Source organism: Sorex araneus, chromosome 2 (genome assembly GCF_027595985.1).
Source record: "Sorex araneus isolate mSorAra2 chromosome 2, mSorAra2.pri, whole genome shotgun sequence".
NCBI lineage: Eukaryota > Metazoa > Chordata > Mammalia > Eulipotyphla > Soricidae > Sorex > Sorex araneus.
This window is the reverse complement of record NC_073303.1, coordinates 16,936,443-17,008,531: the sequence shown is the minus strand read 5'-3', so window position 1 is coordinate 17,008,531 and position 72,089 is coordinate 16,936,443. Positions and strand designations below refer to the sequence as shown.

The following is a 72,089-nucleotide window of genomic DNA, read 5'->3' as shown; positions in this document are numbered from 1 at the left end:
TTGTGAAACAGTGAGAAGAAAGTGATCTTGAATCAGAAGAACTGTTCATAAAAACAGTCGGTGTAAGACTGCGGGACTCAGAGAACTCTTAGAGTTTGTAGCTGTTCAGGTTGAAGATTGTTCACTTTCCTCAAAATAGGGAACCAATAGTGGGAGGATTTTACAGGAGACAAATGAGTATTTTAGAAATAATTAAAGGATTGGAAGGATTCAATGGGAAAGCAAAGGTGAAAAATCTAGTTAGATGTCTTTTGCAACTTCCAGGTATAGTTGAGGAACTATATGTAGAAAAGGAAAAACCCAATAGGTAAGGAGCTTTCTCCCTCACTTTCTTGCTTCTTCTTTCTTCCTTTCACTTTCTTATCTAAACAAACCTCTGAATAATGAGGTAATATGACAAAACAATGCATCCACTCATCAAGTCAAGCAAATCATCCCTTCTGCTGGAGGCCATCTTGGGTTGGGTCACAGTGAGATTCTGTCACTTGCCTCACTGAGGCCTCAGGGAAAATCATTCTTTGGGATGACCTTTTGCTTTTACATGGTTATGAAGAGATGACCCAATCCCCATCCTCGATTTTAAAGCACAACAAATTCTCATTATTCTGTTGGCGCTCTGCTTTTTGATCTTGGCCAGCTTTTCCAACTTTTTTTCCACAATCTTTCTTCTGTCTTCCCTCCCATGATAATATTCTTATTTTTTTTTGTTGTTGTGGTTCCCTGGGATCAAAAGATATACTCTTCATGCAGTTTTATGTGTATTAAAAAAAAAAGTAGAACTCACCAAGATCACTCTGGACTAGCTGCCCAGTGATAATAGTTCCACTATCTGAAAGAAAAATGTGGCTTTGCCACAAACACTCCCATGATGATTCAGTCCTGACTCTTGCCAGAGAAGGGGGAGGGTGTGAAGACACCATCATTTTCCCTCTCCCAGCGTGCAAACTGCTGTGAGGCATCTGCTGTCTAATTCTTTTCTATATTAGGATAAAATGATTTTTTTGGCTTGCTGATTTCAGGCCCTTAGGAAAAGAAGGGAGAAAAAAAAATCTCATAAAGACTTCATTGCACAATCAGTCAATCCTGGGAACCTTAATACTCACGTTCCTAACTGTAGCACTACAGCTCAGAGGAAGGGAGTCAGAGCTCAGACAAGATGTGTTCACTGATGGGGCTCAGAAGGTAGAATGCTTCCACTGGGGAAACACTGGAACCAGCTTTATTGAAGGTGGTAGCAGTTTATTCATTTGGGAAGTCCAACATTTTTTTGCTAAAAATTAGACGCACTCTTGGATTTTTTATGTTTTCAATAAAGAATGGGAAAACTGATGAAAAAAGAATGGGTTCAAGGAATCAAAAAAAAAAACCAACCCTAACCCTGCAATCAAAATATCCTTTATTTTTTTCCTTTTTGGGTCACATCAATGATGCTCAGGGGCTACTCCTGGCTCATGCACTCCTGGTGGTGCTCCGTGGACCATATGGATGCTGGGAATCAAACCCGGGTCAGCTGCTGCAAGGCAAATGCCCTACTCGCTGTGCTATTGTTCCAGCCCCTCAATATATCCTTGAGATGATGAATGAACCAGACTAAAAGGAAAATAAGTGTTGGGATTGTATTTTCTGCATATTCCTTCTGTCCACAAAAGGGCCATGTTCATAACCCAGATGTGCGGTGAGACCCCAGGGGTGGGATGGGGTAAAGGAGGCGGGGGGCTGCTGAAAGCAGAGAGCTTCTGTCTCTTGAGAGAAGAATTGATCAAACTGCTTGGGGCAGGCACACTTTTCTTGCTCTTCTCCTTCAGCTTTCTGTACACCAGTGACCTGGGTCCTACCTGGGTCCTACTTTTAAGTGCTGCTGAGCTGGCCCGATACCTGCACAGCATTCGGAAGTGAAGTGGGATGTCCAGGATCTCTGCTGGAAAGCAGCCATATCTACAGGGCCATCAACAGTGTGTTTGTTTGGGTTTGGTGATAAAGCAGAATAATAATGATTGTTGTTGCTACGATTTTGTCCCACTGAGCAATTCCTTGTATTTTTGTTTGTGAATGTAGAGATGGGGAGGGGAGGGGAAGGGAAGTTGGTTCATTCGGCTGCAATCGACCATTTTCAATGGTCCTTTTAAATCTCGCCAACACTAGGGAAAGTAAGTCAGACAGATCATGGAAATGATTAAGGGGTGGGAATAAGAACATTTAAGGGGAGGGCACAGATGCCAGTAACTTCTTAGTTGGCTGCTCACTTGGTGGCCAGGCAGAAATCAGGAATGGAGAAGCTCTTGCCCAGGTGACCTGAAAACAGAGAGCTGAGGGGTGGTGGCAGGCATGGAGAGACAACCACTGAGCCCCATGGCAGATGTGGAGGCAGCCAGCATGAAGGGGACACTGTTCAGAAGTCAGACACTGGACTGAGTACAGCATGGGGCTGGACCTGTTGATATACCCTGGAAGCAAAGGACCCGACATGGGCCACAGCCGGACACAGATGAACACTTCTTCCGAAGTGTAAAAGCTTTGATGTGATAAACGTTGGAAGTTTTGTGTACTAATTTTGCATACAAAATTCAAGAACCCACTTATGAACTAGCTAGTTTTGTGATAATACTATCACACGTCATTGAGTGCCATCCTAGACACGAGGGAGAGAGCTGAGGACGGGCTTTAAATCTGTCCATCTCTTGTTTCACTGCTTGATGATTATTCAAGGACCCAAAGGGTGGCATTTTCCACGTGGATGAAATTAGGAGAATTTCCAAGTCGAAGTGAAGTATATCACCATCGAAGGGGGCTATTTAAAAAATGAAAATCATGCGATTGAGAAGGACTCTTGTTTATGAAACAAATACTTCTTCACAAAACCCAGGTTTGATGCCTCCAATCATAACATACCAGTTCACACAGTTTTAACAAAATAGTCCTCAAAAGATTTCTTTTTTGGTTGTGGGCAATTTGCAGATTTCAGCTCCTAGCTCCCTGGTTAGGGTTGATGGTCCAGGGAATAGTTTTTATTGGGTTTCAATGCATCCGCAGTGCTTAAATAAGAGAATGAAATAGGCACGTGCTCCATGCTGTAGGGTGATAAGTTGCATTAATTTTTATTTTAGGCTGTCTCCAAACATAGTTTTTATAGACTAATAAAAGAAGCAATTTTTATAAGTTCACAAAAAAACAATGAACACAGTCGAGCATAAATATCTTACAACCAGAGCCAGAGGAAAATTATGAACTAAAAAATCTGCTGAAAGTGGCACAAAAGCACAAAGCCTAGATGCTGCATTCATAAGGTAAATTAAATGCTCACCTAAATGGATGATTCTGTAAATGCAAATTTCTACCCGTGCTCCTTCCTTCTTCTCATCCCACTGCAGTTGGAATTCTATCTCTCTACCCTTTACCCTTTATGTTCATCAGAATCTTTAGAATCTTATAGAAAATAAGCTCTTGGGGGTAATATCACTTATTAACATCAGTCTTGACATTCTCTTATTCTTATTCAGAATATACTGGGATACAATAAATAGAGACATCCTCTGCAAAGTTAATCCATTGTCATAACTCAGAAGAGATATTTATAAATATGCTGCAGAATTTCTCAGATGAAATAAAGGACAAAGTATTTTGAATGACCCACTTTTCTGATCAATTTCTATATAGGGGTAGATACTACACTATTAGATAATTATAATGCATGTATGCAATATATGATCTCAATATTCAATATTATATACTAAAATAATCTTCCTAAAAGTTAGATATAATCACTGACTCATCAATAGCCTTCATTTATTTGATGCCAAGACATCAGGATATTTGGAAACTTATAAATGAATGACAGTGATTTTAATTTTTATATGTCAGTCTGTGCTCATAGATTTATACTTGAAGTTTAGAGTAGAAATCATTGCTTGCACTCCTTCTGTGAATTTCAAGTTTCAATCACACAATTAGTCTGACATACATGTTTCCCATTGCTTTGGAACGACATGCAAACAGGGAAAAGGAGCAAGTTAGCAAACAAAATATTCATTAATTTTAATACAACTTGTCATCTCCAACAAAGATTCTTGACACCCTTAGATTTTAAGTGGATTTAACTATTTTAGTGCTTATTGTTGAGGGACTTTATTCATCTATTAGGAAAATAAAAGCAGTACTTGGAAATCAGTGAGAAGGCCTCCTTACAAACCAAACAATCATAAGGTACCTTGTATTTAGCCCATTTTTCCATTATGTACTTCTTGGTAGAAGTTACAGTAGTAACAGCAGAGAACTGGAGACTAGTTCATACTTTCTGTACGGGGTTTGATCACCATGAGTGCTTTATCTGAATGCGAGTTTTATTAAGCAGATACACCATTGTATTTAAGTTTTGTGTTTATTTTCAGACACATTGAAAGAGTATTCAGAGATTAGAAGAAAAGTACATATTATTTAAGTGACTGCTATTAGCTGAAAATTTTAAAATCTCAATGGATTAACTTAATAAGAATTTACTGGTTTCTTCTTTTAACAGTTCCATGCATATTTTTGGTTAAGTAGCTCCTCTTCAAGTACCAATTCCTGCCAAGACTTCTTCCATCCTAGGGCTTTGATTTCTTTAACAGTCTCCTAAAATATCAGTCTTTCAATAAAAAGGAACGAAGAGGGGGACATTTCTTGTTTAAGCATAGAAGTACTGCTGTATCTGTAACTCATTCTCATCAAACCCTTTAAATACAAAGAGACTGAGAAATATAATATAATTGAGCTGTGTGTCCAAGAAAATTGACAAGAAAGTTTGTTGAGAAGGAAGCAATTTCAGCTCTGGACCTCCACCCTAATCTCCAAGTCTTACCTTGAAAATTCTGTATTTTCAAAGTAATCACCATACCCAGAGTAGTGATGGCTATGATATTCCCCTCCAAACTGCATGACATCTAAATAAAACAAGCACCCTTCAAGACCCCCACCCTACTGAGAGTTTTCTATTGACCAAACTCTCCTACACTTCCTGATTCATAAATTCATGACTCGAGAGGAATCATTAACTACCAGGGTGACATTTAAAAGTTTGGTCGCATTGTGCAGAGGAGTGATATTTCAAACCTTCAAATCTGAGCCGTCTCATTTTCCCATTTTTCCTGACTTGGCATTGATTTTCTTCATGCCTGAATGAGTTTTTTAATTCTGCCAAGGTGGAAGTTCATATTTGTGACTTTTTTCATTTCAAAAGAAAATGAAATCTAAAAAAAAATGTCTGATTAATTTTCAAGAGCTAGAAAAGGTTACTTCTTTCCCACCCCCATATAACACAAAAAATGGATGTGAGAGTGCTAATTTAGCTGAAATGTTATGAAATATGTACTATTGGGTCGAAACCAAGTATGGAAATTCCATGAACGTTTCCCACTGTGATATCTCTTCAGAGACACCTGTTCACATCCTACCAAACAGATTTCTATTTCAATAATTAAAATGTAAATACATCCAACCTCAGTAAAAGAAATTTACCTACCAATTTGGGACTGCCTTAGCTCTCTGAGCAAGTTTGATCCTTTACAACATCACAGATGATTCCAGTAATGAAGCAATACACTATGCATTCATACATGGAAATTAGCAATATATGTTGGGATTTTATTATTGCCCTCTCCAACTAAAAAATTCAAATGACAATTTCACTGGTGTTAAACTCACTCCCATGAACACTTTTCAATAAACAACTAGCTTTGCAGAGACTTTGACGCTAAATGAAGTGGTTAGTGGGAGGACAGTTGCATGTCAGATGTTGTATAACTCCTTGCAAGACAGTTTCCCACAGCATTTAAAGTTCTTAGAATTCCAGTGGTGATGTTCTCACACTAGTCAGACTAGCAAAGTTACTGGGAACACAAAACTCTATTTAGCCATTTTGTTCATTTCAGTGTCTATAGACTTCTCATACTCCTAAGCAAATCTGTTTTACGTTGAACTTGAAATCACATTATCATTCATATCAAAAGTCTATATCATTCATATCAAAGGTCCAATGTTTGGAAGTCACTAATTTACTGGACATAAAAGAGAGTTGGTACTGCATATTTCTGGATCAAAAAAAATTAACATAATGGGAAGTTCTGTAAAGTAATAAAAGAAAGGATATCACCCTTGATAGATGGGGACTTTGGGATTCTTTTTTTCACTTTTCATCTGCATTCCAAATCAATTCTATTTGCATCAGGGATCTTAATCAATATATAGACTGTAATGTTTTACACCTTGCCACTTTTATAATAACAGATACACATGGAAGCAATTATAGGATCAGGGGAGAGGGGAGATCATCATCAATCAATCTTCCTGTAGTTATACTCTCCTTATAGTTTTATCAATATATATCATATATATCAATATAATGATATATGTTGCACAGAGAAATAAATGCTTGATTCTTGATTATACTTCTTAAACAGCACTTATAAAAGAAAAGCAGTACCATAAACATAATTTTCTACCCCTCTGGGTAAAATAAGGATTAAAGAAACAGAAAGCACTTTAATTCAGACAAGTTTAACATACTTACCACCCTTCTCTCAAATTTGGTAACTGATCGCATTTGCCTTTTCCATTAGCCCCAGGTATGGATAAAGATTTGTTCTCAAAGTGAAGCTTTCAGTATTGACTACCAATTGACAATTGATACAAATTATAACAACATAAAAATCTATTTGTCATTACTGACATAGAAGACTTCTGAATGAGAATCAGATGGAAGCAAATTACGGGCACAATCTTAGAAATTTAAAAAATGTAACTTGTATACTCTATAAAACATCCTTTTCATTATATAAATTCTTACTAGTTATAAAGCTATAGGATATGTAAGCTGTCAGATGCAGTAGCTTCAACAAATCTACCAGACCAATAGTTGGTATAAGATAAGAGTCCAAAAGGAGTTTATCTTTTTTTTTTCTTTTTTGTTGTTGTTGTTGCTTTTTGGATCACACTTGGCGATGCACACCTTTAGGTACTCAGAGGACCATATTGGATACAGGGAATGGAACACAGGCTGGCCATGTGCAAGGCAAACGCCCTATCTCCTGTGCTATCACTCCAGCCCCCAAAAGGAATTTTACGAGAGGTTTAGGACTGCATTATCTTCTGGATTTTAGAAAAACAAAAAATTTCTCTTAGCAATTTTTGTCATTTGAATTAGTTTTAAATCATGTACAAAAAAAACTGGACATATGTAAAACTACACATCTGGTAGCACTGTACTAAACTTTATTCCATCTCATTGTTCTTAAGACTCAACCCCTATGTGTTTTTTTAATTTAAAAGGCCGTTTTGTTAGTTTTAGATGTCTTAAATACTTTGTGGAACAAGGCAAGGCATAAATACATAAAGATGAATACATACATGCATAAAAATTACCATCCCAACATTTCATACTCCACAAATTTGCCACAGATGGCTAATATCTTTTTTAAATTCTTTAATTGTTTTGAGATTGTATCTATTAGCCAAAGGGGTCTATTTCCAAAATTATCCAAAAGAAATATGATAAAGCATGCTAATGTACCTAGAGTAATCCCACTGATATGCTGAATCTAGGGTTACATTTATCTCTCGTGCAGCGTTCTTGATTTGCATCTTCAAGAGATATGGGGGCCCCTCTTTTCGCATCGAGAAACCCAAGCTATTAGAGGTATTTCATGATTTAATTTATTCTCTAAAACCATGAGAGGTGAACAAAACTATAGGAAGTTGGTTCATGTCTCCAGGGAGTTAATATTCCCTTGTGAGAAGACATTATTGCCTCTCTTTATTTATATCTGTGAAATCTTGCTTTCGACTTGACCAGGCTGAAGAGAATAATGTCTCTCAGGTAACTGATAGACTGTGAAATTAAGTTCAAGAAATCAGATCTCCTGGAGAAACAATCCTTATCCTTGAAACCATCCAGCCATCACAGACTCAAAGAAATCTGGCTTTGAACTCTTCTGTCTCTTTTATTTCTTCTACTCATTTTTTTTTTTTTTTTGCAGTTGGTGGACAAAACGGGTGGTAGTTTTGAAATTGGTAGGAAAAAGTTCAAGGGAAAGCAAAGCTTTTCTTTTTCCTCTTTCTTATTCTCTTTCTTCTCTTTCTTCCTCTCTTTCTTTCTCTCTTTCCTTCTATCTCCCTCCCTTTCTTTTTTCCTTCCTTCCTTCCTTCCTTCCTTCCTTCCTTCCTTCCTTCCTTCCTTCCTTCCTTCCTTCCTTCCTTCCTTCCTTTCTTTCTTTTTTCTTTCTTTCTTTTTCTCTTTCTCTCTTTTTTGGTTTGTGGCCACACGTGGTGATGCGTAGGGTTTACTCCTGGAGGGTTCTGCACTCAAATTATTCTTGGTGGTGGTTGTTTGGGGAACATACTTGATGGTGTGGATCAAACTCTGGTGGCCACATGCAAGGCAAATGCCTGTGCGCTGTATTATATTCTGACCCCAGAAAGCAAAGCTTTTTTGCAAGCAGTTTCCCTCCTCAATGGTACCCTTTCAATAAATTTCTTAGTTTTTCAAATGTTTCCCCTTTGAAGCCTTCTCAGTAAAGCCTCTAGCAGGATTTATGACAAGTATGGTTATATCTATGCATATCTATGTATATATAAAGTATATAATATACAAAGTCTGTTACTTTATTCTCCACCTAGCAAATATATTTTTGGAGAGGGGTGTATGTGTAGCTATTGATGGTTCCTTCTTTAATATATTGTAATTTTTGGATGAGGAAAGCAGTCCATTGTATTGTTGACAGAAGTAGCTAGAAATGCTGTTTATTGTGTACACTATTTAAACATCAGGTGCTTGATATGGATTATTTCTCTTTCAACCAGTAATGAAATGGGGTTTATTATTTTATTATTACTACTACTACTAAATTAAAGCAAATGAAAGCACTTAAATTTAAAAGTTATTATATAGCTGAAACTCATGTAAAATTAGAATTTAAACTCAGGAAAATCTGAATTCAAAACCTATATAATTTTCTCTAACAATAGGTGATCCTAGAATTAGTTTAATTCAGGCTTCAACTTTCAAAGTACAAAGTTTGTACTAACCATACTTTTTCAGATCTCTTCAAGAGAATTACTTTTAGTGCAGCTTTCTTTGCCTTTGAAAGAAAATTAAAGATGACAAATATTATAGAATTGTGCATAGTGTATTTTTGGTTGAATACATTTTACAGTAAACTGCTTTTGAGATCTTAAGTCATTTGAACTATGTAGATACAAAAGCCAGTGAGAATTAAACAAAAGGTCAAATAGCAAGACTTCCATGCATTATTTTTCAAAACTTAAATAAAACTCAGTGCTATATTATTGGCATATTAATAAGATAATTACTTTCTGGACTTAATCAATTCTAAACAATTTTTCTTCGAATATTTTGTGGAAGTGTTCAAGATAGTAGGGGGAATTTTGCTTCCATGTGTCAGACTTCCTTTTCTTTTCTTTTTATTGCAAGTGGAGTAACATATTACAATAGTGTTATTGTTTATACATTTGGTATACAACGTTCCTGCCTTCTCAACAGCTTACTAGGGCCAAAGATCCTAAACAACTGTCCTTGTGGCATCTGTGTCTTTAAGTAATATTCATCAGGCAATCTTTGGGCATATCACCTCTATTTTCTCTTATATTGCATGTCCTTCTCATTTCATTACTTTTGCATTTGACAATTATGGTTTAACCCAATAAACATATATGATTCTTATAGATATCCTGACTACCAGAAGCAACAATTTTCCAATGTCATTTTTCTTGTACTTTTCATACAACATGGTGGACCCTAAATAGTTTTATAAACCAATCAAGACACATATGGACTATTTTAGAAACATTTTATTTCTGCTCATTTTTCTTACTCCTTTCTAAGCTTATGCACAAGACAAATAAATCAAATTTTCTGAATTCTGAGACTTGTCATCTTTCAGTGCATGTTGTAATTGTTTATTTAAGAGCTGTTTTTTAGTGTTATGGATGCCAAAAATCTTAATAGAAGCCAGGGTTATGGCAAGGAAAGAGATAAAGCCATTTTGATTCTCTGAAGAAAACAGGACAGTGAAGAAATACAGAGAACTCAAAATCACTAATGCCATTACAAGAGAGAAAAGATGAAGTATTTTGTCAAAACCAAGGCAGAGGATTTAATTTAGTCTGGGTTATTGAATAGGTAGGCAATATCTCCCTCAAAGAAGTGATATTTTCCTCGGAAATGAAGGAATCTGCCAGATGGGGAATGGCATGGGAATTTAGTCAACTTTTCCAGATACCACAAGTCACTTTCCTGAGGATTCTAATATGCAGAGTTAGCTTCTTGCTTTGTCTTACTGCCTTGCCAATATCCAGGATATGCTTTATAATTTTTTTGTGCCAGTGTCTACACTGCAACCTTTCAGGAAAAATAGGAGCACTGCTGTATTCTTCACTACCATATGTTGCTTATTTTTCTTTTATTACAAAATTATTCATTTATTTATTTATTTGTTATTGAATCATTGTGAAGTAGACCATCACAAAGCTATTCATGATTTGGTTTCAGTCATATAAGATTTCAAACAACCATCCCTCCACCAGTGTACATTTTCCACCACCAATGTTCCCAGTTTCTCTCCCACCAGGCCTATATTATACCCATCCCCACCTGCTTCTATAGCAGGCACCTTTCTTTCTCCCCCTTCTCTCCTTTTGTGCATTTTGGTTGCAGTACAGGTACTAAGAGTTTACCATGTGGTTCAGGATCTTCAGTGTTTTTGTCTGTTTGTTTGTTTGTTTGTTTGTTTCTTTTTCAGGAAAGCACAGCTAGAATAGCTTTTTTTTTTTTAACTGGGTGGTAACTTTGAGATGTGGACTTGCCTACCAGGGCTTCCCAAAGTACAAGGAAGTGGAGGGAGGTAGTCCATCCCGACCCCGAGAAAGCCTGGAGATTTGTCACAAAGCCTGCATACACAAATTTTCAGCAGGTTAATATCTCAGTTGGGCTGGAGCAATAGCACAGCGGGTAAGGCGTTTGCCTTGCATGCGATTGACCCAGGTTTGATTCCTCCGCCCCACTGGAACAGCTCAGCAAGCTACCAAGGTTATCTCACCAGCACAGCAGAGCCTGGCAAGCTACTTGTGGCGTATTCAATATGCCAAAAACAGTAACAACAAGTCTCACAATGGAGATGTTACTGGTGCCCACTCAAGCAAATCGATGAACAATGGGATGACAGTGATACAGTGATACAGTGAATATCTCAGTGAGGTCTGTGCTGAGATGGTGGAGACGCCACAGTGGAGATTTTTGATTGTGGGAGCCAGCGGCTGCTGGGGGCTCTGTTTGGGTGGGCACCAAGCTAACCCGCCCCACTCTGATCAACCCCAGTCTATTCATCCTTGCATGGGTTAGAGATTACCTGTGGCTTTTAATCTCTCCTGAGATTTATTTATGGGTCTCTGAAGCAAGGACAATAAATGGGTTTTTATGGCTGAACAGGAGGTGGTTTGTGGGTGTGGCTCCTACATACCTAACTTTTGGCCTTTAAACTTTAAAGTTTTGGTTAAATTTCCCAGAAAACTTGATCCTGAGTTGTTGGAGTCTGGCCTAAGGCACAGTGGTAATTTTGGTTTATCAGGAAGACTGAAGGCACCATTAGCCCCCTGGTGCACTCACTATGTAGTTACAGGTTGACCTGTTGGCTGCATTACACCCCTTGGGCCCCCGTGGCTATGGCAGCAGCAGCCCCTGCCAGGACTAGGAGTGTGTCAGAGCATCATGGCCTGGGCACTCTGAGTGGACTCTAGCCCCAGTCCAGCGTAGCCCAACCAGGGGGCACTTACTGCCACCCTGGGTGTCCAGACAGTTTGCACAAAGGAAGGGTTTCATTTGTGATGTGCTGCAGGCAGCATGGGCTTGTCTGGGGAAGAAATGTTGGTCTGCCCAGCCAGTGACGAATCGCTGGGGCCCTATGATGAGAACCCGGGGTGCTCCCTCACCTCCCGAACCCATGCTCCCTGATGCGGCCAAGTTGAATCTGAAGAGCCCTATTCAGGCGCATTAAAACTCTACCACCACCCATGGTGCCGAGAGCTGTGGTACCTCCACCAGCTGTTGGCCACGCTGCCAAGGTCCTCATGAGTCTCCCTCCCAGTTGTTGCTCCACGGCAGCTGGTTCTGTTTAACGGAGCTCTCCCCGAGACAGAATATTCAAAACACGCCCCCATTTACTCATGGACAAATTTTATGACCCCCATCAGCTGTTCCGAGTGCTGAGAGCTGCTGTTCCTCCACCAGCTCTGGCACTTGCCACTGCATCCCCACTGTCTTGACTGGCAATTCCAATTGCTTATTTTTTAACTGGTTACTAAGATGATAATCACTGTATCACTATCATCCCATTGTTTGATTTACTCCAGCGCGTGCCAGTAATGTCGCCATTCATCCCCATCCTGAGATTTTAGCAGCCTCTCCTAATTCATTTTTCCCAATGATTGGAGGCTCTTATCAGGGCCAGGGGAATTAGACCTGTTATTGTTACTGTATTTGGCATATCGAATACGCCATGGGGAGCTTGCCAGTCTCTTCCATGCAAGATGATAATAGAAGTCAGAAAATATAGTTCAACAGACAAGAGTGCATACTTTGCACATGGAAGGTCTGGGCTCAATCTCTGGTACCACGTGGTCACCAAGCACTATCGAGATCCGTAAGCGGTAAGCTGGGAGTAGCCCCTATGTACCACCAAGTGTTGACCCAAGTTCTTCCCTCCAAAGAATAAAACGGATATTAAAAAATTAAAAGGGGTTTTTGCTGTATTGCAAGGATGTTTGATGGAAATATAAACCATTTTTTATCCCTTACCACAAGCACTGAGACACATTTCTGTTTTAATTTGCTATTTAACATAGTTTTATGATATCAACAGTATTCTTCTTTTTACAGTGGATTAGCTGAGTGCTAGAAGGATAAGTTACTCATTCTATATAAAATAGAGTTCAGGGGCTGGAGCAATAGCACAGCAGGTAGGGCGTTTGCCTTGCACGTGGCCGACCCGGGTTCGAGTCCCAGCATCCCATATAGCCCCCCAGCACTGCCAGGAGTAATTCCTGAGTGCAGAGCCAAGAGTAACCCCTGAGCATTGCCAGGTGTGACCCAAAAAGCAAAAAAAAAAAAATAGAGTTCAAATTTGAAGCCTCGTATTTGACTCAAACCTTCAAGTCTAATCCCTCTAGAAAGTACAAAGACAGGGCTGGAGAGGTATTACAGTGGGTAAGGCACTTGCCTTGCATGTGTTCAACTCAGGTTTGATCCCTAGCACCTTTGATGGTCACCCAAGCACTTCCAGGAGTAATTTCCGAGTGTAGAGCCAGAAGTGACCTCTGAGTATTGCTGGGCATGACCCCCAAACAAAAACAAGTACAAATACATGGAACTAATTTCAAAGATAAGCATCTTTGGAACAGCAATATCAAATTTAACGGAATTAAATTCTGTTAAATTCAGTTAGATTCATTATGCATATAAATCTAGAGGATGAAAAATTGGAGCCAGAGCAATAAAACAGTGGGTAGTGAGCTTGTCTTGCATGCAGTCAACACAGGTTTGTTCCCCGGCACTCCATTAAGTACTTCAGAAATGATCCCTGAGAATAGAACAGGAGTAAGCCCTGAGTACTGCCGGGTGTGGCCCCAAACCAAACAAGCAAAAATTAACAAATGAAAGATTTGGAAATTATTTCAGATTCCTTCCAAATAGAAATATTCTCATCCCTACCACCCCATGCAGGAGATTCTGACAATTTGGGCAAGATGGGGGGGAATATTTTATATTTCTAAGGATAATTTCAATTTTCTTATCATTAATTGGTTTAGGGTCAGAGTCCTTATAGTTCCCTATCCCACTGGGATGCATTTAGGAATAGCATGGGCATTGCCTCGATGACACAGGTCCGATAAGGTGGCAAACAAAAGTTTGAGAGGTCATCATCTGTCTAAAATGTTAAATATTATTGAAATTAGAACTTCCAACAACGGGCACTGTTATGTGAATCAAAGAAAGAAACTACACAGCAGGAGAAAAATATTTATAAAACTTTGTTTGTAAAATATGCAAAGAACTCTTAAAGGTCAGCAACGAGGAAGAAAACAAACAAGGCAATATTAAATATGGGCCAAGATCTGAAGAGGCATCTTAACAAGAAGATATGCAGAAGGGAAATGTGCTTAACAAAGTAATCTCAACATAATGTCACTAGGGAATTGAAAATTAAGACAAGAAGATGCCATTGCAACTACTCAGGTATAAGAAAAGAAAATCATGCAGTGTGGATCTATGTATGTGGACAGATATGGAGAGTATCATGGAATCAAAAGGAGAGGGACAGTTACAGAGTAATCTCCCTCAGATGTGATATACAAAGCAACTTGCCAAGAAATGACAAATATTCAAAGGCAAATAAAAATTCAAAATAATAGTAAATCTTGGCAGTTTCATAAAATGCTAAAAATAAGTTTAATCTATGATCCATCAATCTCACTTTGTTATTCATTTAACTAATTTAATTGAAACATATGTCCACAAATGTTTGTAGTAGTATTATTAAGATCATTAAATAACAGAAGGAATAAAGATAGGTAAGTGGGTAAATTTAGGTACATCCAGATAATGAGATATTATTCAGCACAAACAAAGAAATGATAAAACCAGGGAAGGCAAAGAAAAAAATTATTTACTATAAATAAGTCATTCTTAAAAAGTCTGTATATTGTATTATCTCAAATATATGCTGCTATGGATGATGCAAAACTATAGAGACAATAAAAAAATACCATTGGTGGCTGAGTTTGTCTTGATGGCTGGGGTGGGTCTAAGGTGCAGAAATGAGAAGATGAGACATAGCAGACCTTTTTAGGTGATGAAGTTGTTCCGTATGACTGGCAATAATGAGCATATACCAAATATGCATTTGTCAATGTCAAAGAACTGTTGAACACCGTGACTTTATGAAAAACAACTTAAAGATATAGTTTATTAATTTAAAAATAGAGTATCACTGTCATCTCATTGCTCATCGATTTGTTTGAGCGGGCACCAGTAACGTCTCTAGATTGTGAGACTTATTTGTTACTGTTTTCGGCACATCCAATACGCCACAGGTAGCTTGCCAGGCTCTGCTGTGTGGGCACGATACTCTTGGTAGCTTGCTGGGCTCTCTGAAAGGGGTGGAGGAATCGAACACGGGTCGTCTGCGTGAAAGGCCCTACCGCTGTGCTATGGCTCCAGCCCAAAAATAGAGTATACTTAAGTTTAAGGACTTTAACAAATACTATCATTTTCAGGAAAGACTTTTTTTTATGTTGCTTCTTACTTATTAAAACTGAAATCAGGCAATTTAGAACTTCTCAAGATTTGGGGTAAGGAAGAGAACCAACTGTAAAACTGAATATGATTGATAAGAACTGCTAAATTGCACCAAGAGGAATTGACATATAGCTCATGTTCTGTACCTCACAACACCTCTGAACCAAAAGGGAAAGAGGGCTTTAAGTTAAAAGAGCAGATTAAATGAAAATTTATCCTTCCTCTAATTCTGAGTCGGCAGATAGGTATGCTACCATTTCCCTGTCACCCTGATCTGATCTGAGGCAGTCAGAGGAATTAAGGTTAAAGAACTGGAGGAATCTGCTCCTCTTGATGGTAAACTGGATCCAAGAACACAGCACTGAATTCCACATGCTACAATTGAAAGAGCATGAAGAATACATTTTACATTTCTACCAAAAGAAGCCTACATTTTCACAATCTGGTTTGGCAATTCAGTTGATTGGGGGTGGGCACACTTGTTTTTGGCCACAGAATCCAAATCCAAGAAAAAGGAGTAAACTATAGATGTGTATTACTTTTGAATCTAGTATGAAAATACTGATGTTCCTCAAATTTTGTCCCTGAAAAATGCTTTTCTGACACATATCATATATCTTTAAAAGTTTATGGAAATAATGAGATAATAATAATAATAGCTTCATTAATATTTTAAAAATATGTTAGGTCTTCACATTGGCTTTGTATAACCCAATACTTATAGGAGCATTAATTAAAATGAAATACTTATTTTATATTAATAGCTATATAATTATGAAAATATTGAGTTAAATCTGCATTTTACCAGGCTGGAATATACAGACGAGATCAGTGTCCATTGGGGTAACTGATTAACTCAAGTAATTGAGAGGCAAAGAGAATAAAGGCAGATGTTGGTGAAAGAGAAGTCAGAAATACAGAAAGCAAGTAAAGGAAAGCCAAGTTAAAGAGATTAGCATTTTGAGTCCTTCTTTAGTCTGAGACAAGATAACATCACCTCCATCTCTATTCCAAGTGAAATCTGCCCATTCCCTGGTACTCTGGACTATAATGTGTTGATAAATTTATATAATTTGCAAATAATAGCTATTTTTTACCTTGCCAAAAATACAACTATAAATATTTAAATTTAATGCATATAAGTGGATCAACATGGAAAGTATCATGTTGAGTGAAATGAGTCAGAAAGAAAGAGACAGACATAGAAAGATTGCACTCATATGTGGAATATAAAGTAGCTGAGAGGTACAAGCTTGCAATGATACAATTTCTGGCAGAAATTTCTCTGGACTTAGTTACTAAAATACTAAAATACAGAAATCCAAAACCGTGTGGTTGCTAGTGTGGCCGCTCGACCTCATATCTCTTCATTCTCAGCAATGGAAAACTAATTTTCAAATGCTTCCCTTTCAGCAGGCCCGTCTTTGGGGGAAGAAACTCCAAATAATAATAGTGATTTTTTTGAAATATTGAATGTAATCAAATTAATCAAATACAGAGAGTCTCTTGCCCGCCCGCCTGGCTGTCTTCCCTGGGGCCCCTCAGAGGGGATGGGCTCCAGCTTCCCTCCCCACCCTGAGCAGAGCTCCCGGTGGCCGAAGATTACTGGAACCTAGCTGCAGCCATGCTAGAGGCCCCTCTCCACACTTTCAGACAGGCCATGCATATAGGTACCGGCAGAGGAACCCAGCTGTGTGTAATCCCATCAACGGCCAACATCCAGAGAGAGACTTAAAAGCAAGCTCTCGGAAGCGATATCTTTAGCCTACTTCTCCCTCTGGGAGAAACTGGCAATCTTCTGAGAGTTTCCTGCCCACATGGGACAGCCTTGCAAGCTTCCCATGGTGTATTCATATGCTAAATCCAGTAACAAGCTGAATCTCATCCCCCTGACTCTGAAGAGCCCCCAGTGCAACATCGTTAGGAGGGCCGAGTCCAGATGGACTTCTAAGATCTCAGGGAAAGGAAGAAATGAGATGTTACTGAGCCCGTCCGAGAAATTGGTGATTAATGGGATTTCATGATTTGTGATTCGTGACCAAATTAAAGTGAAAGTAAAGTGAAATTTATCAGTTACACAGGCAGGGTGGGGGGCTGGGAAGTGGGGGATGGGGGGCAGGTATACTGTGATTCTTGGTGGTAGAATATGTGCACTGGTGAAGGGATGGGTGTTAAGCATTGTATAACTGAGACTTAAACCTGAAAGCTTTGTAACTTTCCACATGGTGATTCAATAAAAGAATAAATTTAAAAAATATATTTAAATTTAAATGTCTTCATCCTAGGTACAGCATTTAAGGGATTATTTGAGTTCATTTCCATAGTGTCAAGTCACATTGACCCCTTGGGTTATTCTTATCCTTATTCTTATTCTTATTCTTATTCTTATTCTTATTCTTATTCTTATTCTTATTCTTATTGTTTCCCAACAATGAAAGGAGGCAGAACCAAAAAGTTTAGCAAAACACACAGCCAGTAATATTATATAAAGGAGCTGTAATCTGTGTGGGATGGCTATTAACTACCCTTCAATCCCTCCTGCTGACAACTCCTTCTATTGTCTTTAAAGCAATGATTTTTTTCAAAGGGATTCTGTACCACTTAAACCAGAATCCACTGGATTGCTGATTAAATATGCAGATTCCTTGATTCTAGCATGCTGGGCATAATACTTATGTGCCTGCACTTTTGACAATTACTTAGTTTAATATGTTAAATGAAGCTTTCATTAAATCCTTCTTCTTTGACCCAAGTACTCTTTCTAAATATGTTCTCCTGTGGATATCAATTGATCTTTGGTGAGATGCTAAAAATGGTCCCTATGACCCCTTTAGAAACTAAAGAATTAACTCCTCACAAGGGTATTTGCATTTTTAAACTGGTGTCCAAAAAAAGGTATCACATCTTTTTTGTATGTGAAGAAAAAACTAATTTTAAATGGAACTAGCTGGTATGCAAGTGTGATCTATTCAAGCGCTCAAAGAACAAGATAACAATTTTAGCCAAGAATTATGGAAGACAGATTTACTATGTGAAGTCCATTGTAAAAATTATTGCAAATTCTTATTACAAAATATAGGAGAAGGAATATCCTTTTTCACTAAAAAAAAATCCTGATGTTGAAGTTGTAATACTTTGCTCCAAAACCATACATTTAGCAGGTAGAACTAAATTAGAATTTTAATTTGATTTTCTTTTGGCCACATCACTCAGTCTTGTTCCACTTGACCATTCTCTTTTCTGGAAGAATAAAGGGGGGAAGCAAAAGCATTTCACAGTCAAAGTGCATGTTTGATACCTTCCTTATAGAATTCCTGTGACATTCATTTGGCTAACATTGCTAAGAATTCTAATTATTTTTATGAACTCTTAAAGCATTTTGCATGTTCCCAGACGTTTCTTTAATAATGTTTAGCACTGCTAGTTGAAAACGTGCCATTTTCATTACTACCTGAAGACAATCTCTGAACCCAGATCTTTCATTTCTGCGGCTTTGGTTTAATTTCTCTCACTTCTCAAAGAGCTGTCTGCTTGAAGTGATTTATTTTTTTTTTGGTTTATTTCCATTATTGTGAATAACTATAAAGAAAGGTCACAGACTTTCAGTGATGTGCAGAAAGTGTGGGGATGTATTTGTATAATTCTTACTGACTGGAGAATGAATTCCCAGGGCTTATCAACTTGTTCTATCAGCTTGACATTTAGTTGAAACAATTTTCTACTCTGATTCTCAAGGAAGACAATATCTTTTGATGTTCATCTCTCAGATAATTTTTGGAGAAGCCCTTCTATGCGTTAAATTTAAATGTATTTGTTTATTTAGTTTTGTTTTTCTCCAGGAAAACCCCATTTAAAGGCAAACTTCGAAGATGAGTTTTGGAATCCAAGGCAGCAATTTAGACTTTTTTTTTTTACTACCTCTCTTGGTAATCAGCAACTATTCCTGGTGTATTGTTCAGGGGTGGTGCCTGGTGGTGCTCAGAGAACCATACAATACTAAGTTTCAATCTGGGACCTCCTACATGAAAAACACATGCTTCAGCCCTTTGAGCTAACTCCCAAGAAGGCAGCAATTTGCTCATTGAACATGACTTTTGCTCAAAAGATGACTTGGAAGTCCTCTGAACTGGCAAATATTTTTAAGCAGTTATAGAGCGAGGCCACCTCTAGATAGTCAAGTTCAATGGTCTTCTCAGCACTCCGCCAGGGTCATAGGCTGACCCGGCAGGGCCGATGAGGGGAGGGGGGGAGCTCACTAAACCATCCAATCAGTAGTAGCAACAGGAGAGGCCGGTAGGGTGTTTGCCTTGCACGTGGCCGACCTGGGTTCGATTCCTCCATCTCTCCGGGAGAGCATGGCAAGCTACCGAGAGTATCCCACCCGCATGGCAGAGCCTGGCGAACTTCATGTGGCATATTTGAAATGCCAAAAACAGTAACAACAAATCTCACAATGGAGACATTACTGGTGCCTGCTCGAGCAAATCGATTAGCAACGGGATGACAGTGAAGTGATACAGTGATAGAGAAAGGCCACCATCAGTAAATCCATGAGCATATAAATCAAGAATAATATTTTCCTCGATACATTCATTATGCTTGCTGATTTCAAGCCAGCTTGCCTTCAGAAGAATTACTCCTTACTCCCCTGCCCTCTTTATCTTCAGGAGATAAGAGGATATTGAGCATTTGGAGAGGAGCTCACACACAGTACTGATTAGGTCTGGGGACCATTACCAGCAATTTGTTTTTGGTTTTTATTTTTCGTTTTTAATTTTTATTTTATTAAAAAATTATTTTATTTTATTTTATTTTTTATTGAATCACCTTGAGATAGAGCATTACAAAGCTGGTTCTGGGAAACCACACTGGTGGAGGGATGGGTCTTGGAACATTGTATGACTGAAACCCAAACATAAACAGTTTTGTAATGCTCTAACTCCCAGAAATGCTTGGTCAGAAATTCAGTGCTAAGGTCCCAAGATTGTAGTGCAGATCAGGCTCTGCAGTGAAAGGGATCAACAAGGCCACACCCAGGGGCATTCTGGGGCCTCCAGAGGGTAATACAAGGACTAAAGAGGTTACCTTGCATGCATGCAAACTGGCCCCAGTGTGATCCCAAACTCTGAGCACCTCCAGAAGTGATCCCTGAGCACAGGACAAGGACTAAGTCCTAAGTACACAGGGAATGGCCCCAAAATAAAGAAACAAGAAAACAGAGTCACATCAGCAGGTGTTGGGACAGTAGGCATGGTAGGGTAGCCATATGTGCTAGGTTCCACCTAGAGTCAGACTTATATAAGGCAAGCGCCCTAACCACTGTGCTATCCACCACAGCCCATACAGAATCCATCTTTTTGAATCCATCTTAAGGCCACCGGATGTGACAGAATCATGATTGAAATAGACACAGTTGGCTCTTGGATTCTTGGGTTGATTTATTATTTCTTCTTATTATGTCTTCTTATTTATCATCACTATTATTTCTCACTAATATTATTTCTTATTTGGTTGGTGGACTCTGCCATCACCTGTGTAACCAATTATTGAGTATTTCTTATCATGATCCTGTATTTTCAAATGAGTAGAAGAAAACAGATTTTGCTGAAAAATTTGTGGAATACTTGGAATATAATTTCACCTTCATATTTGTTTCCTTTAAGGACTCTTGTTTCAGGTTACCATGAGGTTTTCACACAGAGCTCAATGCTTATAGATTATCTAAATCTCAAAATCATTCTGACAATCCCCATTTTTGAATTCTTATCCACAGTTCAAGTTTTTGGTTTTTAATTTTGCATTGTTGCTTCTAAGTGGAAATTTCTTTTTATAATACAAAGATTTTAAGCATTTATTGCATAGATGATTTTGTAGGAATAAAAAGCCTTTAACTACTACTCAAAAAAATGTTGCTTCTTCTATTCTAAATGATAACCTAGCTGGGAAGAGTTTTAGAGTTTGTAGGCCAAGCCCTTTCAGCATTTTGAACAGACCATACTATTATCTTCTGGTTTGTAAAATTTCTACTGAGAAACCCACTGAAGCTACGGATATTCCCTTAAAAATGACCTTTTGCTTTTCTCCAGCTGCTTTTAAGTTCCTCTCATTATCTTTAATATTCATAATTTTATTTATGACAAGTCTTGGTGCACATCTGTTTAGATTTATTTTCTTTGTTGTTCTTTTAGTTCCCTATATCTTGATGCTTATTTATTTCCTCAGTTTGGAGAATTCATATCTTCTATATCTTAAAAATAAGGCATTTTCACCCTTCACTCTCTTCTTCTAGAACTATGGTGCAATATATTTCTCCTATTGTCTTGTAAGATTCTTATTCCGTCTTCTTACTTGTTTTTGCTGATCTATTTGCATGTTTCTCATTATCCCATCTGCCAGTTTACTGATTTGAACCTTGAATTCATCAAATATGCTCTGGAGTCCTTTTATGGTATGTTTTAGTCTAACTATTTTATTGTTCAACTGTATGATTGCTGATTGGAATTCTTTTTCTCTATGCTATCCTTACTTGTCATTTGTCAGTCTTAATTCTCTTATTTGAGTGAGCAACATTAAAAAGATTGATTTGAAATCTTTTTCAGGAGGTTCATTTAGTTCTGTTGCATTAGAATATTTTTCCACAAAAAATTTGTCTTGATCCATAAATTGGGTTCATTTTCTCTTTATTTTTCCATTAAATTTAGTAATCTTTGCTTATTCCATGGGTTAGACAACACATCTCACACTGTTGTGATGTATCAATCTTGTTTGGAGTGAAGGTTGCAGGCCATTGGCCTATCAAGTTACTTTGGATGCTTGATTTTCTGTTATATAGACTGAATCCTTGTCACCACACAAAAAGAATAGAGCTCAAGATCCATAACTGGACAATGGTCCATGAACCCAATGTACGATGTTGGATGTTGGGAATGTGGGAATTGTGATGTTTGTTTCTGTAGAATGCCAAAGAGAGGCTTTTCTTTGTGCTGTAGTTGCTTGGGAGAGGAAAGAAAATCCACATTCCCTAGCCGTTGAGGTAGAATTAATTGGTAAGTTTTTTCTAAGCTCATCTTTAGCCTAGTTCTAATCTCAGCAAGGTTTTGCCAAGAAGATGTTTCTCCCAGGGTTTTGTGTAAGAGTAGAATGCAGGGGGATGAGGCAGTGCTAGTACTAACACCTGTGACCTCGTTTCCAGCAGCCTGCCCAGAGCCTACCAGGAAAGTAGAGGTGTCGGTTTTATTTTTATTTTTTGAAATCTTCCAGCAAGTCCCACATAATTGTCCTCAGAACTTCTTCCCCCACCCTTTAAGTGGAATAGTTCCCGGAGGCACACTGGGTTTAGGTGGGTGGCGTTGAGGGGTACAAATGTTTTGTGTTGGCCACCCGCTACCCAAGTCAAACAGATTCCATAAAGGTTCCTGTGAGCCCTTCTACCACTGAGCGAGTGAGTTCCTGAGTGCCCGTGAAGTTGGGGAGAGAAGCTATTTCCTGGGAGTACAGGTTTTGGCTGTGGAGAAATCCTGGAAAGATTTCTGGATTCACTGAGTCTTCCCAGCAACTTCCTCTCAGAAACCTCTGATCATCCCAGGGTTAGTAGTTGCTGTGGACTGGTAGATGCGAGTTCATCAACAGACAATGTTTGGTTTGTAGGCCCCAAATGTCCCCATCTGTAGGGTCTTTCATTCTTTACCCCTTGCTCCTTGGTTATTTTTTATAAGCATGGCATCTGCTCTTGTTCATGTTCACATGCTCATGTACCACTCAATTATGTATTTCTATTTCCCCATAGTCCATTGTTTCCAGGAAAGAGCTTTATTCTTCTCACTATTGTAGACTCTCATCACAAGTATATTCCCCAGACCAGGATACACTATGGAGGTGAGACCTCTTCACTCTCCAAAGCAAGACTCCATCGTAGCTACAGTTTCACCTTACTCGATTATCAGTGCCCGAGAGGTACAGCACCCAGGATTATGTTTATTTTTTTCCTACCCCTCTAACATTCCCTTTGAAGACACTTTTGCAGTCATCTGGTCTTCTTTTAGGAAATGCATATTTAAAATATCATGTTATTGATAATACTGGGGGTGTGATTTCAGCACCTTTAACGTGTCTTCTTACTAGATCACATCCTTGTGTATTCTCGTTAATCTTTACTATTTCCCATTCTTCCCAGATGTCATTATATGTCATTATCCAAAGTCAAATAAAAGACTTGGGAGTCTATCATTACATCATTCCTACTTCTAATGCTTCTGAGCTCAGACGAGATCAGGCGTGTTCAGGGTGGTATGGCCCTAAGCAAATGGATGTTCTGTATAACAAGCGCACTGGTTCACTTCTTCCCTTGCGTAGCTTCTTCCAGGAGGGCATGCTGACTTCTGAATGCCACCCAAGCATATTTGAAATTAAAAAACATGGCTATTTGCTATTGAAAATTGACTTAACCTCTTGACTTTTTTTTTTCTCTTTTGTAACCTACAGCGTGGAAGTGTGAGCAGATTAAATGTAATAACATATGTGCATGTGTTGGCGGTGGCTCAATAAAGTGGGAAGTGAGAATGGTAGACTCCAGTCAAAATTGCTTCCACCTTTCAGCTTGACCCAGAAAATGTCGGCTTGGGTTAGGACTGGGAAGGTCTGATATGAGCATCTCCACTCACGGATGTTCATGTCTCAGCAAGTCCCACCAAGGAGCCATAACATTGCACCTGGTGTCCATTTTGTTGCTGTTGGAGATGATTCGTGTCCCAAGACAGGAGCCATGGACTAAGACTAGAGTGAGGAATTGCTCTTTGCAGGAGAGGAAAGTCGGTCCTAACCTCAGCACAGACGTTATTTTTTTTCTGGAACTCTTCATACATAAAAATTAATCTGGTTCTCACAGGTTTCACTGGTGACAGTCCTCAAAATCTGTTCTTGCCCTGTGATGTCTCTTAATAATCTCAGCCTTTGCACCATTGATGGTCTTTTTATACTTTCAGATTCTTCTGCAGCTTTTCCTTTTCTGAGAGTCCACCTCCTTTTTCTGGGTGGGCCTTGGGGTTCTGCATTTGGGTGGCGCCTCGGTTTCTCCTCTCCATGGAGATCAGAATATTTATTTTTTTAAATGAGGTCTTCATGCCTTTGGGATACTTTAGAGCTAGGCAATCTCTTCTTAACTTTTATCATTTCCTAAAATGATATCATTACCAGCACACCCCCCAATTCCACATCCCCCCACACACACACACCACTACCTGAAACAATTTTACTAGCATATTGCCTGGCACATGGCAGGCAATCAGCAAATCTATAGATACTATGCTCAGACAACTTCTGAAAGTAAACAGACCTTGTATTTCTGTATCCACGGAGACCCAGGGAGAACATCTGTTGTTCCAGATACAGGTGTAGCCATGCTCTTTTCCTCATACCCACTGAAGCATTTGACTTTCTTCCCAGTTTTTGTGGACCTGACAGCTCCAAAAGTAGGGCAGACATGTAGAATATAGGGATCGAGTTTTTCATCTTCTGTCTGATACATGCGATATATCCTTTACACTTTGCTCTGAAAATAGGTGACAGGACTTTTATTATACTGGTCCAGAAACAAACATCATGGCCTTGAATCTTTGCAAAGTATCTCAAGGAAAAAGCTTTCGGTGTTGTTTTGTGTTGGTCTTTTGTCAGGGATGCTGTGGGCGAGGAATGCCTGGAGATACTCACCTGGGCCTTATTAGTATGGCGAGTCCCCATGGACATTTCTCTGCTGGGGCCAATGTTGTGGCTGGGCCAGGCTTGCGGTTCCCATGATTGCAAGACACACCCCAGCAACAACCCTCAGGGAACTTTGCAAAAACAAGGTTTATTACTCACAAGTCCTTAAGGAGACACCACAAACTCTGGGCAACTCTGGGAGGTCATGGGGAGGGAGGCAGGCCAGGTGGAGTGGAAGACATTAAGGTTTTGCTTAATTGGAACCGAGAGTAGGTGCCTAGAATTTTCCAGGTCAATTTTTAATTGGAAAAATTTAAACAGAAAGCATGGGAATTAAGGGTGGTAAGGAGAAAAGGAGGTCATTTGAGAGGTTAGTTATCTAGATTACTTGGAACTTAAAATAAAAAGTTTCATGGGGGGGGGGCTGGAGCAATAGCACAGCGGGTAGGGCATTTGCCTTGCACGCGGCCAACCTGAGTTCGAATCCCAGCATCCCATATGGCCCCCTGAGCATCGCCAGGAGTAATTCCTGAGTGTAGAACCAGGAGTAACTCCTGTGCATCATCAGGTGTGACCCAAAAAGCAAAAAATAAAAAAAAGTTTCATGGGTAGGGATGACCTGTTTATCCAGGTGTATAGTTAACAATCTATTTATTCAAGATGGATCCTTAGAAGTGGATGCCTCCTCAGCTATCCAAACTTTAATGTCAGTTGCAAAACAGATCTTTCATTTGCTACATATAGAATCAGAGCATAGAGTCACCTGGCCAGTACCAACCATATAATAAGTCAGAATCTTATTTAACATTTATTATGAAGAATTGTTTTTAATCATATGACATGAATTTGACGTGACTTTATAATTTTTAAAATGTATTTTTACAGAAAGAGAGAGACAGGAAGAGATACATGTTCTTTATTGCCCTCCTTCCTCCCCTCGCCACCTCTTTACAGCTCTTCGATATTTTATATTATTGGAAAGAAATTAAACATTATCTTTGTGATGGTGGATATTTGTGGCTCTAACGCACCTTGAAGACTGAACACATTTTCCTTATCTTAGTCCAATATATCAATTGAAAGCTCTTCATCCTCACTGTACATTATAGCCACTCCCCCCACCACCTCTACAGAGAAAATTATCTCACCAGTTCCATAGAATTTTCCACTTAACACAGTGAATAATACCAAGAGATATAATAATGCTTCAATCATAGGGATGAAAATTTGCCCGAGAATTAGCTCTTTATCCGTTTTTCAAAATGGAAATTATTAAAGGTCAATATAGATGTTTTAAAAACACAAATCTATTGCATGTAACTTATAAGGGAGAAGATACAAAGAAATAGAAATGAAAGGTTTTGTTTAGGTAGAAAACACAGATCTAAGAATATAAAACAGAGCTGCCAGAGAAAGGCCATGAATAGCAAGGAGCAATGAGTTGTGAGGAGGGGTAAGGAAAAGTTTCTGTCACTGTCACTGTCATCCCACTGCTCATCGATTTGTTTGAGCAGGCACCAGTAATGTCCCCATTGTGAGACTTGTTGTTACTGTTTTTGACATATCGAATATACCAAGGGTAGCTTGCCAGGATCTGCCGTGTGGTTGAGATACTCTCGGTAGCTTGCCGGGCTCTCCAAGAGGGACGGAGGAATGGAAACTGGGTTGGCAGCGTGCAAGGCAAATGCCCTACCGCTTTGCTATGGCTCCAGCCCGAGGAAAACTTTCTACAGAAAGAATTTGAAAACAGAAAGGTTGAATAAGAATGATTTGGAGGGACTGGAACAATAGTAGAGTGAATACAGCATTTGTCTTGCATATGGTCGGCCCTGTTCCATCCCATGCGTCCGATATAGTTTCCCAATCACTGCCAAGAGTAATTCCTCTATGCAGAGCCTGGAGTAACCACTGAGCATCACTGGGTGTGAACCCCAAACAAAAGCATAACAAAACAAAAATGACTTTGATACAGAAAGACTAAAAACAAAAGTAGAGTGGAAAATTGTATGCCAAGAAAGGTATAGAAATGAAAATAAACCTCAACAGACAGAGAGTCAGTTGTGAAGAAAAGAGAAATCCCTAAAGTCAGCAGCTTGTCTAAATTATTATATGAAGGAGTAGGACAGGAGAGCTGAACTTCATCAAGTTCACAGTGGATCATTTCCTGGGTGTTGAAATAAGAGAATGCACTGAAAGAACGCTAAACAAAAACAAAAAAAAAATGGCAGCTGGGCAATTTAAAGGCAAACATTTCTTAGGGTTTATTTCAATTTTCCAAGAAGTTTTGAATATCTGAAGGAAAGAAGGTGATCAAACACGAAAAAGGAAATTTTACCCCTTGGTATCTATTCAATCAAAATTTGAGCCCTAGGACACAAAAAGATTCATCTCAAAGAACATATGCACACAATTATCCTTTGCAGCATTTAACACAATAGCTAAGATATGAGATCAATCTAAACTGATTCGACAGGAGAGTGGATAATGAAGGTGTGTATGAATAAACATAATGAAATGGACAATGAAATTCTATGAAGTTATCAGGAAGTATCATGATGCAGTTCAATGCAACTTGGGAAAAAATGAAGAATATCATCTAAGCTAAGTAAGGGAGAAAAAGAAAGACAAATACTGGATGTTCTCACTTATCTGTGGTATATAGAATAAAAGGACAAGGAAATATAAGTTATGAAAAAGGAGGATACATGGATTACCCTATGCCCTATCTTGTAGAACTGAGAAGGATAGGAAAGAATAAAAAGAAAGAAAATGGATCTGGGAAAGTAAGAATAAATGGAAGTGAGGTAAAAGGGGTAGGCAACATTGGACACATTGATGCTTTTGAGCAGTGGCATAGCTCTATTTCAACTCTGACTATGACTACTCAAATAATCATATTCAATACTGAAACCATAAGATCCAAACTACAGCAACCAAACTAAAAAAAATGTCTCTGTGAAGGAGGGCGGCTGGGGAATAAGAGTAAATCTTGGGACACTAATAGACAAAAATTGATCTTGGTGATGAGACTGGTATTGGAAAATTGTATGCATGAGTCTCAACTATGAATGACTTTATGAATCATGGTGCCTCAGTGAAAAAGAAAATAGAAAACGGAGCAAAACAAGCATACTTTTGGACCTAAGACAGTAGAAAGAGACATCACTTGGCATTAACAGCTGAAGGATTATGCTTGTGGTCTCAAACTCCAGCGTGATCAAGAATCTTCCATAGCATTACTCAAAACACAGATTTCTAGGTTTTAATCCAGAATTCTTCCTTCTTATGCCAGAGAGTCACAAGGATCAAGAAGTCATTGAAGATACAATTATGTATTTAACACATAATGTCAGAATTACAGAGTTCAATTCCCATGATTAAAGGAGATGAGTGGTAAAGTCAGAAGATCTTATATTCATACTTGATAAATTTCATATGTTATTTGGACATATATTACTATAATTTTTCCTTTATCCAATATCAATTTCTGCTTAATTTTTCCCTGTCAGAGGTCAGAAAATTAATTTAACAATAAAGGTACACCATCATATATATTCTAAAATTAAAACCAAAGTGATATATATTTTCTAAAGTAAATCAACATGAGAATTACTGAGGTGCATCACTGAATTATCTCTTTCAAAAAGTGCATGGTTTTCTTTGTCTCCTATTTGTGCTCTTTGGACCTGTAGTCATTCAAGTGACACAAGTGAACAGCTGCATTCAGCAAACCAGATGGTTACATATGGAACCAGATATAGTATGGAGACAATAGAAGTAATAGCCTATAAAATAGGTTAATGCTACTGAAATGCAACTGTTAGGGGGTTAATATCAAGTGAAAGGTTAATTATTTCCATCCATGTTCACTTAAAAGAGAGAATTAATCTCAAGGGCACAGAAAAAAATTTCAGCCAAATTCCATGACTACTGATTCCCAAGTACGAAGGGCAGTGACTGAATATGTGCTGCAGAGCAGGATGGTAGGAGTGAAGAGGCTTGTGTAAAGCTTTATTTTCTTGGGATAAATGACTAAGATTGTAGGTGGTTGGGAAGAGAGTGAAAAAAATAATGCTTTCCATATTTTCTTCTCTGTATTGAACCCTGATAAAACAAAAGATACACATTTTTGGTTCCCCGATGTTCTCTAAAATTCAAGATATTTGAAATTAGGATAAAAACTTCTTTCCTCTGTGTGCAATATGAATTATGCTTGACATGAATTATATTCAAAGATGCTGTGTGCACTCCTATTTCTCAGACATAGGAATATTAACACTCTAAGATCTCCATAAAAATATTTTTACTTTCTTCTCTTAAGGAATCCTTCTACATACTACATTATATATGTACATTGTCTTCATTTGTAAAGCACATTTTTGTCTTCATTTATAACAGCACATTTTATTATATTTCAGTATTGACAGGAAGCAATGTAATCTCAATGTGGTGTTCTTATTGCTTTGCAACTTGTAGTTTGCTTGCTGAAGAACCATGAAGTTCATAAATGGCTGTTAAGTTTCAGAATGATAATATTTCATCCACCCCTTCACTAATTTAAACCGTTGTTAGGTTCTAATTTATTACAGAAGCTTCTATGGGCCCATGACATTTGAAAGTAGTTGCATTTAGAAACTCCATTCCCAGTATTATAAGTGCTGCAAACGAAGCAAGACCATGATACAGAAAATAAAAGAAACCAATAATATTTCTATAGCAAAATAAACATTTAGCTCTATTATTAGCAATAAAAGGAAAAGGGTGGGGTAAAATTCACTGGATAATAATAGAAGATGATGAAAAAAATACAAAGAGAGCAAGAATAAGATACTCGGCTTTTATTTCATTAAATAAAAATAATTATATACATTTCATATTATTAAAGCAAAGAATCCTTATTTTAGACAGGTTAGTAAAGAACCAAAACATAAAGTTAAAATATTCTCATTATTCTAAAAAGAATCAGTATTAGCATGGGGGTTTGCCTAGCTAGCGTCCGACCTGGGTTCAATTCCTCTGTCCCTCTTGGAGAGCCCGGCAAGTTACCGAGAGTATCCTGCCCACACGGCAGAGCCTGGCAAGCTACCCGTGGAGTATTCAATATGCCCAAAACACTAATAACTGGGGCCGGAGCGATAGCACAGCGGGTAGGGCGTTTGCCTTGCACGCGGCTGACCCGGGTTCGATTCCCGGCATCCCATATGGTCTCCCAAGCACTGCCAGGAGTAATTCCTGAGTGCAAAACCAGGAGTAACCCCTGAGCATCGCTGGGTGTGACCCAAAAAGCAAAAAAAAAAAAACACTAATAACAAGTCTCACAATGGAGACGTTACTGTTGCCTGCTCAAGCAAATCAATGAACAATGGGACAACAGTGCTACAGTGCTATAGTTATATCATATACATAGATGCTCTATATTTAAAATAGTTTGTTCCTTTCTTTAGAAAAGGTTATATTGTATTTTATTATTTTCCCATTAATATTCAAAGTTCTTTTCAAGTCATGGAATGGTATTGCATGGCCTTAAATGGCTACGTGTTTAATTTTTCTCCTATTAAATGTCATATATGTCTATTACTACCAAGTTTTGGTGCCACTAATCATATAATAAACATATTTCCTTTTTTTTGTTTCTCAAACATTTCATTGTGATGAGAAGAAACAAAATTTTGCAGGCAATGAATCCATGCCTGAATTAAACAAGACTGTTTGGGGGTAGTGTTGCGGTTTGGGCTACGTCCCTGGTTTTAAGACAACAGCCCCAGAACCAGGACATTTTCGTTAATTATATAGCAGCTGAAGAAGTCAAGAATCCTTCCCTTCAGCTATTTCTTAATAACTACTCATATTTAGGCATAGTTCTCCTGAGGACAAAACACTTAAAAAATAATCCCCGATTTCATAGACTATGTCCAGCCGTTGGCGTTATTTGCCAGAGAAAAGAAAAATAGAAACAATATTTTGTTAAGGTTTTATTTTAGAGAGCCTAAGAGAAAAAGAGGTGGAGATATACAAAACTCTGCTTTGAGCAGACTGAGTTTAAGATATCCCTGAGACACACAGGTAGAAATTTACAAAAGGCGCTCAGGAAATAAGGCCGGGCTGGTGGCATTGATTTGGGGTTCATTCCAAAACAGTTGGGAGTTCATACCATGGGACTAGATATGCTCACTGGATGAAAATGCTAACTGAGAATTAGTAAGAGGGTGCAGTTATGTGGAAAGAGCATAAACATTTCAATTGGATATGTATGTGCAGGATCCAGAAAGATATCACTGTCTGTAGCACTGTTGTCCCATTGTTCATCGATTTGCTCAAGCAGGCGCCAGTAACATCTCCATTGTGACACTTGTTGTTGCTGTTTTTGGCATATCGAATACGCCGTGTGGGCGGGGATACTCTCGGTAGCTTGCTGGGTTCTCCGAGAGGGGCAGAGTAATCAAACCTGGGTCGGTGGCATGCAAGGCAAACACAATACCCACTGAGTTATCGCTCCAGTCCAGAAAGATAAAAAAATTTAAAAACCCTACAATGCCCATTGCAAGGGGACTGTATTGCTAGGGAAGAAGACAAAGGAAATTAATAATAAAGATATCTCAGAAAAGTCAGTTAAAATAAAGGCTGGAAAGTACGCATTGCATTTAGAAAGACTGAAGTTTATTACCAAGGCAGAAAAGAAACACAAATGCACTCCCAAGCTACATATTTCTTTCATTTCTTTATTGCCAGAGTCCACACTTTGTTTTAGCTTCTTCCTATTGTGACCACACCCTATAATTTGTCATGTCTTGATATGTTCAGACATTATGCTATGTGACAGCATATCAAGTCATACACTCAAATACCTCCAAATGCCATGTAATATTGAGATCCTTATTTAATTTACTTCTTTGCAATTGTTAGGTTTTTTTTTTCCTATAGTCCAACACTATCCCAAGAAACTTGAAACAATCTTGACCCAGGAAAGCAAATACACATGCCATGCAATAATGCATTTTGACATATGAATCAGTAGAAATGCTAGACTCAGCTAGAAAACATGGTACGTTGTCTCCTTATAAAATGTTTTAAGACAAGTTGAGGTGACTTTTAATACTCTTAGTTTCAAAACTTATCATGAAGCACATTGATAATTCTGCATTAAAAGATGTAACTAAATATTTATTAAAATATCTCAATCTTCTTGTGAAATCTGTTTTAAAAAATACCCATCTGCAGGGTCTGGAGAGATAGTACAGAGGGTAAGACACTTGCCTTGCACACAGCCAACTCGAGTTCGATTGTTGGCACCACATACAGTTCTCTGAGCCCTCCTTGTATAGACATGGTTGTATGTATGCAGAAGTGCAGAAGATTTAATTAAGACTTAACATGAAACAGAGCTGAGCACAAAGCCAGAAATAAGCCCTGAATACTATTAAATTTCACTCAGAAAAAAAAAAGGGAAAAAAAACCCACCAACTCGTCTGAAGTTGCCACTTATCCAAAAGTCCACAGGAGTGGTTAGGTTAGATGGCTATTTGTCTTCATTTGAGCTCCAAAATCTTGTGATGGGGATTTAGTGCAAATAATTTATCTGAGTTTGATAGACGCCAGGAAGTAACAATAGAGAAAAGGACAAAGAGAGAGAAAGGAAAACAGCCAATAAAGGTTCTATAAGCTAACCCAACTGAGGCAATGAAGTTTTAACCTACTGGGAAACTCAGATCTTCTGTATAAAATTTAACTCAGATTTGTCCCCCTTCTCCTATGCACATACATGCCTCCCTGTCAATGCCTCCCTCCCCAACCCCACACACCAAGATGGAGGTATTGCTGATAATTATCCTAATTGAGTAATGTTCCCGGGTAGCATGGGAGCTGGGGAATGAAGGAAGTGAGGGAGGAAACAGAAAAAGCCTAAGGAAAAACACTTTACACTACAAAGGCAGGCTCTATTCCACCCAGTTTGGATGGCTTCCTAGTTAAAAGATGCACAAATTGGCCTAACATTTTATTCCCAAGATTTAGGATATTATTAAAATATATGGATTTCGGGGCTGGAGCAATAGCACAGTGGGTAGGGCGTTTGTCTTGCACGCAGCCGACCCGGGTTTGATTCCCAACATCCCATATGGTCCCCTGAGCACCGCCAGGAGTAATTCCTGAGTGCAGAGCCAGGAGTAACCCCTGTGCATCACCAGGTATGACCCAAAAAGATGTGCCCAGAGCTGGAAGTTCTTCATCCTCTTAACCACTTGTTCGACGCTCTTGAAGGCGTTCCATGCCGCTCTCTTCCTCCTGTGCAACTCAGGTGCCAGGTCGTTTGTCATGTTGAGTCCTCGACCTAGGTACACATAGATGTTGCATTCAGAGATGTTGTTCCATTGAGAGCAAACGGAATGTCAGAAACTAGTTTGTTTCTCATGAACATTATCTTCATGAGATTCACCTGCAGTCCGACCTTTCCACACTCACCGTCGAAGTCAGCCAGCATTCGTGCTGCTTGGCTAGTGTTTGGTGTTATGAGAATGATGCCATCAGTGAAACGGAGGTGGTGTAGTTGCCAACCATCTATCTTTGCTCCCACTCCTTCCCATTCCAATCGTTGCATGACATTGTTGAGGGTGGCACTGAAGAGTTTTGGTGAAATGATGTCACCCTGCCGAACCCCTCTCTTTACGTTGATGATCACTTCTTTGTAGAATGGTGAAATCATGGTGGTGAATCTCTAACACAACTCACGGAGGATTCTGATATACTGAATTTGAGCTCTCTGTTTGGCTAGGGCTTCAATGACTGCTTCAGTCTCAACAGAATCAAAGGCCTTCTTTAAATCGATGAACATTAGACTGAGTGGCATCTTGAACTCTCGTGAAACCTCAATGAGCTTGGTCACTGTGTTGATATGGTCAATCGTGCTGAATTCCTTTCAGAACCAGCTTGCTCGCATGGTTGTTCCTCATCTTGTGTTCTGCCAATCCTATTCAGGATGACTCAAGTGAACAACTTGTAGATGACAGACAACAGGCAGATCAGGCGATAGTTGTCAATGTTGTGGGTGTCTCCCTTCTTGTACAACAGAACGGTCCTGCTGGTTTTCCACTGGGACGGCACTGTGCATTCAGACAGTGTCTGAAAAGCCGAACCAGTATATTGACAAGTACTGGTGGCAGATTCTTCAGGTGTTCGGGTCTAAAGACCTCAAAGAGTGAAGAACAGCAGGGTTGGTGGATGTGGCAGAAGCTGGGAAAAGTATTTGCAATGCCTGCCTGTCCTTCGTCAACTATAAGACCAAGATGACTGCTCTCCGATGTCCTGATGGATCTATCACATATTCCAGAAGGGAAATGGAAAAGGTTACCCACGAATTCTACTCGGATCTCTTTCATAGCCACATCCACCTACCCACATACCAAATTCCACCAGATGGATATGTCGTTTCCAGCGTTCTCCCTTCCAAAATCCAATATGCCATTTCATCATTAAGTCCCAAATAAGACAAAGAAATATTTTTTAAATAATACTGTCCATTAGTATAGCACAGAAGTCTCTGCTCTATACTGATTCCTTCAAAGACTCATGTTGACACGTGATTCTGAATCCTGTTAGAGAATCCTGTGCTAGAAATAGCATCAGTCACAGTAGCGAAGGAAGAGAAGAGGAAAAAAATCTGCATCTACTCTGATTGGTCTCAAATTAGAGGTGATACATTGTTGCTGTTTACACTGGCCAGCATCTTCCACACTCCAGTGCCCTATGGCAAGGAACTGAGACTTAAGAGGGCACTGAAAAATAAGTAAAGATCATCCAGGCAAGGATATTTTTTTCTCATTCTCATTTAGGGAACTCAGTAACTTTCCCAGCACCTATTAGTTAATTAAGGTGGAAATACCTGCCTTCCTTCTATGCTAGCCAGAAAAGATTTTTTTTTTCATTTTTTTCTACTTATTGATGTTTGTCATAGATTCTCTTTGAGGAAAAGCTTGTGTAGATTTCAATAAGTTTGTAATATGGCAAATGCAGCACAAGTTTTTAATTCTGAAGCAAACAAAAATCACCTCCCAGGGATAGAGTTTTAATTCATGCAGTTGGTTAGTAGAATATCTCGCATCAAATCTTGCACAAAAATCCATGACGATATGATGTCCCTCTGGGCTCTGCATTATTATAAAAATCTTTTATCTAAGATGTTCCTAGGAGTAGCTGAAAAAAAAATGGAGTCAGATTGATTTGTGGGGGTGAATGGGACAGATGAAAAAATAAAAGAAAAAATATAAGGGAAGAGAGAGGCTAGATAGGAAAAAAAAATATCTTTTGGCAAAGTAAAAAAGAGGATAAAGAGAGCCAGAGAGAAGTGCAAGAGGTGTGAAGAGGCTGTGAGCCCAAAGCAGAGAGTCGCTCAGTCTAGACTCCAGATGTGAGCACGCGGCCTCGGTGAGTTCACTGCTGGACTCCACAAAGACTCTCGCCAGATGTCATGGCTCAGCTACAAATCCTTGGATGGGTGACAGAATTGGCCGTTGTTCTTGCCAGTGTTTTGCTTCTTTCTGTGTGACTGGCCATTCTGCTGGCTCTCTCGAAAGTTTTAATACCAGACGATGGGAACCTTTCTTTGAGTTCCCAGGTCACCGTTCTGGCTGACCTTGAAGAAGTCACGAAAAGTGCGGAAACCCGCTTGGGTGTCCAGGGAGAGCTGATAGAATTCAGAACTAGAGATGTGACCCCCTTCCTAGATGACAATCACCCTGAGTCTCAGTAAAGCACAACTTAGGAAACCACCGGTACATAAAACAGAAACAGGCGTTGCTTTCTAACACATATCTTGGGTGGAAGACTTTATCTTTCTGGGAGTGCAGAAAAATTCTTAAAGTCCTCTAAGGATTTAGTTAAATGGCTCCAAGTTCCGTCTGACTTGACGTGTCACTAGCTTTGAAAGGGCATTGCAAAGGAAGGATTAATGAAACGCCAAGTTCCCTCCAAGCATGTACGATAAAATATCAAAAAGCAAAACATTCTGCTTTGTTAAATAGACAAGGTAAATATTTGTATTTGCTTTCCACAAGCAAACAACCTGTACAAATTGGCAATGAATTTACCACATGAATACTAAGATGGAACCGTTCTAAGGAGAGAAAATTAATCTAGAAAGAAAAGGAAATATTAAAAAAAAAAACCTACCCTTAGGTTTTAATTCAGAAGTCAACAGGATTTGTGTTTCTTTTCTCATTACTCTTTAATTTTTTACTCCTAGACTTAGTATTGGTTACTTGTGATAGCCAGAGATTAGGTGGAAAGGGAAATCAATAATTCAGTCATCTCTTTCAACAGTTTTAAAATATAATGATGTGTACAGGCAATTAATTAAGCAAAGCCATAATGCAGTATTGTAAGGATGTTTATAAGAATGAAAATATGAAATATAGGGACTGGGAAGGCTTGGAAGACCAGAAATTATGAAGGAATTGTGTTTTTTGCTTTGTTTTTGGTTTTGTGGCCACACTTGATTGTGGTAAGGCTTTGCACTCAGGAATAACTCCGGTGGACTCTGGGGATCATAGAAGGTGCTAGAGAATGAACCTCAATCAGATGCATGCCAGGGAAGCATTTTGCCTGCCATCCAAGCCCTGAGAAATTGCATATTATGCAGTGGATTGACAAAAGGATAAGAAAAGATGTAGAGAAGAAAAGTTCTGATCATGTTTAGGAAACTAAAAACAATAACTTATGACTATCACTTAATATCTGTGTAATTATAAAGCTGTTTATTAATCATTGAGTACTCATTTCTTTGATTGAAAAATGGACAATAATATGTTTCACAGAGGATTTTTTAAAACATCTAATCAGAAGGTCTATAGCTCTTTCACATATATATGAGGTGATCAAAATTAACAGCAAATTACACTATCACCGTGCAGGATTTAGAAAGTAACAGTAGTCAAAATCTTGTCCAAGTCTCTGCATAGTTTTGAGAATTGGTTAAGAGTTGCTTCCATCCTGTCATTTAAATAATGCAGGAAGACAAGATAGATATAGGGAGTAAGGAGTAATAAGAATACATTCATTTCTGAATTTACTGAGTTGGAGGCATATGTGCAACCAGCAGATAGAAAACCTTGATTTGATAATAGTAGTAATAGTGGTAATAGAGAAAGACTAATGGAGAAAAATTTGAGTTGAGGCTGTGTATCAACACATATAATATAAAATAATTTCATCAATATTTTAATACAATAACTTCTCTTTTCATTATCCCATTGTCCTGGAAAAATCATTTTCTTTGACCTACATGTCTATTAACCATAGCTGTCAATCATTTCATTATTAGCTGATAAGGGGTTATACTTTAATAGTGGGGGTTAGAAAGGCTAATGAAACTGGAGTCCCTCCAGAATATTGAGAAACAGGGGCCAGAGCAATAGTATGGCAGGTAGGGCACATGCTTTGCATGGACTCAACCTAGGTTCCATCTCTGGCAGAACATATGGGCCCCTGAGCCCACCAGGCGTAGTCCCTGCACACAGGACCAGAAATAAGCCTTAAGTATTTGTGGATCTGACCCCCAAACCAAAAGGCAAACAGAATACTGAGAAAAGAAGCACTATTGCATGGGTCAATGGAATTTGATAGTTCTCTAAGACTCCACTATTACACCAAATTATAAGAACACACAGGTGGCCATAAGCATCCAAATTTTTAAAAATTTTTGGTTTGGGGGCCACATCAGGCTTACTCCCAGATCTACACTCAAGAATCACTTCTGGTGGGACTCTGGGACCACACAGGGTAGCAGAGATTGACACTGGTTGGCTACATGTGCCCTACCTGCTGTACTGTTGCTCCAGCCTGGAAGATTTCTTTTCATGGTTAAATCTATAAAAAGAAAACATGGCTGAAAAACAACATACTAGAAAACCTACTATCTAATATTGTCAACATTATCCAGAAAGTTGAAGGAACAAGATTCTGAAATACGGTTTATATGAGACTAGCATTACTCTGATACCCAAACCAGAGAATCACACATGATAAAACTATAAATCTAAATCCTTGATGACCAAATTCTTAATCATAAGAATAAAAAATCCTCAGAATTCTTAGTGAATCCAATCCAACAAACCGTTAAAGGGATTGTACATTATGATCAAGTGGAATTTTTCCAGAGATTCAAGGATGGTTTAACAGATACAAAATAAGTAATGATTTACCACACATGTATCAACAAAAGGAAAGATCAAAAAAAATCATATGATCAGATAAATAGAGACAAAACTTTTGACAAGATTCCACATCAAGTGACAAGAAAAAAAAAAACCTCAATAAAATGGGCATATAAAAACTTTGGTTAATGCTCAGAGCTTACTCTTGGCCTATGCTTACGGACCATGCCTGGAAGGGCTCAGGACACCGACCATATGGGGCATGGGTAATGATCTTGGGTTGGCCATGTGCAAGGCAAACACCCTACCCATTTTAGTATCTCACCAACCGTGGACACAGAAAAAATTTAATTCAGCAGAATATAGGCTACATTCAAAAAACTCACAGATAACATAGTCAATGGTGAAGAACCAGAAGCTTTTCCTTTAAGATCAAATACCAAGATACCTATTTTTGCCACTATTATTCAGCATAGTATTGTAAGCTGTAGCAATAGCAATTAGGCAAGAAAGAGAATAGGAACCAGAGCTATAGTACAGCACGTAAGGTGCATGCTTTGTACAATGCCAACTGGGTTTGATCTCCAATATCTCTTAAAGGCCCCCAAGCTACTCCCAAGTGATTTCTGAAACAGATCCAGGAGTAAGCCCTGACAACTGAAAGTGTGGCTCACAAACAATCAAACAAAATAGATGAAACCAAAAGGTAAATAAAGTAAATTAAAAATGGAAAAGAGATAAAACCATCACTCTTTGTCTATATAACATGATAATATGCATATAAAATCCTAAAGACAACGCACACACACACACACACACGAATAACCAATACAGTAGAGTAGTAAGCTACAAAACCAATACAAAAAGTTTTATTGTATTTGTCTATTCAAACAATGAACTTGGATGAAAACAAAAATCCATAGGGACTGAGAGATAAAACAGGGTGCATACTTGGCCTGAGCCTGACCCAGGTGTGATAGCCAGCATCACATGTTTCATGGGAGTAAAACCCTGGGGGCCTCTGAGCACAGCAAGGTGTAACCCAGGGGACCCCAAAAACACTGGGTGGCCTGGTACCCCTCACACAATAAGGTCTAAGCATCCCTGCATCCTCAGGTATTGGTACTGACACTACAACCCAGTGGGTCAAGAATTACTAGTGAGGACCCCCTGGACAGTGCTTGTTCTACTGTAATTTTATTCAAAAGTTAAGTACCTGAGAACCAACGGGGTAAAGGAGATGAAAGCTTATATATCAAAAACTGTGAGTCATTACTAGATAGAAACTTAAAAGTTTCATTGTTTATAGAGTAGAAGAATTAACATACTTCAAATAGCCACCCTCCCCAAAGCCTAAAACAGACTTCAATGCAATCTGAAATCATCAAGATTAGATTGGCATTCTCCCCCCAAGGACATCAAACAAATGTTACTAACGTTTGGTTCATAAAACTGACCAAGTCATTAAAGAAATCTGGAGGCATAAACTATGGAGATATCCTCTTCCGCAATTTTAAACTACATTATAAAGCCACAGCAATAACTCCAGCCTTTCGGCCAGAACTGCCAGTGCCCAGTAAATCGCAAAAATGACCAACACAAAGAGAAAGCAGAGCCGCACTCACTATATGTTCTCTAGACCTGTCAGAACACATGGAGTTGTTCCTTTGGCCACATACATGTGTATATATAAGAAAGGTGATATCTTAGGCATAAAGGGAACAGGCACAGTCCAAAATAGAATGCCCCACAAATGTTATCATGGCAAAACTGGAAGAGTCTACGGTGTTACCCGGCATGCTGCTGGCATTGTCGTTAACAAACAAGTCAAGGGCAAGATTCTTGCCAAGAGAATTAATGTCCGCATTGAGCCTATTAAGCACTCTAAAAGTTGAGACAGCTTTCTGAAACGGGTGAAGAAAAATGATCAAAAACAGAAGGAAGCCAAAGAGAAAGGGACTTGGGTTCAACTGAAGCGCCAGCCCGCTGCACCCAGAGAAGCCCACTTTATAAGGACCAATGGGAAGGAAGCTGAGCTGCTGGAGCCCATCCCCTATGAGTTCATGGCATGAGAAGTGTTTGTTTAAAAATAAAGAGACTCCTGGACTATTAAAAAAAAAACTTCAGCATGCCTACTTTCACTGCAGCACTCTTTTTCTTCTATCTACATATTTGTAACGTATATATATGTATATATATATACATACATATGTGTGTGCATGTATAACAAAAGGAAAATGTTACTGAAATGCAAGAAAAGTCCCCCAAAACCACACACACAAAGCAAAACAAAACAAAAAACCCAGAAGATGTGACGGGTGCATAGGTAGCATTTGCCTGCTTAGGTGAAATGAATGCTTCACCTCTTCCGAATATGTCCTCCTCTTCTGACCCAATAAGTCAGAATAGCTATAAAACATTATCATTGCAGCAGGTCTGCATTCTCTTCTGTCCTGCCTTTTCTGCTTTTTTAAACTTCAGATTGATGTCTAATAAAATAATACCATTCAGAAAGTTTTCCAGATACAAACACACATACAAACAAGTGGCATAACTTGCCTTTAAGCGGCGGGGGGGAGGTCTTATTTAACTTAAAACTTAATGAAAATGCAAAGGCTTCTAACAGCAGGAAATGAAAGGAAGATCTCTGAAAGTCTCTCTGCTCATTTATTAGAGAGAATGTCAGAAGGCTAGAGAGGAGTTCTGAGGCTTTTAAGTAAAATTGAAGCTTATTGAGGCTGGTCCAAAATCGTATGTCCTTCCCATCCACTGAGATACAACTCTGTTATCGAATTCTAGAATTAAATTATTATCCTCCCAGACTTTCATTTCCACTCTTCTATATGCCCTCTGATTTTCAATAATTCCAACTTCTGGTTTACAATGTACTTTCATTTTATTTCCTGAGTTCTCTAGCCTTAGGACTAGGAAAGTTCTGGAAAGAAAATTATCACTCCACTTAGAGTCAACTCTTCTTTACGTAGGAGACTTAGCACAGGAAACTGGGACAAGGGTGGGGAAGACAGACACTGCAGGAGATGGTGTGGTGCTGGATTCTGTTATACATGAAATCCTATCATTCACAATAGCACTGTAGCACTGTCGTCCCATTGTTCATCGATTTTGCTCGAGCAGGCACTAGTAATGTCTCCATTGTGAGACTTGTTATTACTGTTCTGGGCATATAGAATACACCCTAGGTAGCTTGCCAGGCTCTGCCATGCAGGCAGGATACTCTTGGTAGTTTGCCAGGCTCTCTGAGAGGGGTGAAGGAATCGAACCTGGGTCAGCCACATGCAAGGCAAACACCCTACCCGCTGTGCTCCAGACCCATCATTCAATATTCACAATATTGAATATTGTGATTCAATATTCAATCATTCAATATTCATCAATATTTACAATATTGTTACCTAGAACACAATGAAAAATAAATCCACAACTTCGCATCAGGAAAATACGAATGAAGACAACAACAAAATATCATCTCACGTCACTGGGACTGGCACACATTTCATAAAGAACAAAAATGATCAATATTGGAGTCCTTGTGTAAATAAAAGGACCATCATTCAAAGCTTATGGAAATATTGACTGGTCCAGCCCCTTTGGTAAACAACGTGGACATTTATAAAACATTTTGGTCTAGGAACTTTGCTTCCAAATGACCACTACTTGGTGTCTAACCCACGGGCCCAAGACTGTTCAGAAAAGAGATTTGCACTCTTATGTTCATGGCAGAACTATTCTCAATTTCCAAAAATCTGGAAACAATTCATGTCTGAAAACAGATGACTGGACAAAGTAAGTATGGTACAAAGACACAATGGAATACTCCTTGACTATAAGAAAAGATGAAATCGTGTTAATTGTGGCTACGTAGGTAGATTTAGGGAGTGTGATTCCGAGTGAAGTTAATAAGGAGAGGAACTGGTACAGAATGATATCTCTCATATTTGGGCTAGAAAGAGACAAAATAGAGGAATAACAAATGCCCCCAAACAACCGAAACTGAGAATTGGTCTTTGGTAGGAAGCTTACTACAAGGGAGGGATGGGGGGAAAGTAATATACGGGGGGGAGGTAACTACAGTGGAGGTGAGCAGACACCCTGGCACGGGAAACAGTGCAGAAATGTGTTATGAATGAAACTCCATCAGTAACAATATTGTAAACTACTGTGCCCAAAATACTAATTCAGTATATCTATAAAAGATAAATCAAAAAATGTAATCAATTCTTCTGCTGGTCACACGGTAGCTACTGCCAGAGCTTTGAAAAGCACTTGATTTTGTGTTAAAACACTGGAATGTGTGATCATGTTCTGTCTTCAATACCTGATTGAAATTGGACAAATCAGTATCAGTACTTTAAACTTAATTGACTGACTTTAAAGGGCAAAAAATGAAAGCCAGATATTTTGGGTATAGCTCTAGTTATCACTATTTTATTCCTACCTCTATTTTTAAAAAAATCTCACCATTAGTTGTTATGATTATTTTTCTGTCATGAAAACCATGGATTGCATTTCGTCTCCTATGTACTCCCCAGATTTAGAACATGGCATGTGGTAGATTTTCCATGAGGGTTAATAAAAGGCATTAAAAATATCCCTGTCTTACAAAGTTGTCAAATATATTAAGAGGAGGCATTACAGCTTGAACTGGGATGTGCACCTGTTTTCTCCTCCAAACATTCAGAAATACAGGATAGAATGAGCAAAATGGTGCTTTTCATGCAACAAAACTGAAAATAAAAGGAATGAAAACGTCATGCTGTTAAATAAATAAGCAAATTTAAGTCAGAGTTTGAACTTAGCTAATGCTAAGGAGGTTTATGGGAATATTAAATGGGAATGTGCATAAGACAGTCAGTTGAAAGCTGTAATGTCCATGTTAAAGAAAGAAAATGTGTCCTTGAGCCCAAAAGGTGATCAAAAAATGTAATCAAAAATTACATTGATTACTACTGAGACATCTGCCTCAAGTGGGTTGTTGACACTCTGTCATCACCACTGGTTTTGGAGTCACACCGAGTGATGCTCAGGGTTTACTCCTGGCTCTGTGCTCAGGGATCAATCCTGGCAGTACTCAGGGAACCATGAGTGGAGTTGGGGATCAAACCTGAGTTGGTCACAAGAAAAGCAAGTGCTGTAACTCCTGTGCTATCTCTCTAATCATCAAATGGGTCCTTGGAAGAATGGTTTCCTCTAGAGAAATAAATAGGATTATGAAAAATCCTCCTTGAAATTTTAATGCAAAAGATCTGAATTTCAAAATTTTTGTGTTTCACAAACAATCCAAGAATCACAATTGATAAATTAGGACATAAAAAAGACAAATCTTAAAAAGAAGTTATCCTAGATTCCATAGACAAGGAAACCAAAGTTTGGTATAAGAGTATAATTCAGAGTGAGCAAGGCCTGAAAACCAAAACACTAGGCCCAAGGCAGATGAGTTTGGCTTTCAAATATACAGGGTGAGGTGTCAGTACAGTAGCAGGGGCCCAGGCCTAGCAGACACCTGGTCCAGGTTTGAGTCCTAGCTAGATGTAGCCTTAGAAAACATAAGCACCACCAGGTGTGACCCCAAAGAACCCCAGGCGCCTCCAGGGCAGTCCAGGTAATCTCTGGCACCACAGAGCCTGAGCAGCATTGATGCACAAGGCCTTACAATGCCTTACAATCAACTGACAGCCAAGTTGGTGGACAATCACCATTGTGGGCTCAGGGCTTCCTGAGTACCACTTGAGAGCCCCATCCCCCCAACTTTCTCTCTCTCTATCTCTCGTAGAGAGATACCCAAGGAAATGTTCAAACATGAAATAGAGTTAACAGAAAAAACACATTAGACTTTGTGGTAACGGACTCTCTAAAAGATGATAAAGTGTGTTGAACACTAGGGTTAAGAAGTACAAGATAAGGAAGAAAGACCAATCCCATGGGATATGGGAGAAGATTTATAAATTACCCTATTAGAAGTATTAGGTACTGAAATAAAATCATCAGGCAGGTTGAAAAGCAGAAATAAATAATTACAGAGAGATTTAGGGAATGAAGATTAAGTAGGGAAATATACAGATTGTTAAAGATAATGCCAATCATGATAATAATAAAAATAATATTAAAGAAAGAAAAATATATAGATGATAGATTAAGAATAACTAAAGTGCATATAATACTTTTTTGGGGGGTCACTGTCCTATTACCTTTGGCTTTTGGATCACAACCCGTGATGCTCAGGGCTAACTACTGACTCTGTGCTCAGGGATCTCTCCTGGCAGTGCTCAGGGCATGATGGGTGGTGTTGGATTGAACAAAGGCATTATTCAAAAGATATTTTATTGGCATTTAGGAAAACATTGACTTCTCAGATTTTAACTTTTCACACAGATAAGAGTTAAGAAAAACCTTTACTGCAGCTAAATATATCTGATGAAACAGAAATATATATCAAGAAAACAAAATTTCATAAAAACTGAAAAGGAAGCAGAGAGGTAGCAATTTATTTATAACAAACAAAAAGTAGCAACAAAAAAACCAAATATTTTTTTTAAAAAATCCTTTAAGATTTTTTTTAAAGGACAGAGGAAAAATGACTCTGAACTTAGAATTTCAGCAATAAAATATTTCAACCAGTAAAAGGGAAATAATGCAATTTTAGAAAAAAGAAATGGGGAGGATTTACCATAAACCAAACACTTGGTGCAAAAGAATAAATATTAGGAAAAGAATTCAATCTGAAGGGGGAAAAAAAGCAAAATTTAAGAAGCAAAATTTAAGAAACACAAAACTTAGGTTACTCTGTGGAGTGTGTGTGTGTATGTGTATGTGTGTGTGCAGACACACTGCAAGAAATCTATGGACTGTGATAGATAAATATTGCCACTTTGGTGGTGGGTGTACTACAGTTACATTGTACAATTAAACCATAAACCTTATATTCTTGGAAACCAATACTAATTTAAAACTTATTTCCAAAATTTGAGCATAGAGGGTCCAGGAGAGCTAGGGCACATCCCTAGCAGGTCATCAACCCAGACTTGGTTCCTGAGGGTCTCCTGAGCATCCATGACTGTAGTCTTGCAGGTCCCCTGAGCACTGCCAGGGTAACCCCAGTAATCCTTGGCACTGCAGGTCAGAGCAGCACCACACCCTTTGGCCCTCACATTGAACCCCTGGCCTGAAAGACCAAGAATCATTAGAACGGGGCCCCTGGCCTTCTGAGCACTGCTTGGGAGTCCCCTCCCATTCCGAAATGATCAAAGAAACTGTTGGACAAAACTAAGGAAACATTGTTTCCGTAAAATTTGCACTAAATCATTTCTATCATTTCTATCTACTACAGCATGTAGGGTGATTGCCTTGCACACAGCCTTCCGAGGTTCAATCTCAGGCACCCCATCTGGTCCCCCATCAGCTAGGAGTGATCGCTGAACTCAGAGATAAGAGAAAGCCTGAGCACAGTGAGGTGTCACCCCTTTAATGATTTTTTAGTATGGTTTGTGAACATGGCAGAAATAAAACATGATGTAACAATAAAATAAAAAATAGAAGATGAAGTGTTGCATCTGAATGTTCTTAATTTTTAGGAGTACTTCAAAGAAGTTATCTAACTGTCTTTAGACTATTGCTTGAGTGAGAATGATGTGAAAACAGAAACAAAATTGATAAATGTATAATTTCCAACTCTGTATAAAAAGTGGAAAAAATTACAGGAGGGAAGAAGGAAGGGAAGAAGGAAGGAAAGGAAAGAAGGAAGGAAGGAAAGAAGGAAAGGAGGGAGGGAGGAAGGAAGGAAGGAAGGAAGGAAGGAAGGAAGGAAGGAAGGAAGGAAGGAAGGAAGGAAGGAAGGAAGGAAGGAAGGAAGGAAAGTTGGTTATAGATAGACTCCAAGTTTATTAGCAATCACCATAAGACTAATATTTAAACTGCTTGTGATTTTATCCAGTAATTAAACATAGAATAACATACAGCTCAATTCTGTTTATGAGACATCTAAAATGTAAGTATGCGGAAGTTTGAAAATTAAAGGATAAAAGATATATTTGAAAATGCCAAAAATATCTTGTTAAATCATTTTAATAGCAGATAAAAATACTTGAAGATAAAATAGAATTTCATTAAAATATTCTTAAGGCTGGAACGATAGCACAATGGGTAGGGTGTTTGCCTTGCACACAGCTGACCCGGGTTCGATTCCTCCGCCCCTCTCAAAGAGTCCGGTAAGCCACCAAGAGTATCCCACCTGCACAGCAGAGCCTGGCACGCTATCCGTGGCATATTCGATATGCCAAAAACAATAACAACAAGTCTCACAATGGAGATGTTACTGGTGCCCGCTCTAGCAAGTTGATGATCAACGGGATGACAGTGATACAGTGATAAGTTTGATAAAGGGAATAAGAATCAGGATAAAGAGAATTGTTATTACAGTGAAAGGAAAAATGTTGTGCAAGAATATATATAGTAGTATTAGGTTCCTTTGGCACTTAGCCTAATTTTAGCTACATAGTTATATAGTGTATATATTCAGGGACAGAATTTTAAGAATCTGAAAAATTCAGTTAAATTGATGGCCAAACTTCAAATCACCTAAATAGGACAAAATTCTTAAAAAGGCAATATCATCACAAACACATAAAATAAAAAATTCAGAGCATATAAGATTTCAATGATCAAACTAACAACTCAGTGTAATAGACATGTATTGAACCCTGAAATCGCCTCAGCAATTAGAGTTTAGGCAGTTTCATCCACCTCACACTGAAAGTTTCCACCCCTTCCCTTCCTATTGTCTGTGATGACTGGGGTGACAAATGTGCTGCTCACATTTAACTGTGGCCCTCACTGGGGGCAGAGGGGTGTGTGTGTGTGTGTGTGTGTGTGTGTGTGTGTGTGTGTGTGTGTGTGTGTGTGTGTGATCAGACTACAGTATTTGCACACTTCATGATGCTGCTTGCTGAGATTCACGCACTTTATTTTCCTTTGGGGGCACATCCAGTAGTTTTCGAAGCTTACTTCCGGCAATCAGTCACTCCTGGTGGAGCTGAGGGGTCCCAGTGACGTGCCAGGGATTGAGCTCAGATCAGCCAAAACACCTCCGCGTTGTACTATCTCTCCAGCCCCCCACGCACTATTTAGTCATGGTGGGCTAGCGCCTACCAGACAGAGAATATATTCATGGTGGCGCTTATAGCTATTCCGGTGGTGGTGCCCACCAGGGGCTGCTCTGGTGCTCACCATGCTCGCTGCAGGTCACACTCCTGGCTGTGGTGCTCCTGGGAGTTGCACCCTGTCACTGCATTGCCCAGATACACAGCTAGAGGGAGCTGGAGAGAATACACTTGTGTGTAGCACAGGGCGGAGGGATTCCTAACAGCAGGACCCCAGCACACCATGCGTAGTGCATGAGGCTGACCCCAAGGACCTTTGTGTGTGTGTGTGTATGCGCGCGCGGGCGTGTGTGTGTGTGTGTCTGTGTGTCTGTGTGTGTATGTTGCTTAATTTTGGTTTTGAGTCACATCCTGCTGGCTCTGAGGTTACTCACGGCTCTGTGCTCATGGGTCCCTTCCTGTCAATGCTTGGAGGATTTAAGGCAGTGCTGAGGGTTGAACCAGGGGCAGCTGTAGGCACGGCAAAAACCCTCTGGCTGTCTCACGCTTCTGGAGCTTTCACTGCTGAGTCATCCCCAGATACACAGCATTTAAAAAAAAATTTGTTTCAGGGGGATGAATGGGTCACACCCAGAAGTTCTCAGACCTTAAGTTCTGCACCCAGGAATCATTTCTGGTGTTGCTCTGTGGCCATACGTGGTGCAGGGGATCAACCCCTGGTTGACCACATGCAAGGTTAAAGAGTCTTACCCGCTGTATTATTGGTCTGGCTCCTGCATTCAACAGCTTTAAGTATTTAACTATGTATTGGGCTACGAAAGGCTCAAAAATAAAAATAACAAAACGATTGCTGTCGCAGAGAATATCTTTGGAATTTAAATGCAAGAAAATGGCATTCAATTATTAAAAGCTATGCTAAAATTTTGAGTGCATTTCGAACGGAACAATGAAATATCACATAGCAAAACGGTTTAATTCTGCTAAGATATTATTGGCATGCAAATTGATGACTGGCCTATATAGATGCATGTAACTGGCTTCCGGTGCCTTTGGTTTCATGCTGAGGCCACAGCAGGGTAATTCATCTGAGTTAGAAAATTGATGTCCGGGGATTTTTTTCTGCTGGCACTCAGCCCAAAAGGTAGACAGCCTGTCTCCCACAATATTTACTGCTCCTGACCATTTAAGCTGCTCCGCCTACATGTCCTGAATTCCAGTACCTGCTCCCTTCCCTCATCTCCTATGCACTTGTCATTAGCGCTGAGTCACTATATTGCCTCTTGTGGTTCCCCTCTACCTCCTCTACCCAGGTTTTTCAAATAGTCCTGTTGTAAATAAACTCTTAAATTATCTAGATGTGAAAATGCCATCTGTGGGCACTAGAAGTGAACCAGCGATATAAATTTCGTTTAAAAGATCTGTGCGTTTTGGAGGCAGGAAAAGAGTAGAATTAAAAGCAAAATGTATTTCTTTTTTGATAGAAGTATAATCTGGATATCAGGCAATGTGCAAAGGGCAGATACCCAATTTCTTCTTTCCTAGGGATCTAGGAATGGGGGCAAGGGTTGAGTGGGAGGGAAACTGGGGACCATCTGTGGTGGGAAAAATACATTGGTGAAGGGACAGTGGTTGGAACATTATATGACTGAAATCCAATCATGAAAAACTCGGTAAATGTGTATATCACTGTGATTTAATTTAAAAATGAATTGGAACACACACATGTGTATATATATATACACACACACACACACATATATATATATATATATATATATATATATATATTTCCAAAGCCTCCCATGACTTAGCTCCTCTTCCCTGTATCCTACTTGTCTGGGTCATAGCATATGAGATAGGTCCTACTAGTTGGTCCTCTGAGGCTCCTACCTTGGCCCTGTGTTTCTAATGGCTACAAACATCCCACTTTAGAGAGTACTGAGAAGGGAGAGAGAAAACCTAACTGGATGAATGAGTGTGAAACATTTCACCGAGTCTGTAAGATTTTGTGCTGATATTTTTTTAGGATCTTTTAAATCAATATCATGAAATATATTCATGGGCTGACTTTAGATGATGCGTCCATGGATATGTATTTCTTCCTGTGTAACTGAAGTATAGAATGCTTTGGAAAGCGGGTTTTAGAGAGTAAATCTAGTCCAGAGGGATTGGGTGATTTCTGGTTGTAGTTTTGTTCTTTGCATGGCATTATAAGGATTTGCAACCTGTTGTTCAAGATCTTTTGTGATGGGTTCAAGTAGTGAAGGGAGGAGAGGAAGATGAGAAAGGTGAGAAAATTTCTGAAACTTGGAGCCACAACTTAAATTAACAGGCTTCCTCTCAGGGCTGTCTGTAGTTTCTGATATTTTCCTGTCTTATCCTGGGTGATGGACTGGAGCGATAGCACAGTGGGTAGAGCGTTTGCCTTGTATGCGGCCGAACTGGGTTCGATTCCTCCGTCCCTCTCAGAGAGCCCCAAAAGCTACCAAGAATATCCTGCCCACACGACAAGAGCCTGGCAAGCTACCCGTGGCATATTCAATATGCCCGAAACAATAACGATAAGTCTCACAATGGAGACATTACTGGTGCCTGCTCAAACAAACTGGTGAATGAAGAGAGGACAGTGCTACAGTGCTACCCTGAGTGATATTCACCACGGTCACCAGTCCCTGCTGCATCTCCTGGGAAATTCCAGCCTCTCTTCATTTCTTTCTGATTATAAAGCCAAAGCCTCATGGTTTTGTACTTTTTAATTATTTTGTATTTTGTAATAAGGAGTGATGTTGGGGCAGGGGGAAGAAAGGGTTAAATAATGTTTGCCTTGAGCTTCCAGTGGAAGGGCATGGAAAGTTTATTGAGAATGTTGAAAGTTGATTAAAGGTCCCTATCAGGATTTAAATAAGACAGCTTGGTCACACTTTCTATAATTAGTTCCAAAGCTCTTCTGCCTGAAAGACAGTGTCATGAACTTGGATCGCACCTGTAGGCTTGGCACCCACTCCTGACCTATGCCTTCAGCGGATTCCAAGTTTTCCTTGCATTATCAGTAGGCATCTGTTTGCATGTATTTGTAAAAGACCCTAGGGTGGAAAGACAAATAAAATGCTTAAGGCATGCCTTGCAATGGAGAGATACAGAAAATGAAGTCTCACTCGTTTTACTTGTAGGACAGATTTTGTGTCTCATATTTCTCTCTCACCATATGTCAACTCCCCCAACTGCTGGACATGAGGACAGTATCAAGGACTGTAATGATTTTCTCCATTCAAAACAATACAAAACAATATTTTTAAATTAAACAAGAGAAATTAAAAAGTCACAGATCCAAGATATACATTTTTTTATATTTTTTAAATTTATTTATTAGTGAGTCACAGTGAGGATACAGTTACAGATTTATACATTTTCGTGCTCATGTTTCCCTCATACAACGTTTGAGAACCCATCCCTTCACCAGTGCCCATTCTTCACCACCAATAAACCCAGCATCCCTCCCACCCCCCAATCCCATCTCCCCACCCCGCCAAGATATACGTTTTAATTTAGAAATGCAGTACTTTATATAAATAAAAATTGTTAAGAACCCACGTCACCAAGTGATGATGTCCAGATGTGTCAAAACAGCCAGGAAAGAGATGAAAACAGCCAGGAAAGAGATGCCCAAGATAGATGAGCTTCTAATACACATGTGGCTATTTTAGGAACTGGCAGTTAATTTAATTTAATGCATTTATTTTGATGATTATATCATAATGTTCTTTCCCCCTCTCTGAGAACATGTTGGTTCAGTGTCTCAGTGCTCTGATGCAATCTAGGACACCTTTCAAAATGTTCTGAGAGTAAGTTTTTGGAAGGTTGGTACTGACTCTGAAGGCCTTCTAACATGGTCAAATTCTTTTCTTGCATCGGCTATGAGACTCCTGTATCTCATCCTTTCTGTCAACCCCTTCGTTATCAATAATAACAAACACTAGGACCTAGGACTAGAGAGTCAATATAGGTTTGACTTCAATCCCTGACACCACGTATGGTCCCCCAATTGCCCCCAGGACTGATCTCTGAGCAAAGAACCAGGAGTAAATTCAAAATGTGAAATGTGGCTCAAATAAATAATAAAAAGTTTAAAAAAAAAGATAGTGCTGATTTCAGTGCGCTAGAGGGCAAGAACATTTACAAGCAGTCACCATTTCTTCCTATTGGCAGAGTAAAGGAGTGGGGAAGGACCAAACCAACATATGTCCCTTACAGAGGGACTCCTGGGTAAATCCACAACAAAGATGAGCAAATTGATGTGAAAAGTCAACAGCAGGAGGAGAATCAGAAGCTAAGGAAGGAGGGAAATGCTGAGTAAGAACATACTAATCTCCAGTTATCCCTGGGATGCACATCAACCATTTGCTCTCAAATGTCACCACACACTCCCATAGCTGCTCACATCTATTTGCCTAATGATTTTCACTTTCCCACCTTGTTACCACCCACTTTTCAGCACAATATTGCCATCCTGTCTTCTAGAAACCACATGGAGACTGTGGAGACTCGGACCAGAAGACTGAGGCCTGCCTAAGGCTTGTCTTGTATCAAAACCTGAATCCCAAGTCTTTGAGAACAAAGCAGATAGAAGATTAGAGAGCATGGGTTGATAGAGTTGCCTTAACCTTGGTTAAGCCTTCATTAAGATTAAGCCTTAATCTTAATCTGTCTGTCACTGTAGCACTGTCATCCCGTTGTTCATCAATTTGCTCAAGGGGGCACCAGTAATGTCTCCATTGTGAGACCTGTTGTTACTGTTTTTGGCATATCGAATATGCTGAGGGTAGCTTTCCAGGCTCTCCTGTGTGGGCAGGAGACTCTTGGTAGCTTGCTGGGCTCTCCGAGAGGGACGAAGGAATCAGTCCCGGTTATATGAATTTTAATTTTAGACACATGGTTTACAATATTGCTGATGGTAGCATTTTATGCATATAGTATTTCAATACTACCTTCATGAATGCACCTCCCCCTAATCAACAACATACCCATATGTAAAAGTCAGTTCTATAGACCGATTCTCAGGATTAGGTGTCTTACCTTTGGTCATTTTACCTTTTTACTGTGCTTCTTTACAACACAGAGAGAGTTGATGTTGTAATGGTCCTTCTCCTGGCTGAAAACACTCAGCTAAATACCTCATGTACATCCATGGAAATTGCTTGCTTTTTTTTATAGGGAAGTAATATTCCATTTTGTATATGTACCATAGTTTCCTTACCCAGTTATCTGTTCTTGAGTATCATGGTTGCTTCTAGATTTAGACTATTATAAGTAGGGCTGTACTTGAATATTTGAGAGCAAATGTCTTTTCAAAATAGTGGGGTTTTGGGGTAGATGCTAAGAATACAAATTGCAGTGTCATATGGAAGTTAAATTCTTATTTTTTTGAGAACTGTTCAAATTTTTTTGGAATCTTAAACTAGGGAGCCATAATATCCCAGTCTTGGCCTCGGCCCTGGCATAAGGAAGAAATAAAGTAGTAGATGTGATTGATTCCGGTAAAGAATCTGATAGATTTAATTTAAAGGGTACAAAAGCATTGGGATACTCATGCTTATCCAAGGTGATCAAGAGAAGTAATAAAGTTCAACCCAGATAGTGAGTTAAAAAAAAAAATCAAGGTGAGCCTATAGGGTCCAGTAATATGATGTATCCATAGCCTCTTTTGGTGGCAGTCATTGGGATCAGTAGTATAGTTTGTTGAGCCAAGTCAGCAGTTTGTGAAAGACTCAGTTCTCCCAGTTAAAAGATACACTAAACCTGATAGAAAAGAATTTCAGAAGATTGCCATGGCAACAGCAATATGATTTGCTATGAAGAGATTGATTGGCTTTTTTTGTGAAATTGATCCATATCCCCATATATAACATCCTTGTTGGGGGCTGAATACCTTTAGAGAAGAATATTTTTCATCTTGGGTAATTGGTGAAGAAGTGAGACTTTGAGAAATTCATGGAGTAAGAATTTGCCCTATATATTTTGGTGTTTCTCCTGTTTTTTTTCCAAGGTGTTTTCTATTTCTAAATTAAAATCATTTCAAAATTTAAAAAAAAGATTCAATTGACTAACTTCAGTGACTAAGGCCACTTGGGAACTGACTTTCAGAAAAATGGCTCTAAGGAGGTTGCTTTTCAGATTTCCAAATGGATTGGTCATAGGATCCAATAGAAGTCATTATAGATTTTGAGATAATGCCATGCACTTATCAATGTTGTGGATCTTCTCAAAGCTTTCAGAAACTTTCAAGTGTATTGAATCACAGTGTAAATGCCCTATCCCAGGTAAAATATAAAATCCATCCATTCTTGCTCAGGATTCGCAGGTGAAAGATGTTTCTTCTAATTATGTATCTTTATAATCTACTTCTTAGTCTTGGCACTTGAGTTTTGTGGGGAGCGGTGTGTTCAACATATTATTGTTATGATGCTTCAATGTAAGATGGAGTATTACTAGCCCAAAGATAAGTGTGAGGAGATATTAGTGATAGTCAGTGATAGTCCAGGGATAATGTTTCACTGTAGGTCAACATTATCCTTTAAAAACTTTACCAGTCCCACCTTCACTCACATCCCTAAAGTATTCCTTGTTACCAAGTTTTCTTTGATTTGGCACCCCACCTTAATGCTGGACTCCCCTCTCTTCTCTATGGGTATCTGTTCTCTACTTCTATGGTGGCAACTTCCCCTTATCCAAAATGTTCCCACTTATACTTAGTACAAGTCTTGTATTTCCAGGCCCTAAATTTGACCTGATTCTGGCCCTTCATGGCTTCCTACTAAGCACCCCTGGCTCCACTAGATGTAAATCTGATGGCTCTTAGCACTACTGAGAAGCCCTCCCAGAGGCCCCCACTTATGTTAACATGTACTTAATGTTGATAAATCCTATGCTCCGTATGCATCCCCTTTTCAAGTATCGCAGTGTTGTTTTACAGAGAGCATAAGTAAAATGTGATTTTTTAGCAAAGTAGAAATCACAATTGATGTGAAATTAATGCCATTGTAAGAAATGCTACATTATGAATAATCAAGTAGCTGATGAATATAGTTTCCGAGTGTAACAAATGTGATTCAACATAGTTTTGAATATCAGAGTGTGGCTTTTTCCAGTAAAATTATACCGCGGGGTATCTTTTAGTTCTCACAAAGCTGTGAAGCATTTCAATGTCACATAACACTTTCATTTCTTAGATGTTGGGCTTTGTGTGAGAAGAGCACAAAACAATGTTACAAGTACCATTCATACCTCCTCCATTTCTGATGGCAGAAAGATGTATGAAGCAACTGAGAAATGTGTAAGTTAAAATTTATATGCAGATTGCAACAATGACAATCAGCATACGAGTGAATAATTGCATCCCTAGATAGCTGGGAAGACAAACAAAAATACACAGAGCCACAAAAATACATTTTGCCTTTGCAATGGGGGTTAAGTCCATAAAACATTTGCCCTGGGTTTTTGTCCTGGGAGCAAAATTAGAAATGCCTGAGAATACAGGGACTGCCTGGGGGGGTGGAGCGATCATCTCTGCACATGAATTCTAGGGTCCACATCTGTCTCCCAAGCTGTATAACTAGGCCACTGAGCTGTAGTAGATCTTCGTTTTTTGGTTTTTTGTTTTTTTGTTTTTTTGTTTTTTTGCTTTTTGGGTCACACCCAGCGATGCACAGGGGTTATTCCTGGCTCATGTACTCAGGAATTACTCCTTGCGGTGCTCGGGGGACCATATGGGATGCTGGGAATCGAACCCGGGTTGGTCGCGTGCAAGGCAAGTGCCTTACCCACTGTGCTATCGCTCCAGCCCCCTAGATCTTCATTTTTAAAACTCCTTTGAAATGCAAAGTCCAGAATACCACATGTGAAACTTAACTGTTTTAAGCCTTGCATGGAAAATCTTCCTCCTTCCAAATGATGTCCCTGCCCAGTCACTTTCTTTTTCCCTTCCACATCTATTTGTATTATACGGATCGCTTCAAATCATTTCAAAGCATTTTAAATGCAGTCTAATCTAGACGAAAGAAGCTAGTTCTGAATGCATAAGACACCCCCATGGCATGTCTTTGGCATCAGCTGTAAAATTCCGAAGTACCTAATTTATTTGATTGATTTATTTTTCAATGTTTTAAAGGGTATTAAGCCCAACAGCATATAATTTTTCTCTTACCAAATGGAATATGAATGACTAAAAGATAATTGCATTTTTTGTATTCCGTCTGTCGTATCACAGTGAAGATTTTTTTCTTTTTTTTTCTTCCAGGTCTGATGTGAATGAGAAAGCATCTTTTCCTAATGATGGCAGTAACAGCTCATTCAGATGTTGCTCAACTGGACCCAAATGCAGACCAGCTCAGGCGCTGCTGCTGGGTGGCCATGATAAAGATACTGGTCTAGACATCAGTGAACATTCTAGGCTAGGGACAGATGGGGCCTCACATAGAACTTTATAGTTTGGTGAGTAGAACCTTCCTGGCAAATTATTTTTCATTTGAAATATGCAAAAATTAAACAAATGCAAAAATTAGGGCAGAAGCTATAGTACATAGGGTTGCATGTGGCCATCTGGGTTTAATCCCTGGCACCCCATATGGTCTCCCAATTACTTCCAGGAATTATCCCAGAGCAGAGAGCCAGGAGTAAGCCCTGGGTACTGCTGGGTGTGACCCCCAAAATAAACCAAATCATCATCATCATCATCATCATCATCATCATCATCATCATCATCATCCTGTTGATCGTCGAATTTCTCAAGCAGTCTCAGTAACGTCTCCATTCCATTGTCCTAGCCCTATGATTTTAGAAGCCTCTCTTTACATGTCCTTTCCAATGGTGCTGCATTGGAGGTTCTTTCAGGGTCAGGGGAATGAGACCCATCATTGTTACTCGTTTTGGCATATAAATAAGCCATGGGGAGTTTTCGAGGCTCTCCCATGTAGGCAGGAAATTCTTGGTAGCTTGCCAGGTTCTCCCAGAGGGAGATGTCGCACAGTTGCTTTGCAAAAAGTTACAAAAATACAAACTTAAAAAAGATAGATAAGATATTTGGTGTTGTGTTTAGAGAATCTTCAGAGTTAGTATGAAATAGATTTGATGTATTACTATATAATAAATATTAAGCAAAAGAACTGGCAACATTAAAAAAAATAAAAGTCAGGAGAAATAGAGGGACAATGGGAAAAGTAGTGCAATCACTAATGTCTTTTCTTTATAGTGGGGGCAATCTTCATTGTGTATATTAAAGCATGATTAAACCAACATAGATGCTAGGTTTTTTTTTACATTTTCATAGATTATTTTCTTGATATAAAAATATTTTTAAAAAATATAAATCTGCCATATAGAATAATAAAGCAGAATTACAGCTTTCCTTTAGTCTTACCTCAGTTTCTTTGTCTTTTACAAACTTACTATTAAATGTAATGGTTTATATTTTACATAGTGCGGCAACATACTTATTAAAATGTTCTTTGTCGGGTATAATTTACATGCAATAAAATTGACCTTTCTAGGGGCTGGAGAGATAGTACAGTGGGTAGGGCATTTGCCTTGCATGCGGCCACCCTGGGTTCGATTCCCAGCATCCCATATGGTCCTCCAAGCACCGCCAGGAGTAATTCCTGAGTGCAGAGCCAAGAGTAACCCCTGAGCATGGCCAGGTGTGATCCAAAAAGCAAAAAAAATAAAAGCAAAAATATTGACCTTTCTATAAGATTGTGTGGATTTTAATGGACGTTATGTCCATACATAACATTTCTCTCAGACCACCCTTTCCCTTAATCTCCTTGCAGCCAATTCTTACTCTTATCTCCACCCCACCCACACCACCCCAACTTTCCTTGAAAAAATCTCTGGCTATTCATGAATTCTAGATACGTATGTTTTCTGTATGTACTGTAGAACTGTCATCGCATTGTTCATCAATTTGCTTGAGGGGGAACCAGTAACGCCTCCATATGAAACTTGTTGTTACTATTTTGGCATATCGAATACACCACAGGTAGCTTGCCAGTCTCTGCCTTGCAGGCAGGATACTCTCAGTAGCTTGCCAGGCTCTCCCAGAAAGGAGGAGGAATTGAACCTGGGTCGGCCGTGTGCAAGGCAAATGCTTTACCTGCTGTGTTATAGCTCCAGTCCATATTTCCTGTATATTGAGATCTGTCTTTTAACTCTAATCTAATGGGAAATTTATGTCTGACTCCTTTCATTTAGCATGATATATTTATTATTCAAGTTGCTGTTGCATAATATCTATCATCTTTATTGCTGAATAATATTCTATTGTGTCTACACAAGAATTTTCTTCAATTCTTTTTTATGACTGAAAATATTCATAGTAGGTTTGGGGTAAAATTTTTCTAATTTACCTTCTGTGTAAATAGATACATATCATTTTTCTGAGTCATGTTTCAAGCATATATTATTTAACTTCATGAGAAATTGCTGAATTAGTTTCCAAAGTGTTTATATCATTTGCTATAATAACCTTGATTATAAAACTTCTGATTACTTTGCATTCTTATCAACACTTAGTATGTTTGACTATAATTTCAATGGCTATTTAGTTATTAACATTTTAATCTGTATAGGGGCTGGAGCAATAGCACAGCGAGTAGGGCGTTTGCCTTGCACACGGCTGACCCGGGTTTGATTCCTCTGCCCCTCTCAGAGAGCCCGGCAAGCTACCAAGAGTATCTCGCCCACACGGCAGAGCCTGGCAAGCTACCTGTGGCATATTCGATATGCCAAAAACAGTAACAACAAGTCTCAAGATGGAGATGTTACTGGTGCCTGCTCGAGCAAACCAATGAGCAACGGGATGACAGTGACAGTGACAGTGATATATTTTTGTATAAATAGAAGCTATAAATTTTGTTTTGCTTTGGCTAATCATGAATATCCTGGATGTTGTGATGCATAGAATATTGAAAATTTATAGTCTTGAGACAAACACAGAAATATCAGACCTGAGCAACTTGTGGCAGAGATGGCCTGGGACTTTGCAATAGGCCTTCTTTGCTGGGCCACTCCAGACGGGGGCAGGTGCCATCCCACCGCCTGCCCTCTAAGAGCTCAGGTGATCGACATTTTCTAGAAGTCAGCAAGAAGCACCAGCTCCCACATGGCCACGATCCAGAGACACACACAGGAATCTCAGACATGAGCAATCTGTGGCAGCAATTTCTTCAGACCCTAATTATTAAAATCTTAGAATTCCTAAAGCACGTGGCCGCTCTTGGGGCTGCGCAACATTACCTTATATCTATAACAAGCAGTATAAAACACGTTGTCTAGCAATTGTATTTTTGGCAGGTACGAGGGGAGGTAGGACTGGTCTTGAAATATCGAAGGTAACTAAAGTAGAGAAAGGATATCTTGCAAATTGTCTGCCACACAGGCAGGGGGAGGTATGGAATTGGCGGGGGGAGGGGGGGCAGGGGATACCAGGGATTTTGGTGGTGGAAAATGTGCACTGGTGAAGGGATGGGTGTTAGATGACCGGATGATCGAAGTTCAAACATGGAATTTTTGTTACTATATTTCACGGTGAATAAATAAAAAATAAAAAGAAATAAAAAGAAAAATGTATAGTCTTGCATTTTTTTTGTTCTTCGGTTTTGGAGTCACACCTAGCAGTCCTCAGGGCTTACTTCAGACTCTGCACTCAGAAACTACTCCTGGAGGTGGAGCTGGGGGACCATGAGGGACTGCCTACTTGCTGAACTATTTCACTGCCTCCTTATCTATTTTTATAGTGAGTATGTACCACTGCATATAAATAATAAGTTGAGAAATCTTGAAAACTATGTTAATAGTTGCACAAGGCAACACAGTATAAAGGTACTAAAAAAACATTTAACCATCACACTTTGGGTATATTTAGATTGTTTCTAAGTTTTTATTAAGACATTATTAATTCTTCTACATAAATGTATTTCAAAATTATAATCTAATAGTATGATCTCAGCTACATAATTGCTGGGTTAGAGAAAATGCAAGCAATACTTTTGATATGTATTCTCAAGTTCCTAAGCAAGTGTTATTCTAATTTTTATTTCAAAAATAAAACATTTGTATATAGCAGTGCCTTCCTCACCTTTATTAGTGATAAATATTCTCATTTTGAAGCTCTCGTAACTTGCTAACAGAGACATAACAACAGCAGGATTGCACATAGATAGTCTTTTTCCTGGAAATGCCTTCCCCAGGCTGAAACCTGACCCTTCAATGTTGAGTCAAACCCACCAATCTTCTCTTTACAATTTCAATTTTTAAATGTGCTATTCAGGGACCTAGAGGTAACTCAGATGCTCATGAACGCATGAGTTTTATCACTGATGTCATTTCATGGTCCTGGTGCCATCTTGGAAGAGCACCTCTTTGTAACCTTTGCACTGGAAGTAATTTCCAGATGTACCAAAGCCAGTGCACAAGTACAACTGAAGGGTGTGACCCACAGGGAGAAAGACAGCTGAGAAGCTCTGTGACTAAGACTGTGACGCATGAAAGGATGCATGTGACTCTATGGCAATCCCATACGTAAGCGCAGCATCTGAGATAAGGGAGCCTGATCCCTTGTGAGCACATTTGCCACCATCACCTGATATGACTCCTACTACCCACAGCAAAGAGCAGCACACACCCCATCTCCCTAGAAAGCTCACAGTGTATGAGCATAGCAGAACTGCTTATCACAACGAAACTGCAGGGAAGGAAAGAGGTGAGAAAAGGGATTGTTCATTTTGAAGATTGAATGTTTACTGTTTTCTTATATTGAGCGATAGCACAGCAGCTAGAGTGTTTGCCTTGCACGAGGCCGACCCAGTTTGATTACTCCGTCCCTCTCGGAGAACCCAGCAAGCTACTGAGAGTATCTGGCCCAAACGGCAGAGCCTGGCAAGCTACCTGTGGCATATTCAATATGCAAAAGCAGTGACAACAAGTCTCACAATGGAGACATTACTGGAGCCCACTCGAGCAAATCAATGAACAATGGGATGACAGTGCTACAATGCAGTGCTACAGTATCTTAGGATTTTATTCTCATTAATTTTGAGGATATTAACACAATACGAGATTTTAAAATGTATTTCCTAAAATAGTTTACTAACAATTCTATTATATTGCATCAAACTTTATGCTATTATTAATGTATATTAAAGATTGTGTAGTCAGACTTCTTTGGGTCAACTGTGACATACTTTAAGTACAATCAGGTTTATGAACATTGATTTGTCTGGTATGGGATAAATACTTTATAAGCATTATTTAAGTTACTGTCTATAATAGTGCCAAGAAGCAAACAAACTAATATGAGTATATTTAGTAAGTAGTGGAGACAAGATTCAAATCTAGAGTCTCTTTTATACTTAATACATTTTTTAAAACAATTTTATTTTTACAAAAATTGAAACCCATAAAAATAGTTCAGAAGCATTCCCCTATATTCTACGCATAAATTTCTTTATGATACAAGGTCCATGGAAAGAAGTGACTCATTCTTAATGATAAAAAGAAATGACTCATACTTCAGGACATGGAGTTACACTGACCCTTAGGAGAGAGTTTCTACATAAATTATTTGGACTTATTCTGCAGGAATTGGGTTGACTCGATATATATTCATATATATTGCATTACATTATTATAATTTATATACATTATATATTTACAAATAAGCATTATTTTATTTATATTTTGTGCATAATATTGTATATTATAAATTATATATACTGGCTTCTTTGGCTTAATTATGTTATATATTAAGTACAATCAGGGTACTTAATATTGACTTGTCTGTCAGGCATGCTGATAAATATTTTATAGGCATAAATATTATGCTATTGCTTATAATAATGCCAACAAGAAAACAAACTGATATAAGTTAGTAAGTAGTGGAGACAAGATTCAAACTTGGAGTTACTTTTTTTAATACATTTATTTTAGAACAATTTCATTTTTATAAAAATTAAAACCTATAAAAGTAGTTCAGAGCATTCTGCTATATCCTATGCCTAAATTGCCTTATGATAAGAGGCCCATGGAGAGAAGTGACTCATACTTTATGATGAAAAGAAATGACTCATACTTAAGGACGATGGAGTTTCTCTGCCCTTTAGGATAGAGTGCCTACATAAATTATTTGGACTTATTCTGCAGGAGCTGTTTTTCTCTTTTTACCCTTCTGTTTATTAATTTGATCACTTGATATATCAGTATTAGGTTATATGTACTAATTTAATGTGGTATATTATAATTCACTACTAATTTACTGATTTTCTTACTCTAATTTTTGCAGCTTTGGAGAACTCTTCAGTTGACTTCCATGTTCCTTGGACCTATCCCATCAAATGTGTGTGTAAGTTTTGGGGCGGGGTTTGTGACACTTCCTTAAACTTTGGTACTACAGGATGCTTGAGGTTCTTTTTTATATTTTCTGCCCAAGTTGAAAACTAAGTGGTTTCTTCAAGGAGAACTGGTTTTATATTAAAGAAGCATCTGAGACGTTGATATATGGGAGCAAAGTGTGCTTGTTTTAATAAGCTATTATTTATTTTATAAAGAAGCTTTCAATAAAATGGCAAAAAATGTATGCATACTAACCTATATATCTACACGTAGCTAGTTATTTTTCATGTGATTATTTGTAGCACTGTAGCACTATTGTTCCACTGTTCATTGATTTGCTGGAACGGGCACCAGTAACGTCTACAGTGTGAGACTTGTTGTTATTGTTTTGGTCATATCGGATATGCCACGGGTAGCTTGCCAGGCTCTGTCATGTAGGCAGGATACTCTTGGTAGCCTGCCAGGCTGTCTGAAAGGGACGGAGGAATCAAACCTGGGTCGACCGCGTGCAAGGCAAGTGCCCTATCTGCTGTGCTATCCCTCCAGTCTGTGATTATTTGTATACGTCAACATCATCATCATCATCATCATCCCTTGGATAGTCGGTTTTCTCAAGCAGTCTCAGTAACGTCTCCATTCGTCCTAGCACTGAGATTTTAGAAGTCTCTCTTTACTCATCCTTCCCAATGATGCTGCATTGAAGGCTCTTTCAGGGTCAGGGGAATGAGACCCAGCATTGTTACTGGTTTTGGCATATGAATACACCATGAGGAGTTTTCGAGGCTCTCCCATGTGGGCAGGTAACTCTTGGTAGCTTTCCAGGTTCTCCCAGAGGGATAAGTAGGCTATAAGATGTCACTTCTGGGAGCTTGCTTTTAAGTCTCTGGATGTCAGCCGTTGGTGGGATTACACGGCCTTGGGGGCAGTCCTTGGCTGTGACCACCTAGGTACTGGAAAATGGGAAATCTGTGCGGAAGAGGCCCAGTCCCGATCTGAACAGGCTTGGAGGTCTCAGCCCTGGGTCCCACACACCTGGGTTCCTCTGCCGGTACCTTCATGTGTGAAGCTTGTCCGAACGTGTGGAAAGGGGCCTTGAACATGGCTGTGGCTAGGCTCCAGAGGTCTTCGGTCACTGGGAGCTCTGCTCAGGGTGGGGAGGGAAGCTGGATCCCATACCCTCTGAGGGGCCCTGGGGAAGACAGCCAGGCATGCAGGCAAGAGACTCTTTATATACATATTAAATGAAATATAACTTTTATTGCAATAATCATTCTAGATTATTTTCTTCTTACCTATAAAGTTTCCTTCCAACAATTTTTTGGAAAGCAAACATAAGTGGCCACATCAATAGTACAGAGGGTAGAGCATTTGCCTTGCATAAGCCTGACCTGGGTATAATCCCTGGCAACCTATTTGATCCCCCAAGTCTCACAAGTGATCCCTGAATGCAGAGTCAAGAAGAAGTCATGAGCTACTGGGTGTGACTCTCACACACAGAAAATGAAAAATCAAAACCAAAACACAGACTTTACCACTTCCCATCTTTTTATATAATTGTTTGATTCCATGCTATACTTTATAGAAGTACCAGAATGATCCATTTGCACACTTGAGAAAGTGTAAAATGACTTTTTCAATTAGAGTGTAGCATTGATATGCAGTTTCTTTGGCTTGATTCTTATAAACTATTTACTTCCTAAGTAACTTTGGTCAGTCCATCATCCCCCACTCATGCGTTTCCTATGCTCACTTCATAGATTTATCTTAAAGAGAGATTCTCTTGTCATCTTCTGCATTCTCATTCTTTCCTCAGATGCCATGATATTCCAAATGAAGTCTTTACATGCATCATGGTTCTAATTTTGTGTTGCAATGTTCTGTAGGAGTTGACACACATGCAGAAGTTATGTACACAACATTACAGTGTCTTACAGTATTAGTCAGAGCCCTGAAAATCCCCTGTGCAGGCCGGAGCGATAGTACAGCAGGTAGGGCACTTGTCTTACTCGTGGCCAACCCAGGTTCGATTCCCAGCATCCATGTGGTTCCCTGAGCACCTCCAGGAGTAATTCCTTGCTGAAGAACCAGGAGTAACCCCTGAGCATTGCCATGTGTAACCCAAAAAGCAAAAAAAAAAAAAATTCCCTGTGCAAATAACTCTCAAAATCTTGCTAACCACTGCTATTTTTAATTTCTCCATTATTTTTGTCTCTTGGGGGATGTTGTAGAGTTGGAATTATGATGTGAGATTTTTTCCAGTTAACCTCTTTCAGATAAATATATATGATTAAGATTCCTCCCTGTTTCATTTCTTTTCATTATTGACAAATTACCATCTAAAATAGCAGTGACATTTTTGTTCTGCTAATAATTCCACATGTTTGACAGTATTTGGTGTTGCATAAGCTTTGGATATATTCATTTTAATAGGTATATAGTCCTATCTTAATGTTATTTTCATTTTGATTCCCTACTGATACCGGTGTGACCACATTTCATGCTCATTTTTCAATATATTTTATTCTCACATTACTCTAAGTACATCTCTTTTGATAAAAATGCATCTCAGGTGGCCTGGTTCTGAGCCATTATTTAAGTATTATTAGCTACTATCATGGTCATGTGCAACCTTCAAGAAAAGCTCCTGTGTTAAATTCTGCCTTTGGTCTCTTTTTTTGAGGAGATGATTTCGGCTATGCCCACTGGGGAACTACTTTTGGCTCTGTGCTTATGACACCATATGTAGCAATTGAGAATCAAAAGAGGGTTGGCCACATGTGAATGAAACACGTGCCTTCCCCCCTTTACATCCCTGGCTCTATCCAGTCATTGTTGTACACCAATTCCCTATATAATTTATTTCTTATTTTGTGTTTGGCCACATCGAGATGCACTTAGAGATGATTCCTGTCTCTGTGTTCAGGGATAACTCCTCGAGTTACTTGGGGGAACCACACTGGATCAAACCTGAGTTAACTACATGCAAAGCAAGCACCTTCACCCAGGTATTACCTCATTGCCCTCCCCCACTTATCAATTCTTTAAAGCACTCATTACTATATAGCAAACCCTTATTTATATATTGCATATATAAATATATGTACATATATATTTGTTAATGTTTCTTCCCATAAAAGTCAAAATTAAAGCATGAAGGAATTCTATTTTTATTATTACAATTTGCTTTTGCCTAAGGTCTGTAATAAAAAAGATGCTCAGCCAATGATGAATAAATAAAATATTTATTTTTCTAATAACCTTGTTCTCAATTCATATTAACAGTAGGAAATATGCAAGCCACATAAAACTATATATAACATTAAATCTCATCTTCAAGCATTTGATAAGAAATTTTTCCAGGTTTTTCTCTACATGCCCCAATTAGTTTGTATTGTACTTACAATGCTGTATCCTGTTTCTATCACTAAGCTTTATAATTTATATCATTTTCATATTTTAGAACTTTTTCATGACTTCATGATGATATATCATACTCTCATTTACCCCAACCCTAATTATTCCATTTTAAGCACTCCACAAAATTTTCAGTAACCTATAAAAATGAGAACTGCATAATTATAGTCATATTCAATAAATATGAACTAAATTTCAACTAGTGGAAGAGATATCATTTATAGCCAAACTCACTTTCCTACCATAGTAAGTTTCAAAGTAGAGATATATATAAAGGTTTGAAACATTTAAATGTGTGTGCGGGGAAAATATATCAGGAAAAAAGTGAGGAAATAACACTTAGAGTAAGTTTTGTATAGTGATTAAAAATTAAGTGTCGGGGGGGCGGGGCAGAGCAATAGTCCAGCAGGTAGGGTATTAACCTTACACAGGACCAACTGGAGTTCAGTTCTCATATGGTCCCCCGAGCTTGGCCAGGGGTAATTTTTGAGTGCAGAGCCAGGAGTAACCCCTGAGTATTGCCGGGGTTAAAAAAAAAGCCCCAAAACAAATAAAAAAAGAAATATTAAGTGGGTGAGGAGAATGAGGAGTGAAGAAAGTGAAGAGAAATAATCTTACCTAAAGGGGAAATCATTAATGAAGATAGTGAAGACCATAATAAGGAAATGTGGGTGAAGAAAATTTACAAGACAAGAAGTACAAAGGAAAATGAGGGTATTATCCATGTAGAACTATTTAAATTTGATATATTCTATGTACTTATAAAAGATTCTATAAAGTATCAGGTCCGAATGGTGAAAAATAAATATAAACTATAACACTGTAGCACTGTTGTTCCATTGTTCATCGATTTGCTTGAGTGGGCACCAATAACATATCCATTGTGAGACTTGTTGGCTCTTTGAGAGAGGCGGAGGAATCGAACCCGAGTTGGCCACGTGCAAGACAAACACTCTACTGGCTGTGCTACTGCTCCAGTCGAAATATAAACTATAGACTGTTTATTTACCAAATACAGAGTCACCTTCTAGATTGCTTTTTTTTTTCTGCTAGCAATGATGAACATCAGCTCATCAACTTAGTTCTTTGGTAGCCAATAGTAGAATGTGTTTGTACAAACTTGACTCCCATGACAAATAGAATAATTCAGAAATGTAGAACCAACAGATTAATCTTTGGGCTTAGTCTTAGAAATCCCATGCTCTAATCAACTGAAACAAATACATCTCAGTTTTATAAATAAATATGCATATAAAGCATATCAGTAATCTATAGATTGATTATGACAATGCTAGTGATAAAAATAGTTTTACTTGACGATGATTAATTATCAAAATAATATCATTTTTGGCTATTTTTAGTAGATTTTTTAAAAATGCCATGAATAGCACCAAAATTTTCCTTAAAGCTGCCAGAAATATATGTAGATTTAAAAAACATGCAATGGTAAAATTAAAATTATAGTAAATAAAAACTGTGTTTTATAGTGAAACTTCCTAATAAACACAACACATAGAAATCCAGATCAGTACAAAAATTACTGGAAGGAGAGAACCATGTACCATTTGTATTTGCTGCTTAACAATTGGCAAATAAAATCCTTCAGGAAACTGACCTCAAAAGAAACATTAATTAAATTCATCTTTCCATCTATCCCTGTGGGAATTATTCACATCAAAGCTCATGAAAAGTAGCAAACTCCAATTATTCCATGGATCTCATGCTTTATTAAGTAGTATTATTCTGCAAGTGATTTATAACACCAAATAGAATATTTCTTTAATTATAGAAACTAGCTAAAGATTTTCTAAATAAACAATATAGCCATGAAGATTTTATTACAAATCCTGTGTATGGAAAACATTACATCAGATTTGATAGAAGAACAAAGATGGAGGTGGTGGCTGTGGCGTGGTAACATTATAGCCCTAAAATGTATAAACACTTATACTTTTATAAGCTTGTGTCACTTCAATAAGTAAAACCAAAAAAAGATGAATAAGTCAGAACTGTTTTTGATGGATGTATTATTTCTATAATGCTATAGGTGCTTGTTGAAAAAGTTTGGCGGTTCTTGACTTAACAGTATCTAAGTTGGGCATAAGAAAAATTTGACATGATTCTTTAATTGTGTGTTGTACTAGAATCATCTTTACTCAATGTGAAAGCATTTGATTGAGCTAAGGAGTAAACATAGAGGCCCTATAATGAACGACTTTTCATGCCTCTAAATGACCCTCCTACTTGTCACTAACTCCTCCACTAGAGTACCTAATAAGTGAAATAATAAGGATAGGAGACTAAAAAACCAAGGAATTCAAATTATAATTCATTTACATATGAAGCAGTTGATTGAAAGGGTGGTACCTTTGTTGCCATTCCTCCTAAGTTTTCTGAGGTCACTATAATAATGGAATTGTGTTGACATAGTCAAGAAGTAGAATGGCAAAGGTGTAGTGGTGGGTGTCTGTTAGTGTATACTCAGGCTCTAAACACACACACATACACACACACGACATAGAAAGAGAGAACTAGTGAGACACAGAAATAAAGATTTTAATTGTGCTTATACTTGTAAGTATTCTTGATACTTGTATTCATAAGGACAGAATTGTTGTACTTACAAAAGGTGAGATCAGGGCTGGAGAGATAGTACAGTGGGGAGGACAGAGCTTCACAAGGCCGACCCGGCTTCTATCTGTGGCATCTCATATGGTCCCCTGAACACTGGCGGGAGTAATTCCTGAGTGCAGAGCCAAGTGTGACCCTTAAGCTTTCCAAGGTGTTGTCCAAAGACAAAAAAAATGGTAAAATTAAATTATAAAACTGACAAAATTGAGGCACAGACACACACACGCATTTTTTACAGTAAGTATGCACATGCATATTTTTAGTGATCCATACACCGTGCGTCTCGAATAGGGGATACAAACATTTTACCAGGTTGTGAAATTTGCTGCCAACTTCCAGACACATATCTTTTGGATCAAAACCGTTTATGTCAAGACAGATGGCCTCCCCACGATGAACATTTAATAATCCGTGGCTTGTATGGGTACCGTAGATTATTTAACTTTATGTCCATCATAGATAACATTTCATCAAGGTATTCTCCCCATGGACTTAGAACAGATTGAGAGTGAAGCCAAGCAGGCATTTTACACTCCAGAAAATCAGATAGCCAGAACTCCAGAGATGGAATTTGGGCAGCAGATTCTACTTAATGACACTCCGAAAAGTTATCATTACAGACGTTGCTGCCATCCTGGAGCGCTGACCTCCCACAGCAGGTAGGCAGCCGAGGAATATCTGCCTTTTGGGAAATTGTGTTAAGGCCTTTTACTAGAAAATTTGGAGACAGCAGAGCAGTAGCAAGTAAGATACTTACATTGCTGAACTTAATTTGAATTGTTGTTATAGAAAGATAACATTTACTACATGAACACTTTATTGGGACAAAGAAAAGACACCAAGATTTCATCAGTAAAATCAGAGACAGCTGCAGTCCCTTGCAAGATGATCTCTTGTGGATTTTATGGCTTTTCTTATAACGAGTGCAAGCGACCTTGCACTCGTTATAAGAAAAGAAAAGAGAGAGAGAGAGAGAGAGAGAGAGAGAGAGAGAGAGAGAGAGAAAGACAAAGAGAGAGACAACATATTCCTTTCAGAGACAAAATTTAAGGCACAAAACACGATTGATGTTTCATAGAGTTTAAAGAGAGCACAATGAACCTCTGAAAGTATTGCACTGTTGCACTGTTATCCCATTGTTCATGGATTTGCTTGAGTGGGCACCAGTAACGTCTCCTTTGTGAGACTTTATGAGACATTGTGTTACTGTTTTTGGCATATCGAATACACCACGGGGAGCTTGCCAGTTTCTGCCATGAGGGCAGGATACTCTCAGTAGCTTACCGAGCTCTCCAAGAGGGACAGAGGAATCGAACCCAGATTGGCCGCATACAAGGCAAATATAAAATAAAAGTATAAAATGATACTAATTCTGACCTCTTACAGCCTCGGGATAGATTACATTTAAAAATTTCCCCCCAAACTCACCTCATTCTTCTATTTGATATCAATACTATGCATTGATCCTGAGAATGTGTCTTCAAATTACATTTCTCTCCCCTTACTTTGTGGTAGATGTCTCTGAGGTGGGTCCTGATGGGATATGAAGAGAAATATAAATAATATCACCTTTTAAATCAGCATCTGTTGTGCATTTATCCCACACTGTACACACAGCAGCTCGTTATTCTCACTGCACCCCCAAGAACCTGACCTAGAAATGGAGAAAACAGAGATACAAATAATTAATTGGTGGAACTGGGAGTTAATCTCTACCCCCAAGTTCAAGATTCAGGCTTTCAGTCACTGCTGTGTACAGAAGCATAACTAGGAGACAGTTTGTCACCTTATGATTGACTTTAAGGGGGCAGAAAGAAAGTAGAGGCTGTAAGTTACATGTAATTTACACTGATTCAAGTCCCTATCACCACATATGGTGCTTTAAACATATTACCTCATTTATTTTTATATTACCTCCAAATTTATTTTTATTCCCTGGGGTCACTCCTGAACACAGAGCCAAGAATAGCCTCTAAATATCGCAAGGTGTGGTCTAATAACATCCCCTTCATCAAAATGATACATTTTACTTGTTATTTGAAAAGGAACTTCAAAGATTTTAGTTTGATGATTACTCCCAATTGAAAAATCTTCCCTAGGTAGGTGCATTGGAGTGTGAAGAGATACTCTGCAGTGGGATCTCAAGGTGCACTAAAAGGATAAGGCGATATTGATGATGCAGAGTTGAATTGAAGGTTCCAGGGGCTCAAAAGTATAGACTTTGCATGTGGGAACTCTGGATTTGATTCCTGGTACCGCTTGATTCTCCTAGCACCGTGCCTGGAAGTGGCCCCCTCTATCTCCTGGAACCCCAAAAGACATTGTTGACAGTTGAAAGAACTGCAAGACAAAACAAGTAAAAGCTAAACTGAAGGGGTATGTTTTAAGTCACACACACTTCCTTAATGGAACTGTGTATATTAACTCTTAGGAGCATTCAGTCAATATTATCACTTCACCATTTATAATTAAGAGATCTTAACCTTATGGCAATGTAATAACTTTTGTAAGTTATGGGATCCTGCCTCATGCTCAGAGCTCAGGGTCTTCACATCCTAATGCTGAATTCGCCTGGCTTTCCATGCAATGACATTGGCCAGTTTCCTTTAAAGCCCAAAGCAACTATCAATATGGGCGTCTTTTGAACATATTTGAGGGAAAACCACATCATCCAAAAAGGGATTCACTGCTGGATATCTTTCGAACATGAGAGAAGTCTGTGACCAGACTAAGGCTGGGCCATTGCCACGTGGTTTACAAGAACACTAATAGCATCCTGATCAGAATAGGACCTGCAATATTCAGTATGCATATATATTCCTTTGTGTCTCAAGTTGGACAAAACTCAGTTGATTACTTAATTTTCTCTATCAAAAGTAGAGCATTATCTACTAAAAATGCAGAATTTCTTGATACTCTTATAAAAATGATTTCTGCTGGTAGATATCATACTATGTTTCTCTGCACATTTTCCAAATAATTTAGTTGAAATTATTCATATTAATATATTAATACATCACTATCTATCTCTCTCCCTTTACTTAAAATGGCACTGTCCTGTGTTTGGATGTTTAAATGATTTAGATTTTAGCTTATCTCTAGTCGATTCTTGATGGAACTTAGTATTGCTTCTGATATTTAGCTATGGCAGATACTGATAACACTTGGGAACCTTGAATAGATTTCATCGAAAACATCTGCAGGTCTATCTAGAAGAGGACATTCCCAGGTTGGCACTGAATAAAAAACTATACCAATTTATAATTTTGATACATGTCATCAAATCGCCCTCTTGTAGCAGGAATTCCCAAGTATGTTCACATCATAACAATCATAGTGAATAAAACCATTATCATAGGAGAAACATATTGAAGCCCTATAAAAGTGCTCTATGGCCACAGGGAACAGATCTATGAGTTCTAACTGGCCAGGTGCCATTGATTGCCAGATGTCTGAGATGAACATTTTCCAAAAGAATGGCTAGAATTTCATGTTTGGAGCCATAATTCATGAGGCTGTGTTGCTCAGGTTTACCAATAGTTATAAACTCTGAGGCTTGAACTAACAGTATTTTTTTAATGATATGTCTATATCGTATCTCTTGCCCCCATTCCTCGCTGACTTCCCCAGGGCCCCTCGGAGGAGGTGGGCCTCACTTTCCCTCCCCACCCCGAGCAGAGCTCCCATAGCCCAAGACCTCCAGAGCCTAGCCACAGCCATGCTCAAGGCCCCTCTCCACATGTTCAGACGAGCCTCATGCATGAAAGAACTGGCAGAGGAACCCAGGTGTGTGGGACCCGGGCTGAGACCTCCAAGCCTGCTCGGATGGGGACTGGGCCTCTTCCGCCCAGATTCCCCATTTTCCAGTAGCTAGGCGGTCACACCCAGGGACTGCCCCCGGCGCCGTGTAATCCCACCAACGGCCACCATCCAGAGACTATAACACCAAGCTCCCGGAATCGACATCTTATAGCCTAGTTCTCCCTCTGGGAGAACCTGGCAAGCTACTGAGAGTTTCCTGCCTACATGGGAGAGTCTCGAAAACTCCCCATGGCTTATTCATGTGCCCAAACCAGTAACAATAGTGGATCTCATTCTCCTGACCCTGAAAGAGCCTCCAATGCAGCACCATTGGAAAGGATGTGTAAAGAGAGGCTTCTAAAATTCAGGGCTAGGACGAATTAAGAGGTTACTGAGACTGCTCAAGAAATTTGACCATCAACAGGATAATGATGATGATGATGATGATGATGATGATGATGATGTCTATATAGTCTTAGCTTAAATGAGGCTAATCAATATTTCTAATGCGTCATTTTTATCATATTTGTTTGGGTTTTGTGAACTCTTTGGTGAAGATAGACTATCAATATACCT

General features: G+C 38.8%; 2 pseudogenes; both read left to right on the top strand.

The window, feature by feature from the left end:
- The first annotated feature begins 39,764 nt into the window (after positions 1-39,764).
- On the top strand, positions 39,765-40,247 carry LOC101559421 (60S ribosomal protein L21-like; annotated as a pseudogene).
- Positions 40,248-49,567: 9,320 nt separating this feature from the next.
- Positions 49,568-53,210, top strand: LOC129401608 (protein transport protein Sec61 subunit gamma-like; annotated as a pseudogene).
- The last annotated feature ends 18,879 nt before the right edge of the window (positions 53,211-72,089 follow it).